Raw genomic sequence first — 72,089 nt, 5'->3', positions numbered from 1 at the left:
CAAGGGAACATATGTAGATGTATACTTATTATGAACCATCAGAAAGCCCTGAAAATTAATCAGTTTTCATAAAGAGAAAGACAGAATAATGAGTTTTTATTATTCAATATATTCTTAAAATAAGATTTAAAATCTTATTTTCAATGCCTTAATGATTGTTTGGAGACTGAAATTATTTTACAGACTGTCTTATGAGACTCCCCATGTGACTTTGAGGAATCAAGACTTTTTCCTGATATAAGTGGGAAATTAAGGGGAATGTTTTCTCTAAAGTTATGTCAAAGATCTCTAAATTTCAAAGTCAAGGAATGTGTAAACAGATAAATTAAAGATACTTCAGTGGGCTGGGTTTTCTTGGTTTACCTTTTCAAATGTAAATATCTTCTCTTATCTCTTGTTTTTCCAAATGCTCCTCAAATTCTTTCCATTTTCTTCATTAATCACAGAGTTTCAATGATATAACTCGTATAACTGATTTTTTGGTATAATCACCAGATGAATCTTTGTTTTTCTAACTGATTCATTGTTTATATCTTATCTATTCAAGTAGATTTTGTTTCTTATATTCTCATATCATTTATAATATATTTTTGAATTCAGAAATACTTTTTTTTTACTTTTTAACATTTCTGAAACAAGGATGTGTCCTATAATCCATGTATTTATTTAACGTAATATTAACATTTTCCAAGAAAACTAATTGATGAACACTCTAGATTTGAAGAAAGTTGGTATTTTTCCTACTGGTTTCTTGTATTCTCTGCAGAATATGTAAACTCCTTCCTTATATCAAGTCATGACATATGCATGTTGTTCGCTAAGACATTAGTAGGAATAACGTATAGAACTAGTGAATATGGCCATCCCCACTACAGTAGGCAAGTTTTCTTTCTTTCTTCCTACATGTCCAACTCCCTCTTGCCATTTCGTACCCAATGTCAAATATGTACATGACCAGGCTCTGCCTTATTTTTCCATGGGATTGAAGAGCCTCAGGTGATTGTCAGTCCAATTACCAACCCCAGATGATTATAAAAGAGTGTATAACCAAATCACCTCGCTGTACACTTGAAACTAGCATGACATTGTAAATTAGCTATACTTCAATTTTTTAAATTTTTAAATTAAAAAAATTTTAAAAGGGTAACAACTGAGATGTTATCTTTTAACAAATTAAAATATTTGAAACCTACCCTAAATAATAAGCAAAAACAGATCTACAATCCATATTTCCCAAATTCTTGATATCCTTCAATCTGCTACAATATGTCATTAATGTATCCTGCCAGTGACCCCTGTGTGGGCTAATAGTATTGCCTTATAACTAGTAGGACTTTAATCAAGTTGAATATACAGTAAGTGAATCTCACGTTTATGAAATCAGAGTTTTTACAAAATGACTTGTCATGCTCAGTGCAACAACTTGAGGAAAGCAGATTCTTCGTCCCTCTAAATATCTTTCTGTGTATTTAATTATAGTTTTGTATGCTAAAACTGTGGAAAACTTTATATGAGACAGAACAAAATCATATTAGTGATTGGTGGGAAATCTTTTTCAATATTAGAAAAGAAATGAAGCTTATCTAATTATCCATCATATTGTCAGAGACACCCTGCAAATGTATACTTAAGGATTAGATGTTTATCTCTTTCCTTCCTCTCAAATCTTTTTACACTTCAGTTTTATTTAATATCCAAAGTGAACTGCACTGACGTCAATACACTCCTCAGCACTAAAATCTATAATAACACTTCCTAGATAGTCTCAGGAAGAAACAAATAGACGAACAGGAGGACCCAAGACATCCCAAAGCCTCCACTGAAATGGACCATGATTCAAAGAATAAATAAAAATTTTGTTTTTTTTCCTTTAGTATCTGTATTTTGCTTTTCAGACCAAGCCACGGTGACATTTTTGAGCATTACTATGTGGATGTCTCATTGCTACTATTTGCATTCATATTGGGCAAAAATATCAAGACACAATCCAGGAAAAAACAACAACAACAACAACAACAGAGTAGAGAACAAAGATTGGGCAATAAATATCTGATCTGCAGATGTGAAGGTGACCTCCAACCTGCCTTTTATGTAATTAGGACTTATTTCTTCTCTTATCTAGCCTCTCATTTTGTTTCTTGCTTTGACTGAATTTAATAGGGAAGAGGACAAAGGGTTGTCTTCTGGGTACCCAATTACGTAACACTTTCAAGATGCTACTCTTTTCTTTTATCTGGAGTAAACATGAAAGCTAATTTAAGGACATAAACACATACGTAAATTTTTAATTTGGAGGTATTTTTAATTTCAGATATTTCAGGAAACTTATTTTTTTAAAAACAAGCCAAGGTGAGGTGAGTGATGAAAGTTGACCCCTGCGCTATATACCTCATTGTTGCGATAATAAATGCTTTATAGGGTTTTTCTACCTGGGCTGATCTGGGAAACAATTCACTTAAATATTAATGGATATTGAGGACAGCAAAGGATGGGAAAAGAACAGAAGAGATTTCCAGGTGCCTCTGTGGTGAATGAAGATGGCTCGCTTGTCCTTTGATGAGAAGTCCAGCAGCTGTCAGGGAAAGGGTCGCTTTCAGACACATAGAGGGTACAGCTGGCGGTAAAGACAGACTGACGGATGGGCAGAGGAAAGGTAGACAAGTCAGAAATGCAGTCCTTCAGTGCAGGTGTCTCCAGTCCCTAGGCCATGGTCAATGGCCTGTTAGGAACCAGGCTGCACTGCAGGAGGTGAGTGGCTGACAAGGGAGTAAAGCCTCATCTATCTGCCGCTCTCCATCCCTCCATATCGCTCACATTACCCTCTGAACCATACCTCCCTGCCCCACCCCCCACCTGCCCCCCACCCCCCTGCCCGTCCGTAGAAAATTGTCTTCCAGGAAACTGGTACCTGCTGCCAAAATGTTTGGGGACTGCTGCTTTAGGGAACCATTGTCACCGTCTCCATCAGAAGCTGGGGTTGAAATAATCATGTTCTCTGGCAGAACCTCCCCTCCAGAATTAGAAATGAGCAGGCGGTGAGTGTTGGAGTCTCCTTTGGAGGCAAGAACATGAAACAGAAATTGAAGGATAAGGAAGCTGGCAAGTCATGTCTTGGGTGCTGAAAGGGGAATGAAAGTTTCACATGGAGAAACTGACATTCTTGGTTGAGGAGTCCCCTGCTTTAAAGCTGCTTCTTTTGACGTTGTCTTGGCTGGGAAAGTTATGAAGAAAAATAAAATAGTTTTGCCTCCTTTTCTGCGAAGTAGGTTCTCAGGAGATTATTGTAATTTGGAGAGTTTATACCTAACCATAAAGCATTCCTAAGAATAAGGCTTGCCCCTCTTTCCCACCTCCCAATTTTCCATTTCCCTTTGACACGGCAGCCCTGAAAGAGAAAAGGAGTCCTCTCAGTTTTCATCTCTCCTCTCCCCTCTCCAAGTTCTCCTGACAGAGGATTTCTTGGTGGTTGGAAGAGACAAGGTGGTAGCGGCCAGAATGGAGTGATGTGAGAGCTGTGTCCAGTTTTCTTGGGCCTTCGTGAGGACAGTGGGAAATACTTCTTCCCTGGGGTCCACCTGCTCTTGGTTTCCTTTGGACTCAGAGTTAGCTCCTGCTGAAAAATGGTGATATAGAGACAGATTGAGTGTTACTAGACTGGACCACTAGTAGGTAGTGGTCTTTAGAAAACTTGGTAAGGAAAACACAAGCATGGAATCTGTAAGTCCAACCCCGGTCTTCTTCCCTGGTGTTGATTTGTCCCAGCACTCCAAAGTAGACCCCACTGAGCTCTTCCTACCCCCATGCCACCTTACCGATCCCTGTGACCTCCACCTGACTTGACACCTGCTGCTGATTTAAGGCAGGAAGAATTTTGCAGCATAAGCCTCTCTCTGCACCGAGTAAGGGTTCATTCAGGGATGCTTCAGGGTGGAACCACTCTCTCAAATCACTTCGCTCTGGCGCAGTTTCCCAAATTAAGTCTCTTCTCCCCACACTGGCTCAAAGTCATAGATCCACATTCTCTTCCACTCAATTCGCTTAAGCTCCCAATAACTTTGTTTAAATTATCTGGTATTTCACTTTTATCCAAAAACTGATTGAGAATGATTTTGTAAGGAAAACAATTTGAGAGATAATTGCCCTCTTCCCTAGGCACTCAAAGCTCTGTCAGTAAATTAAGTTCATTTCTGGGGAGGCTGTCCACTTGGACCTAATTGCTATACTCTTTCACCTAAAAACCTTCTCCAGGAATCATTCTAATACAACACTTTGATCTTGTCTTTGTTTATGCCCTACCTGTTTCTAAAAATAATGTTTGTTCACAAAAAATGGTGAATACAAAAAATTAACAAAATGGAAATGGAAATGAAAATAGAGAACTCATAGATTATGAGCAGCCAGGAAGATTATTAAAACCCCTGCCATCACTGAGAAGAAATATAGTACTTAGCTTTAAGTTTCCTGGCAGTAAAGGCAAAGGAGGAAATACCTGGAAGGAGGAAACATACCAATTATTTTTAAGAGATAAAGCTTATATTCCAGTTGAACTGAAAGACATTTTTCAAGTGGGCATTGTCTAGGAGGCAGGGCAGTGGTTCAATGGATAATGTTCTCCGCCAAAGCTTTACAGATCGTGAAGAAGGAGTTCTCATGAAACCATTTGTATAGTAACCTTTGGCAAAAGCACTACAGAGAAAAAGGCAGTTTGTTTTGCCAGGGGTTGAAGCAGAGGAACTTTCACCAAGGAGAATGCGACATTGGCATGTGTAATCTTACCAGGTAGAAACAAGAGAATGGGGATTATCTGAAAACAAAGGCATAGCGTTCATAAAGCTCTGAAAGTCATTCGTATATTTGGTGAAGCATCCAAAGCCCAGTTGTGTTGGAACACATAGGAAACATAAGGAGGTAGGCAGGGCAGTACAGGACCAGGATGCACATCTTAGGTCCCCTGTCTTTGGTGGATATTGTATGTTTGCATGAACCATGAAACAGTGATATCTGTGGCTCTTCCAGCTCAACAGATGATTGCTCCTAAGCCTTTGCTCAACTCAGAACTCAGATCTGCAATGCTTCCCACGTGGAGAAGATGTAGGTGACTTTTTGTATATAGGCTCCGTCTAGCTGGTGGGACAGAGGGGCTCTTTAGTTTATATTCCACAGTCTTTCAAACGAACCCAGGTTTTCTTTGGTCTATCAAAAGGCTGATGAGAAAAAAAAAAAAAGGCTGGTGAAGAATGGAGAAGAGGGCATCTATTAGTGCAATAAGGTTCCCTGTGGCCACAGGTAGTCAAAGGGAGTTATTCCTCTGCAGAAAGTGGAGATGCCCAGAGACAGCCTGACTCAAGGTATTGAAGGGGAAACAAATTGTCTCAATGTCATATGCCTCTTAAGAGTTTGGGGGCCAAGGCTGAGAAGTTGGAGAGCACTTGGTTTGAAAGTCAGAACACAAACTCCAAATATGTTCCATGTGGCACCTAATTAGAAGACCACCTTCGATTAATGACCCCTTGAGACTTACTAGTATGATGGAGACAGCTCTGTGCCAGATCTCCTTTGATGGGAAAGGGGTTACATTTAGCAGATCTCCTGTGTAGTTTTGAGATTCAAGTTGGTTCTGAATTTGCACAGAAATTATTAAGCATTCGAAAGTCATATCTAGTAGACGAGAATGGGAAATATGTCAACAGATAGAGTTATTAAGCTTCCAAAATAGAGCTTCCTCTCCCCTTGCACCAAATTTCACAGAAGCAAGGAATGATGCAAGCCTGTGAGCCTAGCCTCAAAGAAGGCAAATTCAGCACTCCTGCAAAATCCAGCACTCTCGGGTTATCCTGAGCTTTACTTCCATGTTCCTTTTGAGGGTTTTCATTTCCAATAGAAAAATCTGGGGCTGGGTTTGAAAATTCTGTAACAGCATACAATCATCATCTAAAAAGGCTTGGCATTGTGACTTGTGAATGACGGCTGTAACTACTTCTCCAGGGTAACGTTCCCACAAATCACTTATTGATGAATCCATTGCCCTGAATGCCAGTTACCATTATAAGATGTTACCAAGAGATATGCTAATTCCTCTCCAGAACATTATTGCTTTATGTCCATTGCTAATCGTGGGAGGGAAAGCTGTGTTCATTTCTAAGATAAAAATAATCCAAAAGCTAGACATATAATAATCCTTGCCCTGTAAATTCCATTCTAAGAGTCACTTGTGCTCAGGATAATAGAGTTTGAAGATATATTCTAACCTGTCAAAGTGAGTTCCAAACCATATGCATAAATATGAACTAGATATGATGAGCTATTTCCTGAATATAAGTCAGGCATCTTTTGAAGCAGAATGAACACCGTTGGCTCCCTGGTGTTTGAATACATTGCAGGCTTAATTTAATGACTAGCATTTGAATAACCTGAAAAAAAGGAATGTAACCTCCAAATTTATCTAAGGGTTGAGCAAAGTTTTGCAATAGGAAAACTCAGTCTAGCTGAAAGTATCTGTCATTATAAAGAGTAACTCACACTCACTGTTATTTTTATTTGCTAAAATGAAGGCAAATGTCTTTCTATCCCTTGGCACACCTGGACTGGGGAAGTGGCTCTCTCCATCATATAACTTGAGGAAGGTTTTCTTCAAAATTCTTCTTTCCTATTCACCGTTGCTAAGATCTAAACCATCGTATCCAAGAAGTTCATTTTACAAAAGAAGATTGACTTGGGAGAGTGAGCACTGTGAAGCATCGACACATGAGCATAAATTAGGTGGCAGTAGGTTAGTGATTATTTTCACCATTGGGTTTTCTTTTTCTCTCTTAAACTTATTTATTTATTTATTTATTTATTTATTGGCTGCACTGGGTCTTCATTGCTACACACAGGCTTTCTTTAGTTGCAAGGAGCCAGGGCTACTCTTCATTGTGGTGCACAGGCTCCTCATTGACATGGCTTCTCTTGTTGTGGAGCTCGGGCTCTAGGTGCGCAGCCTTCAGTAGTTGCAACACACAGGCTCCATAGTTGTGGCACACGGGCTTAGTTGCTCCGCAGCATGTGGGATCTTCCCAGACCAGGGATTGAACCTGTGTTCCCTGCATTGGCAGACGGATCCTTAACACTGTGCCACCTAGGAAGTCCCTCACCATTGGGTTTTCAATTATGTTAGGGCTTTTACTACCTTCTAAAGAGTTGTTTCCTCTGTGTCAGTGTCTTCAGAGAAGGGTAGCTCCTCAAAGACAGAGAAACTCCTTGGTCATCCCTATGTACTCTTGTCTCTACTTCCCCTTAACCCCCCAGTGTCTGGCAATCTGACAAGCAAATAGTGCTCAATAGATGGCTATTGAACAAAATAATTATAATAAAATACAAAATCGAGCTAGTTAATTCAAAAATTCAGGGATAGAACTACGAGAGCTTTTTTCTTTTATCATGGAAAAATCAACTTTATTTTAAATTATTTTTACTTAAGCAAATTATCCCCAGTATAAGGTTAGCTGTCATGGAAAGGAATGGATTGAATAAAGACCCTGTTCCAGCCATAGTTGGCCCCTTCTATCACTCGTCAACTATTCCGTGCTTCCCAAATATCTCTATTATACCCCATCCCTTCCTTCAAACATTTCCAGAAGGAAAGCAAGAACTCTATTCAGTAGGTTGCTTTGTACTTTAATCCAAAGGCCTTGCCTCTGAAAGAATTACTTTTCTTACACAGACAATCACAGCTATTACTAAAAATCAGAGACAGAGCCAATGAGGGCTTTGATCTATGATTACTTTGCCTGTAGTTGTTACAATGAAAAGAAATACAAAAATTTCACTCGGACATTTCAGTGCACAGCTCACGGCCCAAGGCATCCAAGGTAAGCTTGGCATTTGTTGCCCAGTAGTTTCCCAAATTGTTTTGACATATTTCTAGGTGAACTTCCTATGGAGTTGAAACACCAATCATACTATGCATGTCCAGCTGAGATAGAATAAGAACCACATTGCTGTATTTTTTAGTTAAGGTGGTTTCAATCTGAAAGTGCCAGAAAATTCAGTGTTTAATAAGGAAATATGTTGGCATTGGCTGGAATACAGAAGTCCAAAGGTAGGGCAGCTTGAGAAATAGCATAATTTAGTGGATCCAGTTTCTTTGACCTTAGGTTTCTGTCTCTGAATATACCATACGTTAGCCCCATCCTTGAGATGAAATCAAAGTGACTGCATCACTTCTGGGCCTTAAATCCATGCAGGGTAGTAACAGAGGAACAATAATCTGTCCTTTCCTGTGTTCTCTCTGAAGATGGAAAAAATTCTTTCCAGAAAGTTTTTTCTGGAAAAACAATGTTGTTGTTGTTTTTCCTGTAAGAATATAATGTTTGCAAACAGAAATGTTTGCAAACATTATCTCACATCTCACTGTCACATGCCCATCTTGAACCAATCTCTTACTCAGGGATTACACCATGCTCTGAAACTGAGGTCACTCCCCCAAGTCACGTGACCTCTATACAAAGTAGGGGCATGAAACAGGCATCACAGAGAAAACCATCATTTTCAACCACAGCATCCTTGTGCCAGGACTGTATAACAACTATGAAAACAACTCTGAAGCTTTTAGCTAAAGATGACATTTTTTTTCTTTTGAAATTTATGCAAAATAACAAAAAGGATATAAGAAGGGAGTCAACAATCCCAAATCACATACTAACAAATATCTGCAAAATATGATAATACTAGGATCAAGACAAATAAGGACATTGAGAGAGAACACGTACAATGCTTCCTCGGATCACTGACAAAATATGGATGAACTGAAAATAAGAGTCACTGCCAAAAAGGCTCATCCAAGAATGTTGTGATTAGAAGAGCAAGATCTGACAGCTGGGAGTGGCTGCAGGAAAGGCAGGTAACATGGTTGACAGCCAAACTGCCAAACCGAGGGGGATCCAACACACACATGAACGGGATTTCTGAAGAATGAAACAGGACGTTTGACACAGGGGAAAACACTCCACAGTACACTAGAAGAAAACTCTGAAATAATTGATAGAATTGAGTCTACAGCTTGAAAGAAAAACCTCAACCCAGAAAAAAGGGATACAGAGTAATCAAGACCATGCTGTATCCTGGTAAGATTACTGATCTTCAAGAAAAACAACAACCAAAAAATGAATGTCAAATTTATCCCAAATAGAAAAATAAGTTTCCAGAGGCAGAAATAATCCAGTTGACCCTAGAGACTTCTCCTCAGTAATGATTAATGTTGTAAATAGCAGATTAGGTCTGCAAACTTCTAAAGGAGATAAAGTGTAGTCAAAAATTAGAGGAGATTGAGAGGAAGTGGGGTTTTTCTTTGGGTTGAGTGTGGTTAGGAGGCAGGAAAAACAGTGATTTTGGGATTGGGTACTTAACTTTTTTAAAATTAATTTTTATTGGAATATAGTTGCTTTACAATGTTGTGTTAGCTTATACTGTACAGCAAAGTGAACCAGCTATATATATATATATATATATCTCCCCTCTTTTTTGGATTTCCTTCCCATTAGGTCACCACAGAGCATTGAGTAGAGTTCCCAGTGCTATACAGTAGGTTCTCATTAGTTATCTATTTTATACATAGTATCAATAGTGTATGTATGTGGATCCCAATCTCCCAGTTCCTCCCACCCTTCTTTTCCCCCCTTGGTACCCATACAATTGTTCTCTATGTCTGTGTCTCTATTTCTGCTTTGCAAATAAGATCATCTATACCATTTTTTAAGATGTGTTAATATACGATATTCATTTTTCTCTTCTGAATTACTTCACTTTGTATGACACTCTCTAGGTCCATCCAAGTCTCTACAAATGACTCGATTTCATTTCTTTTTATGGCTGAGTAATAATCCATTGTATATATGTGTCACATCTTCTTTATCCATTCCTCTGTTGATGGACATTTAGGTTGTTTCCATGTCCTGGCTATTGTAGATAGTGCGGCAGTGAACATTGGGGTGCATGTGTCTCTCTGAATTATCGTTTTTTCTGGGTATATGCCCAGTAGTGGGGTTGTTGGGTCATATGGTGGCTCTATTTTTAGTTTTTTAAGGACTCTCCATACTGTTCTCCATAGTGGCTGTATCAATTTACATTCGCACTAACAGTGTAGGAGGGTTCCCTTTTCTTCACACCCTCTCCAACATTTAATATTTGTAGATTTTTTAAGCTCTTTATTGGAATATAATTGCTTTATACTCTTGTACCAGTTTTTGAGGTACACCAAAGTCAATAAGCTGTATTTACACCTATGTCCCCATATCCCCTCCCTCCCATGACTTGATTTTATTTCCTTTATTCTAGGAGGTGGGTCAAAAAGGATCTTGCTTTGATGGATGTCATAGAGTGTTCTGCCTATGTTTTCCTCTAGGAGTTTTATTGTGTCTGGACTTACATTTAGGTCTTTAATCCATTTGGAGTTTATTTTTGTGTATGGTGTTAGGAAGTGTTCTAATTTCATTCTTTTACATGTTGCTGTCCAATTTTCCCAGCACCGCTTATTGAAGAGGCTGTCTTTTTTCCATTGTATATTCTTGCCTCTTTTGTGAAAGACAAGGTGCCCATATGTGCTTGGGTTTATCTCTGAGTTCTCTATTCTGTTCCATTGATCTATATTTCTGTTTTTGTTGATCATTATAGCCTTGTAGTATAGTTTGAAGTCAGGAAGCCTAATTCCACCAATTCCATCTTTCCTTCTCAAGATTGCTTTGGCTATTTGAGGTCTTTCGTGTTTCCATACAAATCCTAAGATTTCTTGTTCTAGTTCTGTGAAAAATGCCATTGGTAATTTAATAGGGATTGTGTTGAATCTGTAAATTGCTTTGGGTAGGATAGTCGTTTTCACAATATTGATCTTCTAATCCAAGAACATGGTATGTCCTTCCATCTGTTTGTATCATCTTTGATTTCTTTCATGAGTGTCTTATAGTTTTCTGCATACAGGTCTTTTGCCTTCTTAGACAGGTTTATTCCTAGATATTTTATTCTTTTCGTTGCAATGGTAAATGGGAGAATTTCCTTAATTTATCTTTCTGCTCTTTCGTTGTTAGTGTATAGGAATGCAAGAGATTTCGGTGCATCAATTTTATATCCTGCTACTTTACTAAATTTACCAATTAGTGCTAGCAGTTTTCTGGTAGAATCTTTAGGGTTTTCTATGTATAATATCATGTCATCTGCAAAGAGTGACAATTTTATTTCTTCTTTTCCAATTTGGATTCCTTTTATTTCATTTTATTCTCTGATTGCTGTGGCTAAAACTTCTAAAACTATGTTGAATAATAATGGTGAGAGTGGACACCCTTGTCTTGTTCCTGTTCTTAGGGAATGCTTTCAGTTTTTCACCATTTAGAACAATGTTGGCTGTTGGTTTGTCATATATGGCTTTTATTATGTTGAGGTAATTTCCTTCTATGCCCATTTTCTGGAGACTTTTTATCATAAATGGATGTTGAATTTGTCAAAAGCTTTTTCTGCATCTATTGAGATGATCATGTGGTTTCTATGCTTCAATTTGTTAAAATGGTGTATCACATTGATTGATTTGTGTATATTGAAGAATCCTTGCATTTCAGCAATAAACCCCACTTGACCATGGTGTATGATTTTTTTAATGTGCTGTTGGATTCTGTTAGCTAGTATTTTGTTGAGGATTTTTGCATCTATATTCATCAGTGATATTGGCCTGTAATTTTCCTTTTTTGTGACATCTTTGCCTGGTTGTGGTATCAGGGTGATGGTGGCTTTGTAAAATGAGTTTGGGAGTGTCCTCCTTCTGCTGTTTTTGGGAAGAGTATGAGAAGGATAGGTGTTAGCTCTTCTCTAAATGTTTGACAGAATTTCTCTGTGAATCCTTCTGGCCCTGGGCTTTTGTTTGTTGGGAGATTTTTAATCACAGTCTCAATTTCCATACTTGTGATTGGTCTGTTCATATTTTCTATTTCTTCCTGGTTCAGTCTTGGAAGGATTGTACTTTTCTAAGAATTTATCCATTTCTTCCAGGTTATCCAATTTATTGGCATATAGTTGCTTGTAGTAGTCTCTCATGATCTTTTGTATTTCTGCGGTGTCCATTGTTACTTCTCCTTTTTCATTTCTAATTCTGTTGATTTGCGTCTTCTCCCTTTTTTCCTGATGAGTCTGGCTAATGGTTTATCAATTTTGTTTATCTTTTCAAAGAACCAGCTTTTAGTTTTATTGATCTTTGCTATTGTTTCCTTCATTTCTTTTTCATTTATTTCTGCTCTGATCTTTATGATTTCCTTCCTCCAGCTCACTTTGGGTTTTTTTTTCTTCTTTCTCTAATTGTTTTAGGTGTAAGGTTAGGTTGTTTATTCTTTATTTTTCTTGTTTCTTGAGGTAAGACTGTATTGCTATAAACTTCCCTATTAGAGCTGATTTTGCTGCATCCCATAGGTTTTGGGTCATCGTGTTTTCATTGTCATTTGTTTCTAGGTATTTTTTGATTTCCTCTTTGATTTCTTTAGTGATTTCTTGGTTGTTTAGTCTCCATGTGTTTGTATTTTTTACAGTTTCTTTCAGGTAATTGATATCTAGTCTCATGGCATTGTGGTCAGAGAAAATGCTTGATACAATTTCAATTTTTTTGAATTTACCAAGGCTTGATTTGTTACCCAAGATGTGATCTATCCTGCCAAATGTTCCATGTGCACTTGAGAAGAAAGTGTATTCTGTAGTTTTTGGATGGAATGTCCTATAAATATCAATTAAGTCAAGATGGTCTAATGTGTCATTTAAAGCTTGTGTGTCCTTATTTATTTTCTGTTTGGATGACCTGTCCATTGGTGTAAGTGGGGTGTTAAAGTCTCCTACTATTATTGTGTTACTGTCGATTTCCCCTTTTATGGCTGTTACCATTTGCTTTATGTATTGAGGTGCTCCTATGTTGGGTGCACAGATATTTACAATTGTTATATCTTCTTCTTGCATTGATCCCTTGATCATTATGTAGTGTCCTTCCTTGTCTCTTGTAATAGTCTTTACTTTCAAGTCTAATTTGTCTGATATGAGTATCGCTGCTCCAGCTTTCTTTTGACTTCCATTTGCATCAAATATCTTTTTCCATCCCTTTACTTTCAGTCTATATGGGTCCCTTAGTCTAAAGTGGGTTTTTTGTAGACAGCATATATAAGGGTCTTGTTTTTGTATCCATTCAACCAGCCTGTGTCTTTTGGTTGGAGCATTTAATCCATTTACATTTAAGGTGATTATTGACATGTATGTTCCTATTACCAGTTTCTTAATTGTTTTGGGTTTGTTTTCGTAGATCTTTTCATTCTCTTTTGTTTCCTGCTTAGAAAAGTTCCTTTAGCACTTGTTGTAAGGCTGGTTTGCTGGTGCTGAATTCTCTTAACTTTTGCTTGTCTGGAAAGCTTTTGATTTCTCCATCGAATCTGAATGAGATTCTTGCTGGGTAGAGTATTCTTGGCTGTAGGTTTTTCTCCCTCAGGACTTTCAGTGTATCCTGCCATTCCCTTCTGGCCTGCAGAGTTTCTGCAGAAAGATCAGCTGTTATTCTTATGGGTTTTCCTTCATATGTTATTTGTTGCTTTTCTCTTGCTGCTTTTAATATTTTTTCTTTGTGTTTAATTGTCATTAGTTTGATTAATATGTGCCTTGTTGTATTTCTCCTTGGGTTTATTCTGTATGGGACTCTCTGTGCTTCTTGGACTTGATGAATTATTTCCTATTCCATGTTGGGGAAGTTTTCCACTATAACCTCTTAAAATATTTTCTCAGACCCTTTCCTTTTTCTTCTTCTGGAATGCCTATGATTCGAGTGTTGGTGCACTTAATGTTGTCACCAAAGTCTCTGAGACTGTCTTCCATTCTTTTTATTCTTTTCTTCTTTTTCCTGCTCTGTAGAAGTTATTTCTCCCATTCTATCTTCCAACTCATTTATCCATTCTTCTGCCTCAGTTATTCTGCTGTTTATAGCATCTAGAGTATTTTTAACTTTGGTTATTTTGTTATCTATTACTGTTTGTTTGCTCTTTAGTTCTTCTGAGTCCTTATTAACTGTTTCTTGTATTTTCTCTATCTGGTTATTGAGATTTTGGATCATCTTTACTATCATTGTTCTGAATTCTTTTTCAGGCAATTTTCCTATTTCCTCTTCATTTATTTGGTCCTGTGTATTTTTACTGTGTTCCTTCATCTGTGACATATATTTTTGTCATCTGATTTTCCCCCCACTTTGGATGGGTGGGATTGTGTTCCTGTCCCACCGGGTGCTTGGCCTGAGGTTTCAAGCACTGGAGTTTGTAGGCTGTTGAGTACAGCTGAGTCTTGCTGTTGAGGTGAGAACCTCTGGGAGACCTCACTCTGATGAATATTCCCTGGGAACTGGGTTTCCCTATTTGTCCAATGTTTTGGACTTAGAGCTCCCACCTCAGGAGCTCAGGCCTGACTCTGGGCTCATGAATCCCACAAGATCCCACAAGCCATGTGGAGCAGGAAAATGAAAAACATTAAAATAAAAAAAGTAGGAGAACAGAAGAACAATAGCAAGATAAAAAATATGATAATAGGAAACTAACAGATGTGGTAGAAAAAATTAAAAAGAAAAAAAAGAAGATGGAGCAAAAACTGGAAGATAAAACAACTGCAATAGCCTAAGTGAGGAGGTGGGAAGAAAAAGAAAAAAAAAAAAGCCAGAAAAGGCCTTGGCTGTGGGGGTGGGGCTTAGACAAGGGTGGCGGGGGAGGGGGGTGGGAGGGAGGTTAGGCGATGGGCAGGGCCTATGCTTAGAAAAGGTCCTGGGGGTGGTGGGGAATGGGGTTTAGGCCCAATGAGGCAGAGGGGCCCAGGAATGCCTCTGGTCCTGGGAGCAAAGTACCCAGCAGGCTCCCTGGGCCCGAGTTCGTGGGAGAAATCCTAGGCACCTCCCCAAGTCCTCCAATCTCGGAGGCTCCCTCCTCCTTGGGTTCTCTTCTTCCTCACCCCCTCTATCCTACTCCCCTAGGACCCTCACAGCTGCAGGGGGCACTGGAAGGCAGCAGACCAGACTCTGATGCCCAACAGGCTTCCCAGGGCCAACTAGGCTAGGGTAACGCCTGCGGCACTTTCTCAGATCTCCCAGTCTCATAGGGTCCCTGTCTGCCTCTCTTCCTCTCCCCCACCCCCCACTCTCCTAGGTCCCAAGCAGCTGGAGGGGGGCCCTGGAGTGTGAAAGACCTGGTCCGTAAGCTTAGCAGGCTTCCCAGAGCTAGTGGGCAGGAGAAATACCTTCTCCACCTCCCTTGATCCTCCAATCCCAGAAGGCTCCCTCTCCTGCCCACCTCTCCTCTTCTCCCCTGCTTTCCTTCTACATCCTTAGGACCAGTGAGACCTAGAGGGGCCCCTGGAGGACCGAAGACCAGGTCTGGGGGTGCAACAGGCCTCCCGGTGCCAAGTGGGTAGGGAGATTTCCCACAGCATCTCCCCTGATCCTCCAGTCCTGCAAGGTACCCCCACCACTGTCTGTCTCTCTTCATCTTCTCCTCTCCTCCCTCCCTCCCTCCCACGCCTGTATGACCCACTCAGCCAGAGAGATCGAGGGACCAGACTCGGGAGCCCAGCAGGCCCGCCAGGCCCAAGTGGGCAGGGGAAAGGTCCTCCGCACCTCCCCTGGTCCTCTGATCCTGGAGCATCCCACCACCAGTCTGCTTCTCTTCCTCTTCCCCTGCCACGCTCCAACGTCCCCAGGACCAACGTGTCTGGGAAGGGGCCCTGGAGAGTTGGAGACCAGGCCCGGGAGCCCAGCAGGCTCCCTGGGCCAGTGGGCAGAGGAAATTCCTTCCACTCCTCCCCTGATCCTCTGATCCCAGAGGGTCCCTCCCCGCTTCCGCCTCTCTTCTTTTCCCCCCACCATTTCCCTCTTGTACTTCTAGGACTAACAGCTGGGAGGTGGAGGACCCACCCAGAAGAAGTACCCAGCGGCGCCTCCCCTATTCTTCTGACCTGGAGAGATCCCTTCCCACCCCCACTGTCTGCCTCTCTCCCTCCCCACCCTTCCCCCCAAGCCCCGAGGACCCTCGTGCTGGAGGGGGACCAGGAGAGTGAAGGACAAGGGCCAGGAGTCCAGTCGGCCTCCCTGGCCAAGAGGGCAGGTGAAACGCCTCCCCGGCCCCAGTCTCAAAGCCCCCACCCCACCTGTCTGCCTCTCCACCTCCTCGCCCCTCCTCCCTCCTTTCCACACCCCCAGGACCCAGGCGGCCTGGAGGGGGTCTTGGAGGGTGGAAGACCCCGCTGGGGAGCCCAGCAGGCCCCCAAGCCAGGGAGCTCAGCAGGCCTTCTGGCCTCCTGGGCGGGAGAAACCCAGTTGCGGTTTCCCAATCTCCCCAGCCCCCAATGGTCCCTCCAGGCGGGAACCTCCCCCTCACCCAGCCACCCCCCAGGCGTCATCCCCTTCCCCACCCCCACCCCCGACATCCCCCAGGTCCTACCCGGCTGCTCCGGGGTTCCTGCCGTCTGCTTGGGCCTCAGGTCCCCTGCCAGCCTCTGGCAACTAATCTACTTGTGGGGAGACGCGATCTCCGTGTCTTCCCACACGGCCATCTTGACTCCTGGTATTTGTAGATTTTTTGATGATGGCCATTCTGACCCGCGTTAGGTGATACTTCATTATGGTTTTGATCTACATTTCTCTAATAATTAGTGAAGGGGAGAGGAATGAAGCAAGGCTAAAGTTGTGATTGGTAAAGAATCAACAATCACTCGTGTTTTACAGAATAGGGGGATATTTGATCATTCTTTTGGTTTGGACAATGTTTGTGTGTTTGTCTGAAAAATGGTTTCCTATGAAGTTGTTTCTATTCAGCAATAGAATGCCATAGCCTAGTAGTGACTTCCAGGCCAGCTCCTGGGGGTCAGGGCTGCCACCCTACTCTATTGTCTGTAGTAGAAAGTTGGGTTGTGAATATGAATGTCTATGTATTATGTCTTGGAAATTCTGGTATTCCTTAGGAACTTGAAAATAAAATTGATAACTTATAAGTTGCTATAACGGGCAAACATGATTCCAAGATTTTATTATACTATGTGTCTGCTGTTCTGCTTTTGCAAGTGTGTGGGATTTGTCCTGCCCTAGTTAAAAAATTATAGTAGTAGTAATAATAACGGCTGCCATTTATTGTGTCTCATATGTACCAGACAGCTTATTAAGTGATCTATACTTGGGTCTCTTTTACTTCTCTCAAAATCCAGTGAGGTAGGTATTATTATAGATAATTGTAAGCTTGGAGAGCGTACATAACTTCCCTAAGGTCACACATGAAATAAGTGACAGAGACACAATACCTTTCCACGTCTCTCTAACCTCAAATCCCATATCATTTCTGTTGATAAATGTTAGTCAGTTTTCAGAAGCCTGTTATTTTCTATTATCAAAACAGAACAGGAGATGTTAAAAGCAGCAGCAGCAGCAGTGGGGACAATAGCAGAGGAAGTTCATTTTTGTTAAAAAAAATTTTGAGACTGCCTCCTTCCCCAAGATGAGCTTTGTTTGTTTGTTTGTTTAACCTCAAATTTATTGGATTACCTGATTTTTCCACAGTGACTTTTCTTTCATCATCTTGTTCTTTCACCTGATCCCAACTAATTGTTTTAGAATGACCTTCTTCTTTTCTAGATTTCTAGCTCCGCTGGTGGGTAAAAGTTAGGAAATAAATTTCTCCAAAGCACAGTGAGGAACCCATCCGTGATGATATCAGCCACAGATGTTCACAAAGAAAGAAGCTCCTGACCTCGGTAGCATCAGACAGCCCTCCTCTGCTGGTGCCTTTCGGTAATGGGCTGAGGAACTGGAAGATCAGGGCAAAATACGGTGATGTTTTTGGCTGACAATTCTTTCAGAAGATTTTCCTTTTTTGAATTGCCCTTGAACTAGAAAATTGCATGGACGATGCCATTTGGCCAGTAAAATTTCCCAAGAATTAACTCACCGAGGAAGTTTTATCTTTTATAAAAGTTTATCCAGGTTCTCATAAAAGGTCATGACTACAAAGTGATGGATTAGTCTTAAATTGCAGTCTTAAAATTGCAACACTTTCCCACACCATCTGCCCTGGGTTATCATCTCTGAATGCCCATTTTCTCACACTGCTTTCCCTGGTTGATCGTGTTGAATTGCTCTCTGGAACGTTGAGAAAATGGCAAAGGAGAGAGAAGGGGTTATAATGGCTTAGGGGTTATGATGAAGGGGGAGATCTTCATCATAACTTGGAAGATCTCAGCCTTGCTAGTGTCTGTTTTGACCTCAGGGAAACCCATCATTTTCAGGAGAAGGTGCCCTCGGCTGTGGAGAAGGAGATGATTGATTCCAGCCAATGCCTGAATAAGCCGTTTGGTTTGAACAGAGCAGAATAAAGAAAAAGAATGGGAAATGAGCTGTCTCAGGACATGGGGTGAGGCAATCAATGGGAACAAATAATTATTAACCTTCATTTAATGGATGCCTAGAATTGATATTTATATGTTAAATTTTTACAGAGAGGAAACGTTTTTGGCTTTTTGTTTTTTTTTTGGTCAAATGTTTACTTCAGCTGCCTCCTGTCCCTCTGCATGTCCATGATGGCATTTCCTTCAAGGCACCTGTGGCTCCCCTGCCAACCCACTCAGCTGCAGGAGGCCAGCCCTCTACAAGGCTTCCCTCACTGGTTATTTCTAGAACCTACAAGGAGTGCTCACAAGTTTTACGCACCTATCCTGGCTGTACCTTATCACAGATCTACCCCTCAATTCTCCAAAGCATGGCTTCGACCAGACAATCAGGTTTAATCCAATTTTTTTTCTGGTTTAGGACTCTCAAAAGGGAATTAAAGTACAGAAAACTTAAAAATTGATATAAAACTAGATTACGCTCAAGGTCCCTAGATTACACCCCTCTAGGTGCCTTTATCAGTGTCTCTCTCCTTAGGTCATGACCTCTCTTCAGGTGCCAGTGCCAACCTGACTCTCCTTTCTCACCCAATCCAAGCCCTCAGCGGCTTCCTCTCACTCCCAGGCTCAGAGCAGCATCTGCTGGAATAGAATTCCTCTCATGAGGGGACAGAATTTTCATTGAGATACGGAACTCAGCCCTCTGACTTAAAAGAAACTTTTTTTTTTTTTGCTCACCTTGGCTTAACCATTAGCTAAAATAGATGTTTTCCTAATACAAAAACAAAGGACAATTTCCCCTTAAAATTGAACTCATATCTCTGCTTCTAGTAGAAGTTTCAGACTGTTATCCCCCATCCTGTCAAAGCATATGAAGGGTCCAGTCTCAGGTACAGCATTCTGTAAAATGAGGCCTAGGCAATACATTGTCAATATTGCTGTAAAGGTTATCATCTCCATTGTGAAGACAAAATTTGATCCTATCAAATTTTCTAAAAATTAAAAAATGTTGATGGTTGTATTTTTCCCAATATTCTCTTCTCTGGAAAGAAAAATCTTTGTGGGAGATCCTTTGGACCAGAATAATGTCAGGTTTCTGACATTATTATGGAATTATATCAATAGGTTAATAAACAATTTAATAACATAAAGGCACTTTGTTTTTCATAGTGAAAAAAAACTGAAGTACACTTTCAACCATTCCTAATAGCACAACGGAAGTCTCCATGTGCTTCCACCCACACTGCAGAAGAACTGGGATCCAGTTGTGTCTCTTCGGTGAAATTAGCACCGCTTGAAGCCATGATCCCATGTTTAAAATTCTTACCTCAAAAACTCTTTTTGTTAGCCAGCTTCCTCTGACCCCTTCATTTGCCAGAAGCTTTTAAATTATTAAGTGATTATCTCTGTACCTCATGTTTCTTTTACTTCTTTATAAAGTGAGCTTGGAATTCGGTTTCGCCAATTTCATTCTGCGTGGCAGTGCTTATAATTAACGTCAGCGGCTTCCTGGCCATCTGTAGTCCTTTTCTCATGTGCCTAGGTTCCATTCTCCTTGTTGAGAAGGTCACTTCTTTCTATTTAGGTGACTCCTTTCACACACACCCCATCTTTTCTCTGTAGGATTTTGCAAGTCCTTGACCTAGTCCCTTACCAACAAGATGACAGCCTCCTGCCTATTCCCATGTAAGCCCTGTCCTCTTTTTTTCTGAAATCCTCCTGCCCTCGCCCTGCTCCCATGGCCACCTTGCACTGCTCATTTTAGCTTTTCTGATAGCTGACAAAGTCAATGTATCGGTCTGAAATCTGTCTCTAGCAGTTTAGTGTCTGGAGTCACAACATTTAGCCTTAGTTTTTACTTTATTTGCATTAAAATACTACAGCATGGCTTCTGTGAGGTCTCACCCAGTTTCTAACTTCAGAGTACAGTTTGCTGCATGATCTCGTTGGTTTCCATGGGTTTGCCTATTAAATTTTGCCCTCCTCATTTTTTTTTTGATTTATTATTTGTTTATTTTTTTATTGGCCGCGTTGAGTCTTTGTTGCTGCACATGGGCTTTCTCTAGTTGCAGTGAGCGGGGGCTACTCTTTGTTGCGGCTTCTCATTGCTGTGGCTTCTCTTGTTGCTGAGCATGGGCTCTAGGCTCTCAGGCTTCAGTAGTTGTGGCGCATGGGCTCAGTAGTTGTGTCACACGGGCTTAGTTGTTCCATGGCATGTGGGATCTTCCCGGACCAGGGATCGAAACCATGTCCCCTGCATTAGCAAGAAGATTCTTAACCACTGTGCCACCAGAGATGTCCCTGCCTTCCTCGTTTGAAATATTGTCCCTATTCACATTCAGAATGTCTGCTTATCTTATTGCCATCTTTAATGTAGCATACTCACAAACTGGTTGTATGTAGGAAAGGATCTGGGCTTGAGGTCAGCAAAACCAGAGTTAAAAAATCTATCCCTTAATACCCACATAGTATTGGGTAAGTTCTTCAACCTCTTCTAAGCCTTAGCTTTCTGATGTTTAAAAGGAGACTGATAACCACCTCACCCAGATGTTTTAAGGATTCATTGAGATCATGAGTCTGGATGTAAACTCCTCAGGCCTGTTGACTAGCAATATACTCATATGTTAGGAAGGATATTAGCTGAATCATGCACTTTTAGGTAAAATTTGAATATGTGCAAAAAGACATGCTATACAATCAGATCTTTGTCGTCCCGTTATCCCCCCATCCATTGCATCTGAGAAAGCTCTAATACCTTGCTTATCTGAGCATAATAACTCCAGAGTTTCTATAAAAGCAGAAATTAAGGGCAGCATTCTAGTATAATGGGGGGATAAGGAGAGCTACATTTGCATACCTCGGAAGACTTCTATTATGCATGTCACACAATTGACAAGACTGCAAAGTTTATGAGGATCTAAAAGTCCTACTGGACCCCTCCCCATCCCGAGTCTTGCCCTGGGTCTCCCCACTGGTTGGGTAGAAAAGAGGGAAGGAGCTACCTCTACTTTGTGAGGTAGCCATTAAACAGACCACCCAACGCAGCCCTTGGACGTGACAGCCAAAATAATGCATTATGTGTGCACTTGCTAAGCATGGAGGAAAACCTTCCCTGTGAACACAGGGAAATTGAGAAGCACACAAAGAACTTTGAGTAAGACCATTTCCCATTTTCAGCCTCATTATATGAAAATATTCAGCTCTATAGAGCAGCAGCATCCCCAATCTTCAGCTCTCTTGGAATTCGTAATGCTCTCCCTACCAAAAAGTCTTAATGTAGCATTCAGAATCGATTCTTCTCTCAGCTTGCACCACAAATTCCAATCATGTTCAGATCCGAAACGCATCATCATCACCGTAATTTGCGAAAATGATCATTTTTACACACCTGCTGTATACCAAGTACTGTGTTAGGTACACAGATGCAAAGACTTTATCATGCAGTTGGAGTCCACAAGGAGCTTATATTTTAGGTGGAGTGCTAAGAAAAATGAAAAAGAAGAAATAAAGAAAAGAGCATAAATTCAATGTAAACAGATCACTACAGACAATTAGAGGCAGTAAATCTCCTTGTGGGTTGGTTGTTGTAGCACAGGATGCTAATTCCTCCTCCCCTCCCCGCAGCACTCTCTGCACCTCCCACCTTCCATTTCGCCTTCTTCCTTTAGAAATATGTTCTGGGTCATACGGTAGTTCTATTTTTAATTTTTTACAGAACCTCCATACTGTTCTCCACCTGACCCAGCAATCCCACTGCTGGGTATATATACCCAGAGAAAACCATAATTCAAAAAGACACTGGCACCCCAATGTTCATTGCAGCACTATTTACGATAGCCAGGTCAAGGAAGCAACCTCAATGCCCATCAACAGACAAACAGATAAAGAAGATGTGGTACGTATATACAATTGAATACTACTCAGCCATAAAAAGGAACAAAATGGGGTCATTTGTAGACTTGTGGATGGACCTAGAAACTTTCATACAGAGTGAAGTGAGTCAGAAAGAGAAAAACAAATATTGTATATTAATGCATATAAATGGATTCTAGAAAAATGGTATAGATGAACCTGATTGCAAGGCAGAAATAGAGACAAAGATGTAGAGAACAAATGTATGGACACCAAGTGGGGAGAGGCAGGGGTGGGATGAATTGGGAGATTGGGATTGACATATACACACTAATATGTATAAAATATATAACTAATGAGAAACTGTTCTATAGCACAGGGAACTCCATTTCACTGTACAGTAGAAACTAACACAACATTGTAAAACAACTATACCCCAATTAAGAAAAAGAAAAAAAGAAAAGAAAAGAAAAGAAAGGGAAATACGATTCTGAATTTTAGCTGGGATCAGACTCCTAGCCTCCCTTGCAACTAAGCATGGTCATGTGACTAAGGGCGCCCAATGAGATGTGAGTAGTAAATGGTGTGTGCAGCTTCCAAGTCACACCCTTCAAAGGAAGCTGTTTTATCCTCAGCTTTCTCTTTTGCTTTTACTGTAATCTGGAACTGTGCCTTTTGCCCTTTTTGAAACTCTCACCATGTGAATGAGTAGAGCCACGAGACAGGTGATCTCTGAATCATCTCATAGACACGAGTGACCTAGCCATCCCAGACTGCCTGCCTGCCTCTATATTATTACAGAGGAGAGGAAAATAAACTTCTTATTTGAGTTGTTAAATGCTTTGGTCTCTTTATTATGGGGGCTTAACCTTCACAGTGTCAAAGGGAAGCTTCACGATGGAATGGCTTGAAGGGTGATTAAGATTTAAAGAGAAGTGAAAATGAATGATGGATGAAGAAAGAAAATGAGAATTTCCACCTGAAGAAGAAAAATAAGAACAAAGATGTAGATGTAGCACATGACATGCTTGAGAAGGATTTGATGGGTTGATCTTGTTAAAGCTAAAGATACACATACAGGAGGAATAAAAGACAAAGTTCAAGTTGGGTTTGGGGCCAGATTGTGAAAGCACTAGAATAACTAAAGTAAAATTCTCCACGTAGGAAAAGGGACCAATGTTTTAATAGAAAACCTGTTTTAGGGGGCACCAAATGGCCAGAGGCAGCTGGGAGAGATACTCACCTAGGAGGGTTAGGGAAAAGTAGGTGTGAACTTGGATGAAAAGGGAAAACATTTGCTGGCCATGGAGACTATTTGGATACGCAGAGGTGAGATTTTGAGGCTGGGTGACTGTAAGATAGTGATATCACAGAGGAGGTACTTTAAAAAAATATGCATCTAAAGAAAACTTCAGTTTCTGAAGATAATAGCAGTGCATTCATGAGGAAATATCCAACAGCAGGAATACAAAATTAAAGCTCTGGGGATCTGTTCAGATTGGAGATATATAATTAGAGACATCCATGAGGAAGACTAAGAGATTAAGCCCTTAGAAAGGGGATGACAGGGAGGTAGATGGAAAGCGGTTTTACTGAAGGTCAAAAGAGATTATGATAAAATGGGGGCTAATTAACATGGAGTAGGTGAGAGGGAAGGTAACGATAGAAAGAGATGAAACTTGGCTTCTGTGTTCATGTTCTCTTTTTCTGTATATCCTCATATCTAGCTTGACTTAAAATCTTTTTTCCCAAAAATCTGTTCTTTTTTATTTCTCTCTGCTGCCAAGACACTCATCACATCCTGCCTTGATTTACACAAACTCCTTCTCATTGGCCTCTTTCTCATCAGTTCCCTACTCCAGTCTCTGCCAACTGTGACTGCCAAGTCCATTTTCCTTTCCTGCTGTTCAGACTCTGTTTCTCCCACTCTGCTTTGGCTTCTCGTCACCTTTCAGCCTCCCCACGACGCTGCACCTGCTTACAACTCTTTCTCATCCTTCCAGCAGCCCCCAGCCCGCACACCCCCCCACCAACTCCTTCTTCTGGCCCTGTCAGCTCCTCTGGCATCTTTAGCTATCAGATTCAGGCACTCATAATTTCAGGCCAACCCCCTACGTCATCCTCCCTCGCAGAGCTCCCAACTCGTGCACATCAACACAGGTCCTATTCCTGCTGCAAAGAAACCCAGCACATCCACTTCCTTTACGAAGCTTGCTCACTCTAATAACTGTATGCTACGCGCTGCTTTTCCCCAGAGCATACAAAAGAGTATTGCTTGTACTGTACTCTTTCCTGTCCCTATTACCTCTAGGGTCTAAAATTGTTTGTTCTGGAAGAACATGATTTCATTACTGTCAGATGAGTTCTGTTCCTTGTAAAGCACTTTATTGGTGTTACCTTGGGGTACTGCATAAATAATACAAATCTCACAATGCCTTTCTGATGAGAGGGCTTAAACCCACGCGGTTTGTCCAAAATCACCTTGAGTTTTATCTCAGGAATACCTAAAACCCTATCTGTCAGAAAAGGGAGAAGATTAATGTACAGAAAGGAAGGTGTGATGTTCCTATTGTCCTCAACAAATAATGCACACTAAAAAAAAACAATGTATCTGCGTGAAAAAGAAACTCAGTGAGTATTGTAGGTAGCTCAGCATAATTCCTCTAAGGTGATGGAAACATTCCTCCAGGACATATCCTACTGTCATCACATAAAGCAACCATTTGCATTGCCACCTTTGGACATGTGCTCAGGCAATTTTCACTTAGCAGAGATAGTAATGTACTTTGCTTTTGGTGAAAATACTCACTACAGAGCCTAGAGGGTCTTGTTATTTCAAATAAGGTCTATATTTATGAATACATGGACAGGTACAAAAAATAACAAACGAGGACACATGTCTCTCAGAACACGATTTAAATAATTGTTGCTTAATCCTCAATTTTCTTCTTAACAAGAAAAAAATTTGAATACCTATCATTTATTTAAATGCACTCGGTATTTTCACAAAATGTAGAAGTTGAATATCAAAGAAAGATGCGTTCCCTTTTGCAATTTATTTCCTTTAAACGGTGAAGAAAGAAACCCTTGATATTCAACATCCTAGTTCCATTTTCAACGAGAATCAGAAAGCTGTCAAAGACAAACTGTTTTCCATCACACAAATGACTTGATCACAGATAATAAAATTGCACAGACCTCAAAGTCTAAATAACCATGTAAATGGGTTCTATGTTTTTTGAGACAGATGGTGGATCACAACAGTGATGGGTTATGAATTCCAAAAAGATTGGCCTCCAGAATATAACCAAAAATGACTGGAGAAGTAGATTTAAAATATAAAGTGGAACAGCAAGAACAAAAAAGCACATCAATTCTCAAGAGATTGAGAAGACAGAAACGGAGAATATATGGATTAGATTAGAACCACTCTGGGAAGGAAAGCATTTTGAGTTGAAACATTACGCCTATGTTAACAGAAGAAAATTGAAATGTGTTTCAACAGGATGAGTAATTCCATGTCATGTTCAAGATTGTAGAAGACTGCAGTCTGCTATGTATAGGGCTTCCCTGGTGGCTCAGTGGTTAAGAATCGGCCTGCCAATGCTGGGGACACGGGTTCGAGCCCTGGTCCGGGAAGATCCCACATGCCGCGGAGCTACTAAGCCCGAGAGCCACAACAGTTGAGCCCATGTGTCACAACTACTGAAGCCCACACACCTAGAACCCCTGCCCTGCAACAAGAGAAGCCACAGCAATGAGAAGCCTGCGCACCGCAACGAAGAGTGGCCCCTGCTCTCTGCAACTAGAGAAAGCCCACGAACAGCAATGAAGACCCAACCCAGCCAATAAATAAATAAATATAAATAAATTTATACTATGTCTAAACCACCTTATTGCTGGCTGCTGTCCCTGAGGTATGCCCACCAGCCCTGGTCATTGTTGAGAACTCATTAATCTTCTGTATCTAGTTCTTGGTTGCCTAATATGAGAGTGAATTAGGGGCTATTATGGATGAGAATTATGATCTGATTAATGAGATCTTGCATTTCAGTAGGACTCAAAGGAACCCAAGTAAAAGTGTAGACTACCCTATCTTGGTAAGCATCAAAGGTTATTTTTTGTCAAAAGGCCAACCGAATTCCAGGAAGGCGTGGGCAAATGCGGTGTAGCAAAAAAAATTCAGGAGTGCCAATTTCAACACTAACTCCCTTGGTATGTATTCTCAGGTCACTTAGCTATATTTTTGCATATGTGTTTGAAACACACACACACACACACACACACACATTATCACCTGTTCCTGCGTACATCTCCAGCCTCATCTCCTACCACTCTTTTCCTCTTTCTCTATGCTCCAGCTCAGCTAACTGTTCTTCAGGATGTGTCATGTTCCTTCCTGACTCAGAGCCTTCACAACTACTGTTCCCTCTGTCTAGGCCCTCTTCCCCTGTTAACCAGGGTAACTCCTATGGAGGCTTTATATCTTCTTTATTTTTTAATTTTTATTTTAGGTTGGAGTATGATTGATTAACAATGTTGTGTTAGTTTCAGGTGTACAGCAAAATGATCCAATTATACATATACATGCGTCTATTCTTCTTCAAATTCTTTTCCCATTTAGGTTATTACAGAATAATGAACAGAGTTGCCTGTGCTATACAGTAGGTCCTTGTTGATTATCCACTTTAAATATAGCAGTGTGTACATTTACATCTCCTTTAAATGTCATTTCCCCTGCTACAGTTTCACAGAAATTTGAAGGTTTCTTCCAATGTATTCATCCCAGTTGTAGTTACTTTTAATGGTTGTCTTGGGTAATTGACCAACTCTGAGAGAAGAAGGATCTTATCTTTTCTGTTTCTTTGGCATAGATTGTATTCCTAGTGCCTAGTACAGTATCTGGCCCATAGGGGTTTAGCCCAATGAATGTTAGTTGATTGAAAGGACAAACAAAACATTTAGGGTGGTATTTGAATGCTTCACAAAATCCAGCTGCTGTATATGTAGAGACAAATGTCCTGGGGTCCAAAAGGACGGCCTCTTTTTGGTACATAATTGCTTAAATTTTTTTTACCTCCTGGATCCAGATGCAAACTTCAAGACTTTTTTTGTGGATATTTTGGTGACCAGGAAAAGTAACAGATGCCTGGAATTTAGGAGTAGATGGGAACTAGAAGATGCCTCTGGCCTGGTCTGCCTGGAGAGAAAGGGACTGGCCTCATTAATCTTCAGTGGTGTGCAACAGAGACCCCATGGACCACGGCAGGGAGGCATCCCCTGACACACAGACTGTGACCAAGTGGCAAATGACAGAGGGTCTTCATGAGACCTGGAGTGATTTCACAGAACATATTATAATCCACTTCAATATAAGATTTGTCAATTATTTTACTTCATGCAGTGTGGTCATAGTACTTAGAGGAGCTGTGGTCTTGGGAGTAGGATGATTTCAAGAAAGTACATCAAGGTGGTTCTGGATAGGTGGAAGGTCTAAGTAACACCCAGAGGTCTAAGAGGGAAGGTGTCACTATTGTCAAGGTGCATTGCTGACTTGCTGTGTGTTATATGAGACGCTAGCTCATTGAATCTTGACTCCTCGTAGACAGACCTATCAGACAGTTCAACTCAAAAGAGTATTTGCGAGTTGGTATGGTATTAACATTCATGTAGGCTTTCATTTTTGTTCCACAAACCACCAATAAGTTAGGGAAGTATTGCACCTATATCCCCTTGTCAGAGGATCACAATGTACATAGCAAAGTGATGGGAAGACCTCCACTAAAGAAGTCTTCAACTCATCTGACCATGAAAACTTATTTTTCAGAAAATATGTGTCACTCAGGATAGTTTTACTAAGGCTGCTGTATCAAACAGACTCAAACTGTCAGTGACTTAAAATAATGGTTTATTTCTCTCTCACACCACATAGCCAATGTTCATTGACTAGACATCCTGTGCTGTGTGGTTTTCCCTCTGGGATCCAAGGTGTCAGAGCAGCCACCCTTGAAGCATTTCTGGTTGTTCTAGAAGAGAGAAAGATGAGCTCTAGATATTTTCACAGTGAAATGTTCTAGACTGAAAGTGACATTTGGAATTTGGGCTCATAACTAATTGGCCAGACTAGTCACATGACCCCACCCAATCACAAGGGGCTGAGGAGGTACTGCCCTCATACATGGCTGGAAAGTAAACAGCCAGAAACACCAAGTGAACAGCACTGACAACTAAACCTGTTAACCTGACTGAACACTAACGGTTATTGAAGTATAGTTGGAAATGACTGCTATTCACAGTTTTAAAAATAAGAATTGATAGTAATTACTGTTCAAGAATGTTTAGCATCTATGCTAAAGTTACATGACCGTACTTAATCAGGAACAGGAAATGGGAAGGCTTTTTTTTCACACTTATCTAGGGGAAGTAAGGGTGTCATAAAAAAAATACAATACTTTTGGAAGATTTTATGTAAACAATTTCTTTTCACTTAAATTCTCTAGTGGAATTCCAATGACAGATAACAAAACAATTTTCCATCCAATTCTTCATTGCTTCTCTCAAATACAAATGCTATGTAACAGAAAGCATGGATAATTCCACAACACAGCCTATGTCTAGGCTCCCAGAGGGAGGTACACCATAAATGCCCGTTTATAATGTCTTCTTCACAGATGTTCAGAGTTCATGCTTTCATCAGATGAATCCCATAGTAATAGCAATAAAGTTGGCATACAATTCATCTAAACAAAAAATTAAGTGTATTTTGTGCTACTTTCATAGCCTCTGAAAATTAATTCCTGATGAAGTCTGCCAAATCAAAGTATCTAATGTCTTGGTATCTTGTTTGATAGCAGACCACAACTGTATCACATAATGACCCAGCACAAAAAGGCAGTGATGATATCCAGATACAAGTTTCGAGATGTTATCACCTGCATACCAAACACAATGAAGGTACCTATCAGTGGTCACGTTAAACTCCTTAATTCACTGCTTCGTGAGAATTATAGGGCATGTTTCGTAAAAAGGAACGAAATTGGGACATTTGTAGAGACATGGATGGACCCAGAGACTGTCATACAGAGTGAAGTAAGTCAGAAAAACAAATATCATATATTAACATATATATGCGGAATCTAGAAAAATGGTACAGATCAACCAGTTTGCAAGGCAGAAATAGACACAGATGTAGAGAACAAACATATGGACACCAAGTGGGGAAAGCTGGGTGGGGGGGATGAATTGGGAGATTGGGACTGCCATATATACATTACTAATAAGAAAAAAAACCAAATTGTACACTTCAAATATATGCAGTTTATTGTATGTCAATTATATCTCAATAAAATTTCTTAAAAAAAAATCACAGGGCATGTCAAATTCATGTCATTTACTCAGCTTCCCCAAGTTCCTCCCCAGTTCTTCCTTACATACTTCCTATACACAACCATAACCGAATAACTTAATACATGTAAAATGGTTTGAGCGATGCTTGGTGCGTAGTAGCTACTAAGTGTCGTTAACATTATTATATATTTCATGTCTTAAAAGTGATGCTTTGTATGTCACATGCCCTGCAGAGATTCTAAAGTATGGTTTGCTTTAAGCAAGTTCAATCCAGTGATCCCAGCGGGGAGAAACTCTAATATGCAAGGCATCTTCTATATGATATTTTTTCTTTTTTGGGACAGACCAGGCAAATCACCATAGAAGTGATCAAAGTGATCAAAAACATGTTTAAAAGATTTGGTGTGTGTTACCTCTAGATAAAAACAACCAAGTGATTACCTGAAATGGTAAATGTTGAGAACAAATTTAAACATGTTTGGTAAGTCCATCACAAAGATGCACTGATTAAAACAGCCCCGTCTCATATTGCATTACATTCAGACTATAATAAATCACAGTATTGTTAAAGTATTTCACGATATATTTTATTTTTATAATAATGAATCTGATATGCTCTAATTTTCTTTGGTTTGGTATACATCATCCATACATCACTCATTCCATTCACTTAAAGCATCATCTTCATGTCCAGGTATTTCTGTTGGTGATTGGTCAAGAGAAGTTGAATCTTTATATCTCATGGAACTCAGCTCAGACTGCATCTCAGTTGTCGAGGCTTTTGCCCCCCAGAAATCTTTGACTGCCGCCCTGGAAGAAAAAATTTTTAAAACTCTTTTATGAAAACTAAAACTAAATAGGTTATATTTAGTTTTCTATATACAGAAGTGCCTCCTTAGCCACTTTACTTTTAGTGTGTGGTGCATCAGCTGCACTGTGATAGTGGGTGAGCCCTCAGATGTACCAGGGGGTGATACTCACGTAGGTATTAGAACTATTCTTACACAGATGAATTACTAGGTTACAATAACCGAGCTTTAAAGTTGTGATAACTACAACTAGACAACACAAATATTAATTCAATAAACTTTTTTCTTTAGCAACTACTACGTAAAATTGTAAAAACTGCATTTAAAAGTTTTCTCAGGGCTGGGGATCAAGTCATGAGATTAGGTAGCTTGAACTAGGACAGTCTCAGGAGGGATGAAGAGAGTTAGACAGTTTCAAAACCCATGTGAGAAGCATCATGGACAGGGCCTTGGATTCAACAGACAGGGAGGCGCCGACAAGGAAGATGTCAGTGCAGGGTGATGGCTTAGTCTCCGTCCTTCACCTACCAGTTTACAATTATGAAGATCAGCACAAAGATCACAAATATACAGATAATAACTCCTATGGTCAGCACAAAAACTAGGACTGCATCAGTGTCTGGCCGGCTTGATCTTTTCATCTGCAGTTCTAGAGAAGAAAACACACACCTGATGATTATTACTACTGGAAAATAAAAGGAAATGGATATCTAAATGGAAACTTTGTATCTGAAAAACAACTCTAGAAAAATACAGAAAGAATTCGTGGAAATAAAGTTATTAATGAACTTGCTCTGCGTGTTAGAAATGTCCTTTTCAAACACACAGAAAAGTTGAAAGAATCTGACAATAAAAAGCTCACCATCTAGACACTACCATCAACATTTTAACTATCCCTCTATCCATACTTCTCTCAATCCATTGATCCATCTTATTTTTTGATGCATTTCAAGATAGTTTGCTGATGTCTGCACACTTCTTTAAAAAATTTTCAACAGGCATATCATTGACTAGAGTTCAATATTTGTTTGTATTTTTTCCTTTGAGATAAAGTTTATGAACACTAAATTTCACGATGATCTTAAATGTGCATTTATTTAGTTTTGGCAAATGCAAACATACATATGGAATTCAACCCCCTGAAAATACACAGAATATTACTATACCCCAGAAAGTTTCCTCAAGCCCCTCCCAGGTAATCCCTGCCCTAACCTCCAGGGACAACTACTACCCTGATTCTCTTTTCCACCATAGATTAGCTCTGCCCGTTCTAGAACTTCATAGGAATGGAAACATAATTATGCATTCTTTTGTGTAAGGCTTTTTACCCAGTATAATGTTTTAGAGATTTAACCATATTGTCGCATGTATCAATAGGTTTTTTTCTTTTTCATTGCTGGGTAGTATGCCTCAATTAGTTTATTTAATCTCCTACTGATGGACACCTATGCTGTTTCATTTTGGGGTTATCATAAATAAACTGCTAGGAACATTCTCGTCCCAGTCATTTTGTGAACGTACATTTCCGTTTCTCTTGGATAAATACCTATGAGTGGAACTCCTGGGTCATAGGGTAGAGGTATGCTTAGTTTTCCAAGAAACTGCAAGATCTTTTCCCAAACTGATTGTACTTGTACATGTTTTATAAATTTTTTTCTCCCAGATTTTGGCTTCTCTATTCATTTTTCTAATGATTCCTTTTAGAGAGCTGAAGTTTTAAACTTTTTGATATACGTTTCAGCTGTACAGCATTATAAGCTGACATCTGTATCCACTACAAAGTAATCCCCACCACAAGTCTAGTTACCATCCAACACCATCCAGCTGCTCCCCCTAATCCATTTCACCTACCCCTGAACCCCCTCCCCCTCTGGCAACCAGTAATCTGTTCTCTGTATCTATGAGTGTGTTTTTGTTTTAGTTTGGTTTTTTTTTTGGATTCCACATACGAGTAAAATCTCTGTATTTGTCTTTCTCCATCTGACTTACTTCACTTAGCATTCATACCTTCAGGGCCCATCCATGCTGGCAGGATTTCATTCTTTTTTCTCATTCATAAAATGGCTGAGTAGTAGTCTATTGTATGTATAATAATACATACAATATTATATGTATATACAAACATATTATATGCATAATAATAGTATTCTATTGTATGTATATTTAATCATTCATCCATCAATGGACAGGTAGGTGGTTTCTGCATCTTTGCTATTGTAAATAATGCTGCAGTGAACACAGAGGTGCATGTATCTTTTTGAATTAGTGTTTTTATGTTCTTTGGATAAATACCCAGAAGTGGAATGGCTGTGTCTTTTAGTAGTTCTATTCTTAAATTTTTGAGGAATCTCCATACTGATTTCCACAGTGGCTGCACCAATTTACAGTCTGCACCAACAGTATACAAGGGTTCCCTTTTCTCCACATCCTCTCCAACATTTATTTCTTGTCCTTTTGCTAACAGCCATTCTAACAGGTGTAAGGTAATATCTCTTTGTGCTTTTGATTTACATCTCTCTGATTAGTGATGCCGAGCATATTTTTATGTTCCTGTTGGCCATCTGTAGGTCTTCTTTGGAAAAAATGTCTATTCAGACCTCTGCTCAATTTTTAATCAGATTGTTTGGGGGTTTTTTATGTTGATTAGTGTGAGTTCTTTATATATTTTGGCTATTAACCTCTCGTTAGAGACAGAATTTACAAATGTCTTCTTGCATTCCACAAGTTGTCTTTTTGTTTTGATGATGGTTTCCTTTGCTGTGAAGACGCTTTTTACTTTGATGTAGTCCCATTTGTTTATTTTTGCTTTTGCTTCCCTTGTCTTCAGAGTCAGATCTACAAAAATATCGCTAAGACCTATATCAATAAGGTTACTGCCTGTGTTTTTCCCTTGGAATTTCATGGTTTTAGGTCTTACATTCTTTAATCCATTTTGAGTTAATTTCTGTGTACAGTGTAATACAGTGACCTTCTTTCTTTCTTTTGCATGTGGCTGTCCAGTTTTCCCAACACCATTTTTTGAAGATGAAATTTTTCATTTTGATAAAGTCTAATTTATCAATCTTTCCTTTTATGGTGATTGTTTTTTGTCATGTCTAAAAAGAAGCGCTTGCCCACTCCTGAATCATACAGATACTCTCTTATGTTTCCTTTTTTTAAGCTTGATGGTTTTAGCTTTTACATTTGGGACTTTAATATATCTCTAATTTTTGTATATGTTGTAAAGCAGGAATTGAAGCTCATTCTTCTTCATACAAATATCCAATCACCACTTTTAAATCAGCATTCTCTCTAAGGCTATTAAGGAGACAAAACCAATCTACCATATGTATTATAACATTGCTACATTGTAAACTGATAAAAATTCAATTTATATCAAGTATTACTTACTTTGTGAATTATATAGCTTTCTTATGGCTCTTTCTGGTCCCTAAATGATAGACTCATAAAAAATTCATGTGAGGAAGGACCAGAAAGATCATCTAATACAACTTTTATACAGATAAGTAAACCAACATTCAAGGAGATTTAGTGATTTGGCAAGCTATGTTTTATGTATTTTAATATTTTGGTAAGTACAACTCTAACAGAATTAGTCTCCTACATGGGCAATCTCAGCTGCTTATTCATCAGGATTTTCTTCCTATTCTTTAAACACCATGGAGTATAATTTTCCATTTTCTTTAGTAATTCTAGAGCTATAAACTCAATTTAGTAATCTTACTAAATAGTTCCAAGTATGATAGACAATTTCCATCATATTTATATTCCAACATTGTTGGATTTTTAAAATCTTTTTATTTTTGATAATTTTAGATTTATAGAAGCAGTGGGATTTTTTAAGCTCAAATTAAAAAAAAAAAAAACCTTTTAGGATTAAAACATGAGAAGAAGAAATGCAAAATTTCTTTCCATTTATCCACTACCCTGCAATACTAGCCAAGAGAAGGTGGAGAATGAGAGGTATAAAGATGTTGGTTCATTTCAATGATAGTCTTCTTACAAGGATCCTTTAGATTATTTTTATATCTCATAAAAAAAATAGTCTGCATTTCTATAGAAATTTTCTAATGAAAGGCTGAATTTCGATGCTGTCACTTTTTAGAAAAACTTAGCTTATGTTTGTATTAGTTTCTTAGAGCCACCATTACAAAGTACCGCTAACTAGATAACTTAAAAACAATATGAGAAACATTGTCTCACAGTTTTGGAAGATAAACATCCGAATATAAGGTGTTGGTAAGGCCATGCTCTCTCCAGTGGCTCTGGGGATGGATCCTTCCTTTCCTCTTCTAGCTTCTGGTAGCCCCAGGTATTCTCTGGCTTGTGATAGCATCACTCCAGTCTCCCAGTCTGTCTTCTTCTGCCCATGTGTCTTTGAGTCTTCACATACATTCTCCTCTCTCTGTGTCTCTGTGTCCAAATTTCCTTCTCCTTACAAGGACACCAGTCATATTGAAGGCCCACTCTCCTCTAGTATGTATGATCTTGTCTTAACTGAATTAATTACATCTGCAACAACCCTATTTCCAGACACAGTCACATTCCTGAAGTTCTAGGAATTTGGATTTGAAAGTATCTTTTTAGGTGGACATAATTCAGTCAAAATAATGCCTAATTATGAAAGACAACTACTGTGGAAGTGAAAAATCTGTTATATGAGGGAATGGATGGGACAGTTTCATTAATTAAAACCTATTTACCCTGAAAATATTTCAATCATGCATTTGTTTCAAGCCAGTACCATATTGTGCGGACATCTATAGCCAAAATATTTGTTTGATGCCTAAACAGCCGAAAGGGTCTGTCACAGCAGTATATCCAATTGTCCTTTTTAAAAGAAACTAATAAATACCAAAGTTTTCTGAAAACATTTTGTTATTTAACCAGTGCATGTGCTGAGATGGCAGAGCTACCACACTAGCCCTGGACAGCTACAAGAGAGAAAAATCAACTTTGTCTCGTTTGCTGACATTGGGGTCTGTGCTCCAGTCCTTAGCTTACACATGTTGCCTTCTAATCACAGGAAGAGCTAACCACTACTGAGCAGCCCTAACAAGGATCAAGCTGTGGGGACAATAGCTGAGAATGGCCCTTGAAGCCTTACTATCCTGAACTAGGACTCATTTTTAGTTGATGATGTTTGGTCCTTTTTTGCCTTTTATAGCACTTTATTGAAATTATCCTTTTAATAACACCTGTTATCCCAACATAGGAATAAGGTTATTAGCTTTCACCATAAAGATGTTTTTTAAGGACACTGAACAATACAACAAAGAAAGTTATAGTTTATTTTTTAAAACCACCCCCAAAACACTAGCTTGTTTCCAGTTCAATAAACGGTGTTACGTTCCAATTCTAGACTGCAGCTTAAATTCTTTACTTGGGATTGAGAAACAGCTTCAAGAAACCCATGAACTCTCTTAAAATTATGGGTAACTTTTAGCATGTTTGTATATGTGGGTACTTTTCTGGGAAAAGCTTCCTGAGCCTTATTGGATTCTCAAAAGAACTTATGACCAAATCCCTCACACCTCCAAGCAACACAGATGACAACAATAAAAATGCTTAAGAGCAACTCAACAAAAGGAAACAGTTATTTGGATATAGAAGATATCATAGTTTAAATTGAAAGGACAAGACATGGATCCTTTTTGCAAGGGAAGCACAGTTTCTGATGTGTAAAATTATGTTTAGGTCAAGGTCTGCCTTTTGTGACATATATTGAGGACTGTATTCTTGTTTCATAAAAAATGTCTTCAAATGAATAATTTTTAAAAAGACATGCTTTGACATAATGTTTCTTAATTTTATTTATTTTAACTGCATCAAAACTTTTGTTAAGCATCCATGAGAATGCCATGTGTTCATTTTCACCTCTGAGACAGAAGTAAAAGGAAAAATAAAGTTCAAGTTACAGGACTGTTCTTTGGAGATACTTCAGGAATACACCAGTTTCCCAAAGTGAGGTACCTGTGACTCTTACTTTGTGAAAAACAAATAAATAAATAAGAATAAAGTACTACCTTGTAGAAAAGTCTAAACGGTATAAAACTAGCAGTTCCCAAAATGTGATCTCTGGACCAACACCACCTAGGAACTTGTTAGAAATTGAAATTCTTGGGCCAGGCCCACTAAAGATCTACAGAGTCAGAAACTGTGGGGGTTGAGCTAGTGATCTGTGCTTCAACAAGACCTCCAGGTGATTTTGATGCTCTTTGAAGTTTGAGATATAAGCAAACCAAAACATTGCTTGGTACTTACCAGTTGTTGTATAGACTGTGAATTTAATAGATGCTACTACTTCATTATTTTCCAATGTTTCACACTCAAAAGCCTTAGGGTGAGTATCCCTGTGAACCTCCAGGATTGCTGAATCATTTGCAAGTATAACGGCTTGCTATTTTAAAAGAAAACAAAAGGTATCAACATTCTTCATGAAAACTTAAGATCAGGAAACTTTATTTCTTGTAACAAAATGGGTCACTTTCAGTCTGGGACAATAATTAATTATGCACATGTATTTTAAAGTCAGAGGATCCATATAAAAAGTACCAACTTCCTGCCTGTGTGAAGCTGGACAAATTACTCTCTGCATCTCAGCTACAGCTGGTCCTCCATATCCTTGGTTTCCACGTCAGTGGACTCAACCAACCGTAGATTGAAAATATTCAGAAAAGAAAATTCCAGAAAGTTCCAAAAACCAAAACTTGAATTGCTTGTGCAGTAGTAACTATTTACTTGGCATTTACATTGTGTTTACAACTATTTATATAGCATTTACATTGTATTATAAATAAATCTGGAGATGATTTAAAGTATATGGGAGGATGTACTTATGCTATATGCAAATACTACACCATTTTATATAAAGAGCTTGAGCATCCCCAATTTTGGTATCTGAAGGGGTCCTGGAATCAATCCCCTGAGGATGCTAAGCAACAACTGCACTTATCTGTAAAATGGGTATAATGACAGGAATTATCTCATAGATTGTTATGTGAGTAAAAGAAACTCTAGCATTTGGTATATGTCTGGCACTTAATAAACCCTCAATTAATGTTAGCTATCATACAAGCACTGTACATGCAAATGAAAATCTTGCTCCCAAACCAAACACTTTATATAGATGAGCTGGCCCTGAGACATGTGTAAAGTCTTAGCCCCAATAAGTAATGAAAAAATTTAAATTCCAGTAATAATAAAGTTGTATGATTTTAACTTCATTTTTGCAAACTGCTTTTAAAAAGAAAGTTTTCTGAGAGTCATCAAGCACCAGGAAACAAATTGTATCACTCACTAGAAAGCACCAAATTACATACATTCATTACTCACTTGGTCTGGCCTTAGAAGTTTCCAAATATATTTGAAACGGTTTACAGGAGATACATGAACACATGCCAGCCTAACACTTTCAAGATTTTCTGAAATTGGTTTACCCCCTGGAAAAAAGAAAAATTAAAAACATATATACCAATGGGCATTGTAAACTGCTTTATATACAGTACTACTTTTAAAAGTCACCTCCAGGAAATTCCCTGGCGGTCCAGTGGTTAGGTCTCCATGCTCTCACTGCCAAGGGCCAGGGTTTGATCCCTGGTCAGCGAACTAAGATCCCATAAGCTGTGTGGGGTGGCCAAAAAAAAAAAAAAAAGTCATATCCAATTTTAAAACTAATTACATGCTGGAAGTTAGCAAATGTATTACTGAAAGTCTGACTATAGAGGAGCAGAGAGGTGTCATGGATGCAAATATGCCCCAAAAGAGGCAAGCAGAAAACACCATACCTGTCTGTTCCTTCAGCAGAATAAATTGTGGAGAAGAGACAGCAAAGGCAAACTATTTAGTGATCTATTAAACTTTGAGATCCACTAGTGGCTTCCCACTTACTGGTTAAGGACACCCTGCCCCAACTCCACCCCTTCCATGCTTAGAGATGATGAAATCTCAGACTAATGAAATTTGATATAGGACGGCTCTCAAAGTTCCCAGTGTAGGGTTTACCAATCTACTAATAAGCTATCATGACCCAAGGGTCAAAAGCATTTCTCTGGAGGACCGCCTCAACCACAAACCCTGAGTGCAATAAGGTTGCAGCGTACTAGAAAGAATATATGTTAAATTTAGACATCACTGAAAAATGTAAAGCAAAAGTAGAAAGAGCTATAACTGTCTAGAGAAGTGGAATTTTAAGTTTTCTTATGACTTTCTTTCAGTATATAATTTGATCATCTCCTTCCACTCATGGCAACCTGAGGTTAAGGATATTTCCCCAGAGTAAACGCTTCCCCCTCAGTCTCCCTCCAATACGGAGTCCAACTCACAGCCACAATCTACTGGTCCACGACATTCTTCCACCCGTACGATACACTTGGATTCACCTCCAGGGCATCCATTTGTTAATATAACTTCTCTAATACCCACACCTTTGGCAAAAGAAATCAGCAAATGTTAAAAAAAAATTCCAGAGTTCCTTTACTTTTCCACCTAGGTCTTTTTGAGACTTTTCTCGTAATTTCAGAAATTAAATTCCTAAATTCAGGGTAACAACATTTAGATATTTTTAGGTCTCTCATTTTGAATTATTTCATAAAACAGCATTTTTCAAAGTGAGTTACATGAAACACTAGTTCCTCAACACTAGTTCCTCTGGTTGTTACCATAAGAAAAAGGATTCCATGATTATATGCATTTGGAATTTACACATTAAATTAAAATGGAAGGAACCTCTTTCCTCAGAATTTTAGGGGGACTTTTAATATGCTAGTAAATTAATGTGTTATTATGTGTAAACTTTCATTCATCTAAGATATAAAATTTTTACATTTTAACAGCTTTGAAATCAGAATCATCTTAGAATTGACAGCGTGTCAAGAATGGCAGGATTTTTCCTTTTTAGAAATACATACAATGTGTTTATCATAGCCAATAAAGTCTTAGATTTGATGAAATACAGTAATACCCAGGATCTTCCAAATTTATTTGATCATGGAAAATTTTTTTGGGGGTGGGGTGGGTTGAGCTTATAAAGGAAATTATAAAAATTACATTTTAGCATAAATGATGCTTTTTAATATCTAGATTGGTAAAAATCCCTATATTAAATACATCAGGACAGACTACTAATGACCAAATCTCCCATTTCCAAAAAAAAGATACTTTCATTAGAATTGCCATACATTTCATAACAAGAAATCAAGTCTTTACTGACCAATCTCCAGTCTCCACTGAGTTTGCCCTACCATCACCACAGTTGAGGGGGGTGATAAAAGCTGGTTCGGTGACATGCTGAACATGTCCTGTGATAAACGACCTGTGGTAACACTGTGTTGTCCAGGCTAAGGAATAGTCCATCTTGATACCCTTTCTACCAGATTCCCGGTTTCAGTCCCTGCAAGATGTTAATCATAAAATCCATGAAGGCAAGGGAAAGTTGAAGTCTAGAGATAGTTTATAACGGTGCTTCTCAGAGTGCATGAAAAACCCCTGGAGACATATTAACAAGCAAATTCTAATTCAGTAAGTAGGGCTGCAGTAGGTCCTGAGGTTCTGCAGTTCTAACAAGCTCTCAGGTGATGCTGATGTAGCTACTTTGTGCACCAAACTTTGAGACTCAAGGGAGAGTACTCCATATAAGGTAAAGAGAAGGAAGGCTGGAGGAGGAAAGGTCTCTTTTGACTAAACAAGGTGCTTAAGAATGGCTGTAGAATGGAATGCTATTTCTCTACAGGCACAGCCTTATTCTCAAACGCATATTTTCCAAGCGGGTATTTTATGTATTTATTTATTTAACCAAATACAGTTCATTGCAATGATATGTGTAGACGTGAGATTTTTTCTGTAAGTCCATATTTAAAAATCTGCCTGTGTATTCCAAGAAAAGAAAACTTTTTGATTGCTTGGGGGGTTCAACAGAATTTTCACTAAAGCATTTTTTCCTTTAAATAGTTGTTATAAATTGAAAAGATTTCTTAAGACTTAAAATTATAGATGTGAAATATTGCCTTTTATGGTTTATTTTTCTTTTTAGAGCTTATCATCATCTGACATATTACGTTTTACATATTATTTCTCTCTTTACCCCACTAAAAAATATACTCCTTGAAAGCAGACAGTGTCCATTGCTTTGTTCACTGCTGTATTTCTAGCACCTATAACAATACCTGACACATAGTAGGCAAAAAATTAAAATTAAAAAAAAAAAGAAAACAAAAAATAATTTGCTGAATAAGCAAACACATAATTTTGAAGCACATCTTTATAATAGAGTATGACAGTATCAATTACTAAAATTGTCATAAAAATAATTCTCTACCTGTGAAAATGTCTCAAGTGAGCAGCCAGAAGAAAGATGTAAATTGCAAATGAATAAACAGAGGTTTATTACACAGATTCCTCTAATTTTCCAACTCTGACTTGCTAAGAAGTTAAAGTAAAAAACCAGGTTTAAACCTATCTCAAGGGACGGAAAGTACAATAGTGGTTGCAAGGGGCTGGGGGGAGCAGGGAATTCATGTTCAACTGGTGCAGAGGTTTCAGTTTGGGATGATGAAAAAGTTCTGGGGTGGATTGTGCTAATGGCTGCATGACAATGAGAATGTGTTTAATGTCACTAAAAATTCTATCTCAGATAAAAACAATTCAGGTATACTTTTTGACCAAAAGATAAAAAACATACATATTGGTCTGATCTATATCTGCATGGACTTTGTCTTCTTCCTCTGGTTTTTGTCCTTCCCTCCTGTTACTGTCTTTTTTCCAAGGCAGATTCTATTTAGAATAAACTTAATTTCATTATGAATTATCTACTATGTTCTTAGCATGCTATAGTGGTTCTCAAAAGATGGTCTTTTTAAAAGCAGCATCAGCTTCATTTATGAACTTACTGAGAAATACAAATTCTTAGACCCCTCCTAAGGCCTAGTGAGTTCAAAATTTTGAAGTAGGCCTAGCAATCCATGTTTTAACAAGCCCTTCAGGCACTTGACGTGAACACTTAAGTTTGAAAACCACTGGTCTATTATAGCATCTGCAGTCTTAATCCCACCCCCATGCAAAAGATTTTATGTCCAATTTCTATTCAAGGAATGATCAAAATAAGTCATAATCTTTGAATATTATTTTCCCCACAAAGCCAGTACCTTTTTACTCTAAGACATGACATATAAAGTGGAAAAAATGTATCATTTATAAGAGACTATTACAAACAAGCAAATTTCTTGATAGATTTGCCAGCACAGTATGTTGAAGACATCTGTGAGATGCACCAGAAGATCTTTCATATTCTGAACATCTGTGAGATAAAGTTTTACTTTGGTGAAAGCAGTTTATGTGCCACTCGTCCCCCCCTTCCCCCCATATATATAGGAAGCTGGCTTAAAATAAGACAGAGATTATGAACTGAAAATATCTTACCTTGTAAAGCAATCAGTTTGAGTTTTGTGTGTAAATCACAGATATCAGAAATAGAAATCAGTGAGAGATGAATGAGAGTACACATTGATCTTACCTACCCCACCCCCCATTACAATATTATTTATCAGCTCTGTGCTACTTACCGCATGTAACAGTGCACATCCCAAATTCTACTTCTTTGACTACTGTCCTATTTAAAACTAAACATAAATGCAAAAATACATTATTTAATCATAGGAAAACATTTCTAAGTGAAGAACTCTTACTTGGGGATGGAGGATACAAGCACTTATCATATGGGAAGCAGACATTTTTAAATTTTATTAAATCAGAAAAGCAATGCCATTCCTTATACATCTTCTATTACTCTTCAAATGAAAAGAAAGCTAAACCTTTAAAGAATTAAATTAAGAAATAACTTACAAACATTTATATTTAAACCTTGTACCCAATTTAAAAACAATGTTTTTCTTCAGTTTAATACATGGTGACTTAAAATTATATAGAAGGTCAGAAAAACACAAAAAAGCCTGCCAATTATAGGGCCCAATTTTTTCTCTTCTCTACTCTCCAAAAAAAATTCGAGTGCATTATTTCTATTCAAAAAGAGGTCTTTATGCAAAATATTCACTAAAATTATAGATTGGTTGTACTCATTTTCAGGTTAAAGTGGTAAATTATTCCTAAGAATTTATTTCAACACTATTTAGCAGGATAATCTAGTAATATACAAGTATTTGAGTAGCTAAATATTGTTGGTTTTAAATCTCATGTTTCTCATTTTCTAATTGTTCTGAAATCTGACATGAATTCCACTAGCTGTAGTATATAATCAATTCTTCATAGCTCAGATTAGGACTAAAATCTCAATAAAAGTAACTATTAAATGAGGTGCTGGGAGGTAATTTTTAAAAGGCATTATGTCCTGAGGCAACAATATTACATGTGAAAATGCATCAAAATTGGAGTCAAAGTTGCTACTTCTCCCACTAACCAGTTATTCTGAGTTTGGGAAAATTCCTTCAACTCTGTCAGGCCTAATTAACCCTTCTGTAAAATTTGGAAAGGAGAACTTATCTCATTGATTATTACAAGAATTAAACATGAAAACATGCACACAAGCATTCTGTAACTTGTTTTATACTACAAACATGCTTAAGATATCATAACCTCATTCACACTTCATTCATTTTGTACTTATTAATTTCATATAATTCTAAGATTTTTTCCTATTTTGATTATTGTAATTTTTCACAAACATTTCTATACTTATAAGCACCAAATACAGTGCCTTGAATATATAGCAAGCATGTATATACTTGATATATACATAAGTAAATCAATATTGACTTTGTGAAATAATTTGGACTATCACTTTGATCAATTCTGAACTGACATTTTTGCTTTAAATGCTTGGATACCTTCTGCTGGTATATTATGAAATACAAATTAAAAGCCAAATCTCCAACACAGAAAACATGAGTAGGAGAATGAGCACTAGACTACTCTTAAATGTAACCTCTTTTCAAAAACCATTCAAAAAAAACAATTAACCAATCAGTTCTACTATGCTACTTTGGGAAAGTTACTTAAGTTCCCCAAACTTAAGAAAGAAATGAGATTCAATCTGATGGTCTCTAAAGCTCCTTTTGGCTTTGACTACTGAGTGTCCATTAGGTCCTTCAACGACTTTCTTCTTTGGTGGAAATCCTACAGCAGTGGGTCAGGGAAATTTTATGTGTGGACTTGTGTGGTGTTTGTCAAAATTTTGCACTACACACCTATTAATAAAAAGAAAAAGCATGGCCTGAAAGTCAGGTAAGCTTTACGTGTAACTTGTTAAACAGTAAGATCCACTGTTGCTAATTAATCGGTTGGTGTCATGTTATCAGCCACATGTCACAGGACTCTGTCCTCTTCAACATTTTTATTAATGATTTGGAAAATACTGATACCATGCTGACTGAATCTAGGGATTGTGCAAAACTAGGGAGGACAGAAAATATATTTGAAGATAAATCTGGATCTAAAACTGACAGGGCGGAATAACGGGCAAGTCCAACAAAATGAAACCTTAGAGGAATAAAAAGCTCTGCACATAGAGCTGAACAGTCAACTGTTCCCAAAATACTGTGGAGGCTGTCTTAATTTGACAGAAGAACAAGTGAAAATGAGTGGAGAGTTCAATAGTGAGTTCAATAGCAGTCAAGAGTAAGATAAAGCTTGCCTAAAAATCCACTGAGTCTTCGACTATGTGATAAAAGCCTGGCCTCCACGACAGTACAGGTGATGATTCTGATCCTCTTCGTGCTGGCCAGACCCTACAATGTTCGTTTCAGTTCCGGGCAGCACACTTCTCCAGTTGGTATATCCCATCAGAAACCCATGTTAATTTTTGAGTTTCTTTTTTGAGAGCTGATTTGTATGGTTGATATTTCATGATTTGTATTCTTTCTTAAAGGTCTTCCCCCCAAGAAAATAGAGTTACACTTATATAGGATAAAACCCACTTTATAGAATAAAGATCATTCTATTTTGCAATCATTATGCAGGTCTATTTTTGGTCCCTTTTATAAATCTAAGGTGTAGGGTTATAAAAGGTAAAATAGTATAAATCTAACATAAAATAGTCATTTTTCCTATATTTTGAAACATTATTTCATTATTGCTCATCAATTATTCCTAACTGTATTTTTTTAAAAGACTAAAATGATAAAATGGACGAATGGTGGAAACTGTCTAGAAAGATGATGTAATTGTGAAACAAATCATAGCTATTACATCATCCTTTGTTTTCTTACTGCTTTGTTCAAAGCATGGCATCATCTTTCAGGAAGAAATAATAGACGCCTAGAGGTACCTTTCTCATAGTCTATTTTCAGCTTTCATTGAACACAGTTGAGATTTTAGAATTTTTCTTTTTTTTTTTTTTTTGTCTATAATGGCAGAGAAGAAAATTGACAGAGAAATACATTTCACAATTATTGGATGAATCAGAAGATAAACACTGAGAGACAGATAGCAGCACTCTAGATGCTAATGGTAAAATTGACTTTATAAGCAAAATGAGAGATGATGATATCTTAGAGGAATATCCTAGATGAATTTTCTCTAACTCAAGAATCAATGAATGAACATTTTATTTTAAAGGATGAAAAGGATATATACTATTCTCATCCAGTTAGTCTTTCAACAGGAAGGACTTGATCCTGAAAGATTTTGTGAAAATAAGCTAGACCATGTTATTTTGCTAAAAGGGTATGAACAGCATTCTTTCATTTTTTAAGCTACTATACACCAACATTTACTTGATAAGGCTTGTAAATGAACAAATCATGATGGCAGGTATGTATATAAAGGTTATCAAAGAAAACAGATGATGTAGAAATGAATAAAATTCATTGGACCAATCATTCTAACTGGTGTTTATAAATCTAAAATGAAAACCTGGGACGTCCTAGGTGGCACAGTGAGTAAGAATCTGCCTGCCAATGCAGGGGACATGGGTTTGATCCCTGTCCCAGGAAGATATCACATGTCACGGAGCAACTAAGCCCATGCACCACAACTATTGAGCCCATGTGCCACAACTACTGAAGCCCACGTGCCTAGAGCCCGTGCTCTGCAACAAGAGAGGCCACCACAATGAGAAGCCTGCGCATCACAATGAAGAGTAGCCCTCGCTCGCCACAACTAGAGAAAGCCCATGTGCAGCATAGAAGACCCAACACAGCCAATAAAATAAATTAATTAATTAATTAAAAAAAAAAGATTCAGTGTTGGTTGCCTGAGCTCCTGTCCTCTCTCTCACCAATCTAGTCTTTAAAAATAAATAAATAAATAAATAAATAAATAAATAAATAAAATGAAAAGCTTATGAAGCAAACACGGTGGCAGTCTTCTTTTCAACAAAATATGTGCCTTCACAGTTTTTGAAAGTATTGTGTTTTGACAATGCCAGTGCAAAAAGAACCAGTCATGATAAACTAGAATCTGTTAGGGATGTACTTGAAATCTGGAGTCATTATTTACAAGATAGATACACTCCAGATTCATGTATAACAGCTGATGAGCATTCTGTTGCATTCAGAGTACTTTGCCCACTTAGGGTATATATATCTTCAAAGCTAGGAAATATGGAATAAAAACTTGGAGTTTTCCATGTTTAAATTATTATTACAAACAATTTATAATTTCAAATAAGTTGTTTTCACTACCCTTTTACTCTTACTTTTTCAAGTTATTTGTAAAATACCTTAAAAGTAAAAATAAATAAATTAAAAAAGAGCCCATTATATAGTAAATGGTGATGATTGTTTTTACTGGTCCTGAGGGTTAAGAGGGGCTTTGCCAAATTTTAATTAATGGTTCTGGAAATTTTTAGGTCTCAGATCAAGTTCTGGATTCTCACTCTCCCCAGAAAAAAGCAGCTACGTATGAAGTTGTATATATTAAATGGTACATGGACTCCCTGAAGGTACATGGACTCCCTGAAGGTACATGGACTCTCTGAAGTTCACAGAGGAGGGAACCGAGAAACTGAGAGAATAAATAACTTGCCTACATTTGAACTTCAATCTAAGGCATTATAACTCCATCACCTGGGTTTAGCCTAAACTCTAGCATTTTAGAGCTAGAACTATCCCTTGACAAGCTTAATATTGTTAATTCAATTACTTTTAAAACTAGTGGGGAGCAATAGCTACTACGCTTTAGAACATGTTCTTTTCTACCCTAGTCATCTTTTTCACATTTCCAAAGTCAAGGATCACTTCAAGCTCTCTGAAATGTAATGTCATCAAGGCAGTACAAACCTCAATTCCACCATTAACCTCAGACAGTCAGTTTCTTTATGTCACTGAGGGTCACTACCTGTCATCAGGAAATAAACGAATGGTTGATAAATACAGCACCTACTTTATAGGTACAGGAGACATGAGACTGTCAAGGATATTTAAAAGAATCTCAGCTGGGTCATTTACGGAGGTAAGGGAACCTCCTTTAGATGACTGCAAACCTGCAGCTGACCTTTTATCTATCAGCACTGAGTTACTAATCCATATAACATGTACCACAGCTTGTCAAGTTTTATTGCTTAATGAGCCAGGAGAATAAGGCAAATTTATGTATCAAACACGGGCTCAGTCTTCATTGGTTAACATGTATTATATCATCTAACAAAGCCTCTAGCTGGATCCCTTGATAGGTGTTTTCTACAGCCACCGTTCCTTTGTGATTCAAAGTTGAACTTACAAATAAAACACCATCACACTGCAGAGGTGCTCAAGGGTGGTGGCTGCATGAAGCTGACCCGGGGCTTCCGGGGAATTATGTCACCATCCTGGTCTATCTAGATGTATCACAGTGCGGGGAATTCGAACTCCCTTGAGTTCCAACCCAGAGTGCTAATGTGAAAAGGAGAAAGACTTCAGGCAATTTGGAAATTTAAGAAAAAAAAATCTACAAGGGGAAGGAAAAAATATAACTGCCAGGGGAGTCAAAATAGTTCCCCCGTGGTGGGAGGCTACTCTCTGACTCCTACCCCTTAAAAAAAACAAGCATCTATTCCCTTGTCCAGAGCAATATTTAGCAGGATTTCTGTAACAATTTCTATACATGTGCTTGTTTATCTTGCTCTGGCCTTGGAGAATTAGCATATCTTTTCTTCAAGGCCGTACGGTGTGCGGTATGTATAAATTCGGGGCTGTTTTCGAGAGAGAGCTCTGCAGATGTTAATGTGGATAATTCCCCTGGTCCTCAAAGAGCAGGGAAGGCTTGGCCCTCAACAGGTGCCTGCGGGTCCCCACCAAGGAGCCTTCCACCCTCACCATCGTCCTCGGCCTCAGCCTGGGGCTCGTTCTCTTCCTCGCTGTCGTTTTCGGCATCCTCCTCGGCCTCGTTCTCGCCCTCGCCCTCGCCCTCGTGGGCCAAGCTGGGATCCTGGACCGCGGTGACGTTGATCCCGCACGTGGACTGGAGGCCCGCCAGAAGCAGCCAGCCGACTGTCAGCAGCAGCCCGGCGAAGCAGCCTGCGCCCCCCGGACTCATGGTTCTCGGCCCCAACGGCCGCCCAAGGCGCAGCCGCCCGCTCCCGACGAGAGATGCTCAGAAGAGAGGAGCCCGCTCAACTCCGAACGCCCGCACTGTGCCCTGGCAACCATTGAGGCGTCACAGCTCGTCACCACCTCCCGGAGCCCGCAGGACACGTGCAGGCCCGCCCGCATAGCGCCCCGCGGGCCTCTTCCGACAGCTCTGGGGTCACGTTCCGGCGTTCTAGGCCAACCCGGAGCGCCGGGCGGGGCCACGCCTTCGCACTTCCTCATTTGGTGAGCAGCCCGCTAACTGCCACAGGTAGCGGTTCTCCCTTGTCCTGGTTTTTTCTAAAAGGTGCTTGTCCTTCCTGCGTTTACCCCTGTCCAAACCAGACTCGGTGGAACCCTAGAACCCAAGCACTCTCTGTATGACTTGGCTTCAGATTACTCATGCACAATATCCAACTCGGCATGTGTCAAGAATGATCCATCATAGCCTTGTGAAGTAGGGTGCCCTAAACTTGATCCATGTCTGCAGGTGAGGCTTGATTTGTAGAGGATGTAGGGATGTGCACTTTCATGCTTTGACCTGACCACTGTTGATAATGCAGCTCAAGCATGTACTCACGTTTTAAGACTTTGTGCAGTGCCATCATGTGCTCCACGTGGGGCTTCGTTGGCCTAGAGTGAGAAGTGGCGGGGGAGGGGGTGGAGGGAGTGGCGGGGTGATGTTTTTGGAACCAAATATCGGACTTAACCTTTGTCCTTTGTGAATGTCTGTCTTCGTGCTTTTGGCCTGTTTTTTAGAGTCTCATTGGGATTCTTTTGATCTGTTTCTGTTGCCTTAATATATTAGATATTTCTCACAAGTTTGATTTGGAAAATGTTTTCTTCAGATCACTATCAAAAATGTTTAAAAGGGCAACAGGCCAAGAATAGAGTGCTAAGAAGTCAGTCTCTGACAATGATCCACTAATCCACATGTTGATTTAACCCAAGAATCAGTTCTTCTACTGAAAAAGAGTCGTGTCTTTTACTGAGGTTAAATCAGACTGGAAGCAAGAATACCTTGGCGTTCTCACTTGAATCAGTAGGCAATATTAGAGGTAAGTATACCTCCCCATTGCCCTCTTGATGGTATTTAGTATCAATATGTCCAGTTTTGTCATAGAAAGAAATGAAATTCGGTGAAGTTCCTTCAATTGATGATGTTAATTTCAAGAGGTCAGCTGTAATTAAAATTTCTTGAAGAGTAGACTCAGACTTTTTTAGTCAAAAGGAAGTTTAGAAATCATCTAACACTGCAAGTCCCTCATTTTTAGGTGAAGAGATTAAGAATTGGAGAGATTAAATGACTCCCTCAAGATCATCTAGAAAATTATTTGTAGTGCAGGGCCTCACAATCACATTTCCTGAATGCTCATTCAATGCTTAGTGATTCATAGAATTTAAAATTAACAATGAAGGGAATTCCCTGGTGGCGCTGTGGTTAAGAATCCACCTGCCAATGCAGGGGACATGGATTCTATCGGATTGGTCGGGGAAGATCCCACATGCAGCAGAGCAACTAAGCCCGTGTGCAACAACTACTGAGCCTGTGCTTTAGAGCCTGTGAGCCACAACTATTGAGCCCACGTGCCACAACTACTGAAGCCTGGGCACCTGGAGCCTGTGCTCCACCACAAGAGAAGCCAAGGCAGTGATGAGCCCACACAGTGCAACACAGAGTAGCCCTGGCTCAAGGCAACTAGAGAAAACCCATGGGCAGCAACGAAGACCCAATGCAGCCAATAAATAAATAAATTTATTTTTGAAAATAAATAAATAAATAATAAAATTAACAATGAAGAAGCAGTCAGTTAGTAGTCAAGAGTTCAAGCACTGAAAACAAATTAGGGTTAAAATTGTTTTTATCTTGTTATTCCACATTTGATTTGATCTAATAGCTACAGTGTGGTATTAAGAGAATATTGATGAATAGATGGTTCGGTGGATTTCTGTCTCGGATTTCAAGCAAAGCTCATTTGGCTATGTTTCTACATGCCATTATCCTCTACCTTGAGGTTTAATGTCTAAATTGCTATGACACCTGGGCTGAAGAGTAATCTACTACAGAGTGAACTTAAGGCATAAACTCCTTTTGGAACATATGTATGTCCAGCCTCAGCAGACTAACAGCTAAGCAAGTAACTGAGAAACCTATGAGGAGGGTCTTCAAAGCCACTTATTTGTAACAAAAGTAGATTACTTGAAACAAAAATGAAATTTTTATTTGAATTTTTCTCTCAATAATGCTTCTAATTTTGAAAATAGGGAGATGAGAACTGCTGAGAATGGTCAGTATTAAAGTTCAAATTGGTATTGGTAAGGAGTCCGTGATAATATTTTATATCAACTAAAATACCATAAAATATTATAGCACCTCCCAAGATTATGAGGGAAATTAAAATGAGAAATTGACATGATCTTGAGACACAAAGACATTTGTTTCATAGCCAAATGAGTAAAAAAAAATTTTTAAATGCTGAGAAAAATGTTGTACATTATGCTTTCAAGCACAAACTTTAAAAAGAAAATCTATAGTATTTCACAGCAACAGTGTTGAATTCTTCATAAGTCAATTTAGGACACATCTCTTCCTGAAGGTGGTATCTTTGGGGGGCAGAGGAAGTCCTATGAACTCTCAGGTAGGTGATTTAACTCAAGGAACCATTAATGACCAAAAAAACAGCTCCAAAAAGAATCCAGATGGAAATTAAGGGCCTCAAAGAGAAGCTGAAAGATTTGACTCTTATTAAATAAGGAATATTCAAATAATATCTGCAATAGCAGCAATACTAATCCCTTATAAAATATTGTGTTACTCATATAACTTATAAGAAAAGTATAATATCTTCCTCAACAAACTTATACTACATCTAGTTAAAGCATAAATAAGTGAGAGGTAAATATCAAGGGCATAGTATCCAAAGGGGTTGACTCTACTCTGACCTTGCAGGTACCAGGGACCAGGACTTACAACCTCAATCCCTGATTTGTACCTCTGACCTCCTTGCTTCAGTTCACTCAGCTCCCTTCACCCTGCCTGGCAGTAAGCATCTCCAATTCCAGCTCCAGTTTCCAAGGAGCAGGAATTTCAGCCATTCTTTTGTGACTCCTCTGCCTCACTCCACCCCAAAGTATCTCACTTAAGCTGGTCTGATCTTACCTTTCCTGAACTTCCTTTGTGTGAGCAAACTTGGCATGGCTGGAGGCAGTAAAATCATTCCTTTATTCAGTCTCCATCTCATGCTCTGAAAAGGAAGACCAATTTGAAGATTTGTGACATAAACACAGATTAAAAAGCCCTGAATAGAGGAATGCCGTAAAAAAGAAACCAATGAGAGAAGTTACAAAGCAAGGATTAACAAATTGAGTGACTGGCTTCCCCTAAGCAGATGAGGAAGAGGAGCAAGTAAAGGGAATTAAAGAAAGTCAGTAGATGTTTTGCTCAAATAGGTTAAGATGGAGATCGGAAGGTTAAGGTTGAAATTAAGTTGGAGGTTTCAAAAAAAGTCAAGTGGAAATGTCCAGTGGGCAGCTTGAGATGACCACGCGCGCGCGCACACACACACACACACACACACACACACACACACACACACACACACACAAAGCTAGAAGATGAAAACCACTGCCATTGAAAAGACATGCATGAAAAATACATATGTATATCCAGTTAATATAATATTGTAAGTATTGCTGTAACATTACATTACTTTATAAAGTTAACATTACCATACAGTAGAGTTTATGAAATTACTGTATGGTAGAATTTATGAAAATAGCTGTCTGAGAGACAAGTTGATTTTGGTTTTAATATGCTTGAATTGGTAAAAAGCATTCCCCTGAAGAGTCCTCCAGAGAGAGGGCCCTCAAACCACATTTATCCTATTTCTAATCTTTAGGGGGAAAGAGTTTTCTCTTCTTGGAGCAAGTGCCTAAGAGCAGAACTTCTCCCGTATCGTTTTGTTCAGCGCCCTATCCCAGTTGTGCCCTCATTCTCTGTTCATCACTTAAGACTATATTGCTAAAAAAAAAATAAAATAAAATAAAATAAGATAAAATAAAATAAAAAATTAAAAAAACAAAAAAACTATTGCTACACAATGGAGAAGTTTTGTGGTAGAAAGTATAGGAGGCCCCCCTGAATTTTTGTACATAGGAATAGTGGTTTCAAATAGTCATAGTACATTTTCTTTGTCTATCACATGTTCAGTAGTTTCTTGCTCTTTTTCCAGCCTCAGCCTCTCCCACCCCTTTATTTTGCATCTAATGCAGCAGCCCACAAAGGCCCTTCTTCTTAAAGGCCTCCTTAAGGCAATGAGAATTTACAAATTGTTAAGGGAAGAATAGTATCCAAAAGATATTTTCTCTATTAACAAGAACTGAAAAGACCATTGAAAATTGAATAATATTCTAGAAAAATATGGTCAGCATTTTGTGAAAAGAATAGTGTCACATTGTTGGTAAGTTTTGACTTATTTGTAGGGCTAAGCCACGTTTTCTAAAACTGAATAAGGTGCTCTGTGGGTGGTTATTAAGGTTATAGATGCACAGCCCCACTCAACTACATGTGCTCCAGATTAATACCTAAAGTAGAATTTTAGAATTTGCCCATATCTTTTGGTTTCCCCTGCAATTTTTGTGAGCTAATATTGTGCTTCTTTCTTTTAGTTTTGAATCCATGGCAAGAACAAGTACTCATTTCCCTTAGCTACTGAGAAGCCAGGTCTGTTCCACCATCCCATTTCATTACTGTTCTACCCGCAACTACTCCAAACCCAACTTAACCACTTTCCTGCTTTGTTTATCCTCCAAAACAGATGCACCCCTCACCCTGCATTCTGAACACAGACTCCCAGGTGACAAGCCTAAGCTGTCCTAATTTCTGAACTAAAAAATTCCCTAAAATCTCATTTCTTTATAATTCTACCTCTAGCTCTACTCCCTACCACCACCATAGCAAAAACCCCACAGAGTACTACAACTCCCATAGTTTTAGGATATATATTCGTGATAAAAGTCTTTTATCAGATGTGTGTTTTGCAAATCTTTTCTTCCAGTCTGTAGCTTAGCTTTTCATACTTTTAATTATATCTTTTCATGAGTAGAAGTTTTAAATTTTATTTAGTCCAATTTTCCCATTTTTTCTCTTATGGGTCAAGTTTGGTGTCTTATCTAGGAAATCTTCACAAGGTTGCAGATTCCTTCCAGAAATTTTAGGTTTTATATTTAGGCTTATGATACATTTTGAGTTAGTTTTTGTATGTTGGTAGAGGTATGGGTTAAATTTCATTTTTTGACATGGGTATTCAATTATCCTAGCAACATTTGTTGAAAAAATATCACCACTGAATTGCTTTTTCACTGTTTTCAAAAATCAGTTTTTTTATATATGTTAGTCTATTTTAGAACTCTATACGCTTTCATTGATCTGCCAGTTTTTACTCCTATATCACACTCTTGATTACTGTAGCTTTATTATAGTCTTGAAATTCAGGTAGTTTTTGTCTTCCAACTTTGTTCTACTGTTCCAAAATTATTTTGACTATTCTAGGTCTTTGCATCTTTAAATTAATTTTAGAGTCAGTATGTCAATTCCAACAAAAAATCTGCTAAGATTTTGATTGGCCTTGCATTGAATTTACAGGTCAATTTAGGAATAAAAGACCTCTTATCATTAGTGAGTCTTCAGACTCATGAACAAGGTAAACCCCTTTCAATCTTTAAAATTTTCATAATGTTTTATAGTTTTTGGCATATAGATCTTCTGTCTCTTTTGTCCGAATTATCCCTAAGTAGTTCATGTATAATGGTTTTGTTGATGGTATTATTTTAAATTTCAGCCTTTGATTGTTCATTGCCAGTATATAAAAATAAAAATTTGTATATTGATCTTGTATCCTGCAACTTTCCTAAATTCACTTATTAGTTCTAATAGATTTCTTATATATTCCTTTGGACTTTCTGTATAGACAATCATGCCATCTGTGAATAAAGACACTTTTACTTTTTCCATTCTAACATGGATATATTTTACTTATTTTTCTTGCTTTATTGCAATGGCTACAATTGCCAGTCTAAGGTTAAATAGAATTAATGTAGGCAGACCTCTTTGTCTTTTTCATGATCTTAGAGGGGCAGAATTAAGTCTTTTACCATTAAGTGTGATGTTAGCTGTAGGTTTTTTTTGCAGTTGCTCTTTATAAGGTTGAGGTTCTGTTTTATTCCTAGCTTTGTTTTGTTTTGTTTTATTTTTTAATCAAGAATGGATGTTGGATTTCATCAAATGTTTTTTCTGTACCTATTGAGATGATTTTTTTAGTTTGTTAATATGATGAATTATGTTGGTTGATTATCTAATGTTAACCCAACCCTGCTTTCCTAGAATGAAATCTAGTTGGTCATGACGATTTATCCTTTTTATATATTGTTGCATTCACTTGGCTAATGTTTTGTTTAGAATTTTTACATCTATATTCATGAAGGATATTAGCCTGTAGTTTTCTTTTCTTGTAATATCTTTGTCTTGTTTGGGTGTCAGTGCAATGCTGGCCTCATAGAATGAGTTGGAGAATATTCTTTCCTCTTCAATGTTCTGGAAAAGTTTGTTTGAATTATTATTACATTTTTAATATTTGGTTCAATTCACCTGTAAATTATTGTCCTAAATATTTCTTCATGGGAAGATTTTTAACTACAAATTCCATCTCTTTAATAGATATAGATCTGTTCAGATTATCTCTTTCTTTTGGAGTGAACTTTGGTAGTTTGTGTCTTCTAAGGAATTTGTCCATTTCACCTGAGTTGTCAAATTCAGAGAGATAACAGTGTTTATAAAATTTCCTTATTATCCACTTATGATCTGTGGAATCCATAGTGATGCCACATCTCTCATTTCTGATATTGGTAATTTATATCTTCTCTCTCAGTCAGTCTAAAACCTTATCAGTTTTGTTGTTATACTCTCAAAGAACCAGCTTTTGATTCCAGTGACTTTCTCTGTTGTTTTTATACTTTCTATTTCACTGATTTATGCTCTAATCTTTATTTGCTTCTTGTATCTAATTTGGATTTAATTTGCTCTTCTTCTAGTTCTTTAAGATGAAAGATTAGGTCATTGATTCAAGACTTTTCTTATTTTTTAATATAGGCATTCAGTGCTATAAATTTCTTCCTAAGTACTGCCTTAGCATTAGCTTGGTTTCTAATTTGCTGTTGTTTCATTTTCATTCAATTAAAAATATTTTCTAATTTTTATTTTGATTTCTCCTTTGACTCATAGATCATTTGGAAGTGTGGCATTTAGTTTTCACATATTTGGGAACTTTCCCAAATATTTTTCTATTGGTTGTATGACTTGAATCCTTTTATTAAGATTAATTTTATGGTCTAGAATATGATTTATATTGGTAAGTGTTTCATGTGCATGTGAAAAGAATATGTATTCTTTCCTTGTTTAGTACTGGTTTTATAAATGTCAGTTAGTTGATTGATAGTGTTCATCAAGTCAGCTATATTTTTGCTAATTTTATGCATACTTACTCTGTCAATTATTAAAAGAGAGGTATTAAAATCTCTAACATAATTGTGGATTTATTTTTTGTTCCTTGCAACTCTATCAATTTTTGCTTCATGTATTTTGAAGTTCCATTATTGGGGCATACATATTTAAGATTTTTATATTCTCATGATTAATGATCCATTTATCTTCTGAAATAACCCATCTTTATCCCTGGTAATATCCTTTTCTCTGAAATCTACTTTTTCTTACATTAAAATAGCTAATCCAAGATAGAGTGGGAAAAAAATATCTAATCCAACTATCTTTTGACTAATGTTAGCATGGTATATCTTTTTCTGTCCTTTTACTTTTAACCTAATTGTGGGTTTATATTTAAATTATGGTTTGGTAGGCAACATATAGTTGCTCTTTGTTAAATTAAACTTTATATTTTGAGACAAGTGTAGATTCATGTTGCAGTTGTAAGAAGTAATGTACAGAAGACCCATGTGCCCTTTACCCAGTTTTCCCCAGTAGTTTGCAAGGCTATAGTAAAATATCAACCAGGATTTAACATTTATACAGTCAAGATACAGAACATTTGCTTCACCTCAAAGTCGCCTCATGTCGCCCTTTTATTATAACTATATCCACTCTCTGCTACTCAAACTCCTTCTTAACCCCTCACAACCACTAATCTATTGTACATTTCTATGATTTTTGTCAATTCAAGAATGCTATAAAAATGAAATCATTCAGTATGTAATCTTTTGGGATTACTTTTTTTTTTTTTTTTTACTCAGTATAATGCGTATATCAGGAGTTTGCTCCTCTTTATAGTTTAATATTCCATCGTATGAATGTAACACAGTTTGTGTAACCTCACCCATTGACAGATACCTGGGTCATTTCTAGTTTTTGGCTATTGCAAATAAAGTTGATTCAGACATTTGTATGTAGATATTTGGGTTAACATAAATTTTACTTTTCTGGGATAAATGCCAAGAGCGCAGTTGCTGAGTTGTAAGCTAAGTGCATATTTAGTTTTTAAAGAAACTGCCAAACTGTTTTCCAGAGTAACTGTACCATTTTACATTCCTACCAGCAATATATGAGTGATCCAGTATCTCCACATCCTCACCAACATTAGGTATTGTCACTTTTTAAAAAAATTTAGCTATTTTGATAGGTGTATTATATGTTCTAGCTACTAGCCCTCCATCAGATATGTGATTTGAAAATATTTTCTCCCAGTAAGTAGCTTGTCTTTTCAACCTCTTAACAGAGTCTTACACAAGCCATAAGTTTTTTAATTTTAAGGAATTTAACAGTTTTCCTTTGATTGATCAGGCTGTTGATGTCAAGTCTAAGAATTCTTTGCCTGGCCCTATCCTGAGGATGTTCTATGTTTTCTTCTAAAAGTTTTGCGGTTTTACATTTTATATTTAAGTCTGTGATCTATTTTGAGTTAATTTTTGTGTAAGATGTGAGATAGAGTTTTCGTTTTGGCTTGGTTTGGTTTGGTTTTGGAGGGGGTGGGGTTTGCCTATGGATACCTAATTATTCCAGCATAGTCTCTTTAAAGGCTGTTCTTCCTCCTTTGTATGGCATTGGCACCCTTGTCAAAGATTAGTTGGTCATATTTGTGTAGCTCTATTTCTGGGTTCTCTGTTCTGTTGCACTGATCTATATGTCTATCCCTTTGCCAACACTACAGAGTCTTGATACTACAGCTGCATAATACTTGAAATAGGATAGATGGTTTTCTTCCACTTTTTTTATTTTTCAAAAAAATTTTTAGCTATTCTAGCTCCTTTACCTTTCCATATAAATTCTAGAATAATCTGCCCATATCTACAAGAAATTTTGATAGGAATTATGTTAAACTTAATATACAATTTGAGGAGAATTGACATCTTTACTATGTGAATCTTCCAATTATGAACATGGTATTCTCTCCAATTATGATTTATATATTTGATAGCTTTTACCATATGTGTTGTACACATTTTGTTAGATTTATACATTAGTATATTTTTCTCTCTTTTTTTGGTGATTTTAATTAATATTGTATTTTAAATTCAGTTTCTGTGTGCTCATTTGTATATAGAAATATAATTGATTTTTATATGTTTATCTTTTATCCTATGAACTTGCTAAACTCACTTATTAGTTCTAGATTTTGTGCAGCTTTCTTGGAACTTTCCACACAAACAATCATATCATATGTAAATAAGGACAGTCTTATGTCTTCCTTTCCAATCTGAATGCCTTTTATTTCCCTTTCTTGCCTTCCTGCACTGGCCAGAACTTCCAGCACTAGGTTGAATAAAAGTGATGAGAGCAGACATCTTTGCCTTTTTCCTGACTTTGGGAGGAAAGCGTGTCGTCTTTCACTGTTAAGTATAATGTTAGCTATTGGTTTTTGCAGATGTTCTTTAAACAAGTTGAGGAAGTCCTCCTTATTCCTGTTTTTCTGGTAGTTTTATCATGAACAGATGTTTAATTTTGTCATATGCTTTTTCTGCATCAATTGGTATGATCATGTGATTGTACTTCTTTATAGCCTGTTTATATGATGGATTACATTGATTGATTTTTGAATATCGAATATCGAACCAGCTTTGCATCCCTGGAATAAACGCACTTGATCTTGGTGTATAAGTCTTTTTTATATATTGCTAAGTCCTATTTGCTAGTATTTTGTTAAGGATTTAAAAATCTAAATCCTTGAGGGATAATAGTCTGTGATTTTCTTTCTCTGTACTATCTTTCTTGGTGCGGAGGGGTAGTGTCACAGTAAAGCTGGCCTCACTAAATGAATTGCAAAGTATTACCCTTCTATTTTCTTGAAGAGATTCTATGAAATTGGTGTTAATTCTTTAAACACTTGGTAGAATTCCCTAGTGAGACCACTTGGGCCTCAATATTTCTTTTGAGGGAAGTTTTAAATTAGAAAATCAATTTTCTTAATAGTTGTAGGGCTATTCAAATGATCTATTCTATGTTGGGCGAGTTTTAGTAGTTTGTGCCTTTTGAGGAATTGGTACATTTTGTCTAAGTTGTCAGATTTATGAGTGTAGAGTTCTTTGTAGTATTCCCTTATCTTTTTGCTGTCTGAAGTGTCTGTAATGACATCCCTTGTTTTATTCCTGATATTTGTAATTTGTGTCTTCTCTTTTGTTTTCCTTGTCAGCCTTGCTAGGAGTTTGTCAATCTTTTCAAAGAGTGAGCTTTTTGTTTCATTAATTTTCTCTATTTCCTGTCTTTAATTTCACTGAGTTTTATTTGTATATTTCTTTTCTTCTACTTGCTTTGGGTTTGTTTTCCACTTCTTTTCCTGGGTTCTTGGGGTGTAAGCTTAAACTATTGATTTGAGACTTTTCCTCTTTTCTATTGTAAGCATTTAGCGCTATAAATATTCATCTCAGCTTTAGATGTGTCCCAGAAATTTTGGTATTTTTATTTAGTTTAAATTATTCTTTATTTCCTTTGAGGTTTTCTCTTTGACCCATGGATTATTTAATAGCATATTGTTCAGTTTCCACATGTTTGGAGATTTTCCTGTTATCTCTCTGTTATTGAGTCCTAATTTGAGTCCATTGTGGTCAGAGAATTGTGTATAATTTCAGTTCTTTTAAATTTGTTGAGGTTTGTTCTATGGCCCAGGTTATGGTTTATTTTGGTATGTTCCACTGGCACTTGGTAATAATCTGTATTCAGCTGTTATTGAGTGGAACATTTTATTAATGTCAATTGTTTCCTGTTGGTTGATGGTGCTGTTGAGTTCTTCTGTATGCTTGCTGATTTTCCTACCTAGTTGTTATATCCATTGCTGAGAGAGTGGTGTGGGAGTTTCCAGCTATAATTTTGGATTGTCTGTTTCTCCTTTCAGCCCTGTCAGCGTTTGCTTCACATATTTTCCAATTCTTGTTTGCTGCATACTCATTTAGAATTGTAGCGTCTTCTTGGTGGATTGACCTGTTTATCATCATGTAATGTCAGCTCCATCTCCCCATCTTAGAGAGTCTATCAGGCTCTGTCTGGCTTTACCTTCCCTGTGTCACAGACTGGAAACTCTCTCAAGGCAATATACTGGGGCTACTGTAGGTTCACTTCATTTGTTTTCCATCATTCAGAGATGACTGCACTTCGTTGCCTGAGGGTCTGTGTCTCAAAAACTGTTGTTTCATATATTTGTTTCTTTGGAGGGAGGGTATGGGGAGAAATACTAGAAGTGGCAGGGTAAAACTGGTCCCTCTTATTTCATCTTCGGTGTTAGCCAAAGGCTCAATATTAGTTTTATTAGTACTGGATGTAGCGGACTCATTCCCTGTGCTCCTGTTCTCTAAATGACAATCTAGGAAACTCAGACTTTCAGAAATATCTAGTTAAATATTATGAATAAGGAGTTAGTCTAACTCTACATTACAGTGCAATGATATGGGATTTTCTCTTGAGAGCCAAGTTTTGTAGCTTCTCTGAGTCCACATTTTCTGCATCTCAGATACCACTTCTAGAGCTTTTTCTCTGAATGTTTATCATTAATTGACTAGTAGGTAGTTTCCTTATAAGAGCCAAGTATTTAGGGGGAAATATCCAATAGACATCATTATTAGTCATCATTTCTAGACATTAGACAGATTTCCCAAGTTTAAGATGGCCTTTTCCCCAGTATATCTGGGTTGTACAGGCTTTTATGCAATTACTGTGTGATAACCAATTCTAAGTGCCTTTAAAACAAATGAGTCATGTACACTTATAACCTGAGTTTTAAATTAATATTTGATTTAATAAAGATGCTTTTATTTGTAGATAACACCAGCCTCTACCCTATCAGTGTAACCTGTCGAAGCATTGTGTATCATGATAGAGGCATTATCCCTTCTTTCCAAGTGTTTCACAAGAAATTCTTCACTCCAGATTTAGGACCAGTTGATTCAAATAGTGGCACATCTCCTCTTTTCCTACCTATAGACTACAGTCGATGGAATTGTGAATATTATTTTGAGGTTATAGATGAAAGGTCATCTTATATTTGATTTGTTAAATCCTGACAAATCTTACATAGTTACTGTTGACTTTCTAGTTAGAATATATTTGTATCCAAGAAGTCATAACCATCCAAAACCTGTATGCGCCTAACAGCTAGGTGTCAAAATATATAGTGAAAAAACTATTTGAAATGAAAGGATAAATAAACAAATCCCCTATTATAGTGGGAGACTTCAACACCCCTCTTGAAGTAATTGAGAGTTCAGGTAAGCAGAATTTAAGTAAAGATACAGTCGACCTGAGTAGCACTATCAATCAATGGGATCTAATTGACATTTATAAAATGTTCCATCTGACAGCAACAGAATACACATTCTTCTCAAGCTAACCTGGAACATTCATCAAGATAGGTCATATTCTGAACCGTAAGACACACCTTAAGAGAGATTTAAAAACATAAGTCATACAAAGTATGTTCTTAGACTACAATCAATTTAAACTAGCAATCAGTAAAATAGAGTTGGAAAATCACCCAGATATTTGGACATTGAACAACACACTCCCAGATAACACATGGATCAAGCAATAAATCTCAAAGGACACTTAGAAACATTTTGAACTAAGTGAAGATGAAAACACTACTTATCAAGATTTTGTGGAATATAACAACAGCAGTGCTTAGAGGGAATTTTATAGCATTAAATGTATATGTTATAAGATAAAATAGATCTAAAAAATAAATAACCTAGGCCTCCACCTTAACTAGAAAAAGAAAAAAATTAAACCCAAAGTAAGCAGAAGAAAATTAATGATAAAAACTAGAACAGAAATCAATGAAATTGAAAACAGGACGTCAATGGAGCAAATCAACAAAACCAAAAATTTTGAAAAGATTGATAAAGTCAGTAAACATCTAGCTAGGCTAATTAAGAAAAAAGGAAAAAAGACACAACTAATATCAGAAAGGAAAGAGGGGCCATCACTATTGATCCCATGGGCATTAGAAGGATAGTAAAGGAATATTATGAACAACTGTATGCCCAGAAATTTGACAACCTAGATGAGATGGACCAACTCCTTGAAAGACACAATCTGCCAAAATTTACACAAGGAGAAAGAGACAATTGGAACAGGCCTGTATCTATTAAGAAAATTAATAAATCAATAATTAATAACCTGCCAAACCCAAAAGTACCAGGCCTAAATGAGTTCACTGGTGAATTCTACCAAACATTAAAGGAAGAAATTATACCAATTCTCTACAATCTCTTTCAGAAAATAGAAGCAGAGAGAATACTTCCTAACTCATTCTATGAGACCAGAATTACTCTAGTACTAAAATCAGACAAAGACATTACAAGAAAGGAAAACCTATAGACCAGTAACTCTCATAAATATAGATGTAAAAAATTTCAACAAAGTATTAGTAAATCAGATCTAATAATGTATAAAAAGAATTATACATTTTGACCAAGGGGGATTTATTCCAGGTATGCAAGGCTAGTTCAGCATTCAAAAATCAATCAATAAAATCCATCATATCAACAGGCTAAAAAAAACATCATATGATCACATCAATAGATGCAGAAAAGTCATTTGACAAAATCTAACACCCATTCATGATTAAAAAAAAAAACCTCTGAGCAGACAAGGAATAGAAAACTTTCTCAAGTTGATATAGAACATCTACAAAAACTCTATGGCTAACACATTACTTAATGGTGAAAAAATAGATACTTTCTCCCTAAGATCAGGAAGAAGGCAAGAATGTCTGCTCTCACCACTCCTAGTCAACATTGTATTGGAAGTCCTAAGGCAATAAAACAAGTAAAAGAAAAAGTATTCAGATTGGGAAGGAAGAAATAAAACTATCTTTGTTTGCAGATGACATAATTGCCTATATAAAAATGTGAAAGAATAAACAAACAAAAAAAACTTTTGGACCTAATAAGCAATTATAACAAGGTTGCAGGAGACAAAGTTAACATATAGAAGGTAGTTGCTTTTTATATACTGGCAATGAAAAATTGGAATTTGAAATAAAAACACAATGTCATATACATTAGCACCAAAAAACCCACTTAGGTATAAACCTAACAAAATATGTGATAAATTGCAAAACTCCGATGAAAGAAATCAAGGACTATCTAAATATATGGAGAGATATTCCATGTACATGAATAGGAAGACTGAATATTTTCAATTTGTCAGATCTTTCCAACTTGATTGTAAATTTAACAGAATCCCAATAAAAATCCTAGCTTGTGGATATTAGCAACCTGAATCTAACGTTTACATGGAAAGATAAAAGAATCAGAGTAGCCAACACAATAGTTAAAGAAGAACAAGTCAGAGGACAGTACCTGACTTTGAGATTTAATATAAAGCTATAGTAATCAAGACAATGGGATATTACCCCTCCTCCCTCCAAAAAAAGAAAGAAAGAAAGGATAAATAGTTTAATGGAAAGCAGAGAGCAATCCAATGGAGAAAGGATAACCTTTTCAATAAATGGTGCTGTAATAATAGGTCATCATATGCAAAAAAAAAATTAATTCAAAGTGGACTTATATTTAAATGTAAAATGCAAACTATAAAACTACTGGAAAATAACATAGGAGAAAATCTAGAGGACCTTGGGATTGGCAATAATTTCTTAAACACCAAAAACCTGATCCATGAAAGAAAAAAATAAGTAAGTTGGATTTTATTAACATAAACTTCTGTTCTGTGAAAGACATGTTAAGAGAATGAAAAGAGAAGCCACAAGCTGGGAGAAAATATTTGCAAATCACATATTTAGTAAAGGACTGGTATCCAAAATATGCAAGGAACTCTTAAAACTCAGCAATAAGACAACCTGTTTTAAAATGAACAAAAGATTTGACTAGACACCTCATCAAAGAAGATATACAGGGAGCAGACAAGCATACAAAAAGCTGTTCAACACGAAATATCATTAGAGAATTGTGAATTCAAACAACAATAATATATCACTACATACCTAAAATTCAAAACACCAAATGCTGGCGAGGATGTGGAGCAACAGGAATTCTCATTCATTGCTGGTGGAAATGCAAAGAAGATGGTTTGGAAGTATTTCTAAAACTAAACATAGTCTTACCATATTATCAAACAAGGAGCAGTTGAGCTCCTTGATATTTACTCAGAATGAGTTGAAAACCTAAGACCACACAGAAACATGCACACTTATATTCATAGCAGCCTTATTCGTGATTGCTAATACTTGGAAGCACAAGAGGTGAATGGATAAACAAATTGTGGCACATCGTACAACAGAGTGTTATTCAGCAACTTTAAAGAAGCGAGAGAGTAGCACAGACATATATATACTACCAACTGTAAAATAGATAGTCAATGGGAAGTTGTTGTATAACAAAGGGAGTCCAACTCGAGGATGGAAGATGCCTCAGAGGACTGGGGCGGGGAGGGTGGGGAGGACTCGAGGGGGGAGGAGTCAAGGAAGGGAGGGGATACGTGGATATGTGTATAAAAACAGTTGATTGAACTTAGTGTACCCCCCAAAAAATAATAAATAAATAAAATTAAAAAAAAAAAAGAAATGAGCTATCAAGGCAAGAAAAGACATTGAGGATCCTTAAATGTATACTGCTTTGTGAAAGAAGCCAATCTGAAAAGGCCACGTACTGTATGATTCCCATTCTGGAAAAGGCAAAACTATGTATACAATAAAAAGATTAATGGTGCTAGAGGTTTGGGGAAGAGAGAGATGGATAGGTGGAGCACAGGTGATTTTTAGGGCAGGGAAACTGTTCTGCGTGCTGTTGTAATAGTAGATATCGTCAAACCCACAGAATGTACAACACAGAGTGAATTCTAAAGTAAACTATGAACTTTGGTTCATAGTAATGTATCAACATTGATTCATCAATTGTTTTACAAGTGTACTACACTAATGCAACATGTTAATAATAGGGGAAACTGCAGAATGGGGGAGCAGGGGAAAGGGCGGAGGTTTCAGCTTACCATACAGGAACTCTCGCCTTTCTGCTCAACTTTTCTGTAAACTTAAAACTGCTCAAAAAATAAAGTACGAAGGTGAGTCAAAAATTATCCGCATTCCAGCTGTAGAATTTACAGAAGTTTTAATATAACTAGAATGTAGATAATTTTTGATTCATCCTTGTATATTAATTTTTTAATTAAAAAAATAAAAAACAGTGAGAAAGAGAGCTGAAGCAGAGAAAACAGTGAGCATAAGGCTACACTTACTAAACTTTTTTCAACCTGTTTCATGGCGGGAAGTGACCATCCAGGCTTCAGCTACCCCCAACCCTACCCAGACGATTACAGAGCAGAATATATCAACACATCTGCAGCCCATTTATGGCTTAGGTTACAGAACACCTGTTGGGAAATTTTTCTCTAAGAAAACAAGAGAGAAAAAGTGAATTTTAATGGTAGTTTCAATTATTTTCATTGTGAAAAATCATGAGCTGTATACCGATTAATTAGCAAGTTGGAAATAATTATTTCTATTGCTGGCACGATGTGGTGAAATTGGAATGCTCTAATAGTGCAGGTTTTAAAATAAATTGTTATAGGCCTTTTCTAAAACAACATAGCCATAAGTTTTCAAAACCCTATAATATTACTTGAATCCAATAATTTATCATTGGTAATTTATGCTATGGAAGTGAGTTTAATGAATTAAATTATTGTACAAAGATGTTTATTACTGCATTATTTATAATAATAAAACATGAAAACTCTGAATATCCACATAATAGGAGAATGATTGAATAATCTTTGCTCATCAGCTCCGTGGGATGTGATGCAGCCATTACAAATCACGATTAGGAAGTTTCATTACAGCTTGAATTGTCATTATTAATCGTGATTACAGTTAGCTCAACAGAGCACTCTATGAAAAGACTGAATACAGAAGCTTCAAACATTACATCCTTTCCCTTTAACCTCCACAGTTTTGTCCATGCTTGGTCCTTCACTTGGAATAAATGAATCAGTGTACAAATACAACTATGTAAACATCATATGCGAATATACAGATTCTGGCAAGGCTTTGAAATTAAAAAGCCACATGGTGAGATGTAGGATTTTCTTTCTTTAATTATTAAATTCCTACCATTGTTTGTATAATAAATAATTTATCTGTCAATGATGAGCGGTGCTATGCTTCTTTTAATTCAGTAGAGATTTAAGAGACCTGAATGATCACCCTGAACAGTCATCACGGCAGTACCTACACTGGCAGAAAAATTTGAGAATTTAGGTACTTATCCAAGTAATTCAACATCCTGACTGACCCCCTTCTCTACCCGCCTCCCAAATAATCACTTTTTAAAAATCATACAGAAACTTGAAACAGGTTTTTTCCTTTAGATAACACTGTCTCAACTCTCAACTCACTTTGCTGGTTACCATCTGTTACAGCAATGCTTCTCAAAGTCTAATTGTGTATGAATTACCTGGGGATGTTGGTAAAAGGCAGGCTTTGATTTGGTAGATTTAGGGTGGGGCCTGAGATTCTTCATTTCTAACAAGCTCCCAGATGATGCCTACGCTGCTGGTCCAAGGACCATACTTGAATGAATAATCATATATAGCATTTGAGTAATTTGGCCATCAACATCAAGCAAATTTTGGAAATTGCCCAATATTCACTGTAATTACTGCTATATAGACAGCCTAGTATCCTCAGTTTTTTCATTTTTGAAACAAAGATAATAAAAGTGGGTTACCTACTGTTCCTAAATTCTGTGGAAGAAAGAAAGAAATATTGTGGAGTTAGATCATTCTTGGCAGAGGCTTGACTTGTTCGGTGATAAAAGCAAAATCTGGTTGTAAATGTTCAAAAAGCATCGGTAGACTTTTGTAACTCTTGCTCATGAAAATAACATCCAGCACTCTTCTTTCTCACAGATTATGCTCGGTACATATTTGTTCACTAAACGCCACGTGAACAAATGCGTGAACACCTACAGCTGTATCTTTGTACTTCACCCCATGCAGTAATTGTCAGCTACCGGCTGAAAACATTATCTTTTTTTTTTTCATGGCGTTCTCAAATAATAACCTGATCAGCGTCAACTATGATGAAAGTATTCATTTTGTGGAAAATCTTAAATCAGCGAAATGCTGTTTTCTATGACATAGTGCTTGAATTGATAATATCTTCCAGAGTCAGTGAGTAACTATCAACAAATTTCATTTTCCAGACACTGTCCTCAGCAAAAATAATGCTGAGAGGTCAGGGCCCATCTGCAGGGTGTAAAGAGGCAGCATCTGAAATACTCTTCTCACTTCTTCCTTTGCATAGATAATGCATTGCTTTCTCCTCCTGAATAGGAATTGTTGCCATAGTAATGTTTTAAAAACACTCCTAGATCAATATTAGAACTGCAGAAAGTATCTCAGATATGCTAGGCAATTTGTGAGTCTAAAGCAAAACCCTCACTCTTGTTTATTTGCTAAACCGTGGAGTAAAGATTTGAGCCACTGCTCAGGACTGGTCCAGTTCTGTGATGTGAGGAATTCGTCAGTCAGCCAACAAGTGTCCTGTGAATGCTTCCCAAGCAGAGGACTGTGCAAGGTGCAAAAACCCAACAATGTCAAATGCAGAGGCTGTGGCTCTACCAGTCTGGAAAAATGCAGGGCCAAATGCACCAGGGGCCAGGATCCCAGGTGTCCCTTACAATGCACACTCTGATATTTGCCATATTATGTTTCAGGATTCACCTAAGAAAAATAAATAGCTTTCATTTTTCGTGGTCCTAGTCGTCTTTAGAGTCTCATCACAATTGCCAACCTGTCCACATAAATAGCATGTAAGTAGCACACGCCCCCTGCACAAAGTATGAGAAGAGTTGCGATTCCTTATATTACAGAATGTTTAGAAACATTCAGATGGTTTAGAATCAAGAGCTAGAGGAAAAAAAATACACCAATTATGTGTCTGCTTGCTTTTGTAACAAAGCTGCACATAACACAGGCAGTGCTTAGTACGCCAAGATGTAGATATTTATTCCAAAAGAGCCCATTATCTTCAAGTGCTGTTGCACAAAGCTCCTCAAATTATCCCAGTCATGAATGTGCTTCTGAGGAGCTGGAGAAGAGACCTGGGTTCCAGCTGTAGCCCTGCTTCCAGCCGTGTGACCCTGAGCAAGTCCTTTTGCCTTTCCTGAGCCTGGCTTCCCATGGGTAAAAAAGGCAAAGTTGCACTTCACAGTCTCTGAGTCCCCATCTGACTGATAAAACTGTATGGCTCCATGAAGCAGAGTAAAATAGGGGATACCCTCTTTATCCTTTGGTTTCTTGCTCCACTTTTATATTCCCTGCTGACAGAGTGCGGTACTAAGTATCTGTTCTTATGGAGACTTGGCAGTAAACACAACCTGTCTGTCAAAAAGATTTAATTCAGTGTTTTCCCAGTCATGCATATTATAGGAATAAATTCGAGGATTCACTTTGGGAGCTATAACATCAGAGAGGACACTTGTCATTTCAAATGTTATATAAATATATGTATATATATATATATGTTATATATATAACATTATCAAGGGAGCATTGTCAAGTAATTGATCAAGTTGCCTTAATTTTCTATAGCGCTAAACCTAGAAATAAAATCAAGTCCTGCTGTATTTGGCTTTAGCCATCAGTCGTGTATTATCCCCCCATTGTGGACTTGATTGAAATTGCATGAAGTTAGTCCACTGACCTGTAAAATAAGATTCAGCCTTTAAAATGCAAGCTATTTTCAATACAAATCAGTCTTTGTTTGACTAGTTGTGACAGTCACTTTAACTATATGAAAAGTGCTCGAAGTGTGGGCTCAGAATGCTAAATTACAATTTAAACGTTCTTTGGCACAGAGTCGACTGTGCCACTAAGCGAGTTCTTGGTTATCTGCACTGAGCAAAGTGCCATCTGCCCAGGCAATTGAAAGCTGACTATATTTTCATTAGTCTGAAACGTCTCTTGGCCTGTTCCTTTTCTCCCAGTCCTCTCAGGCCACTTAACCTTTCCTCACCAGGATCTATTTCTTTAGTTGGAAAAATTCAGAAACAATATTGTATGGGATTCCTAGATAGCTAGATGTTAGAGAAGTAGTGATATTACATAAGACGCATGATCAGGATCTTTCTGTTTACTCAAATGAAATGGAATGAATAATTGCGAGAACTTCCATAGTTAAACAGAACTTTACACTCCTCTGTGACCATCAGGCAGAGTGGCAGAATGAGCTGACGCAAGCAGGCTGCCACCCTTCGTCACTGTTCCTCCAAACAGCTCCCGAAACAGAAAGGCTGGATAGCATAGGACAACAGCACAGTACTAGCCCAGCACAAAATAAACATAAAAATGTAGGAAGCAGAACCAAAGGAGGAAACCAAAGCCCAAGCAGTGTACAATGGACAGTGTGGTATAGCAGTAGCCCAAAGAGATTGGGTGGGATGGAGGCCAACTCAAGGACAGGAAGTTCAGCCTGGACCCCATGAGGCTGGGAACCCAACTGGACCTTGGGCATGAAATTCAGAGCCCTGAAGCACTGTCTGTGTCCGCTCTAGGGAAAAGGGGCCAGGAAAACTCCCCACTAGTCTGGATAAGGCTTGAGGAAGGTTGCTGTCCTCCTGGGGCTTTGGGTTGGAAAAGAGTCACCAGAAATCAAAACCCAAGTTCTGTAACACATTTGGGTATGCAACTTGGATTTATACTATCTGCATGGTGGAGACACCTCAGGCCAAGAAACAAGCTTCAAATTGGCCCAGGGCCATTGGAATCCTAGAGCCTAGAGGAAGGAGTTCCAACTGAGGGGCTCTGGGAAGGTTTCCTAGTACAGGTGTTTGAGTCGGGCCTTGAAGGATAAACAGAATTTCAATAGGTAGATTAGGGGAGGGCCAGTCGGGTGGAGACCCACCTGAACAGAGACACAGGAGGGAGCATGTGGCTTAAGGTATGGAGTTTGTGAAGTGGGTAGAGTGAGAAAAACTGCTGAATGTATAGATTAGGGAGACATAGGGTCAAAGTTTTTCAATGTAAAAATCACTACTTTTGTGTTCAACTTGATTGCAAATGTCATCATGTATAAGGCAAGTAACCAAGGCTTGTTCCTTTCTGCTGTATAATGAGCAGTGTGACTGACGAATGGTATGCATGAGGGACAGGGTTACTTAATACTGGCTGACCTCCTCTGAGTTTCTTTAGGTGAATTATTGCCTGTTATCAGGTAAACAAGCCGTCGGTGCTACCACTCGCTGTGCAGCTTGCTGTAGAGAAGGCCAAATGAAAAGCAGCTCAGTCTTCATATAATTTGGGGCATTGGTTCTTGTCATTTTCAGTTTGGGGCTCACATTTACAACCATTGTTTGTCTGATACCTCTGTTCAATCATACACAATCTCTCACTGAATCTCAGTTTGGGCTGCCTTGGGAGATCACTACCTATCTCCTGATATCTTCCCTGAGGTCTCCCTAGGGTGTATTTTATATAGTCTACATAGCTTATACTTAAAGTCAAATCATACCAAAAAGAACCTTTGAAGGACATATGACTCATTGTTTTGCGTGATGGGGTAGGTGTCACATAGAAACTTTAATTAGTATAGGTCAGACATAGGCAAGCTTTTCCAATGAAGAGACAAACAGTAAATATTTTAGGCTCCGTGGGCTACATACAGTTTCTCACTGTATGTAGTGAGAAACTTTGTTTTTTGTTTGCCTTTACAATACTTAAAAAATGTAAAAATCAGTCTTAGCTCATGGGCCATGCAAAAACAAGCCAAGACCAGATTTGGCCCACCAGCTATAGTTTGCCAAGCCCTGCTATGGATTAATCCAAGGAATATAACATTTTGGGCATTTAATTATACTGAAGACCAGAGTTAGCATGAGTGGGTGCCTGAGACCCTGAGGGATGACTGCTGGAGTGCTGAGACCAGCTAACAGAGAATAAGGACACAAGACCATGCTTGCCTGAACAACAAGAGCATCCATCACAAGGAAATCATTTTCAAAGTAAAATCATGCTTGCGTGAAGAACAGCAGAATATCAATCCAAACAGATGTGTAGGAGGCAATGGAAAGTCAAAACCACAGAAGAGTAAATTATTAAAAGCAAATGAAGTTAAGTGTCAGAGAGGATGTAGAAAAGAGCCTAGAATGGAAGCTGAAGGAAGCCTCTACAGGAAAATGAAACTACAGCTGACCACCTCTAGTCTAACTATCCGTTATAAACGTATACCTAAAATACAAAGCTCTTTTTCTGGAGAAAGGGGGGAGAGAGAGGAGGAAGAATGAGGAGCGGGGAAGGTAGGAAGGGAAAGGAAAGGAGAGGAGAGAGGGTGAAGGGACAAGGGGAAGAACGAAAACACACCATCTAGTAATCCTTTAAATATGTAGAAGATGGCCATTGATATTTTTCTTAAGATGCTAACAACAACAAAATATTACCTGTTTTTTCTTTCTCTTCACTTACTTCCTGCAAGAAAGTGACAACTTTTTCTCCAGGACTGGTCACCTGGACACACCTGGCTGCAAGGAGGCTAGGAAATAGCCAAGCACATTGCTTCCTCTGACGAATCAGGAGCAAAGCGACATTGAGGTTGGGGTCGGCTAAGACGGTTCTTGCCACGCACGGCTAATGGGACTGTCACCTGATTGTGGTGAGCGAATATTTTTCACCTAAGCCAGGGATCTGAAACCATGGGAAATTTAAGAAGTATTCAGAGCCACAAGTATGTGACTGGCCAAAGTATTTTGGTAGATGGGTATCAGTAAACACGAGTGCATTAGATAGAAACGAATGTACATAAAATGCACTGCTCTTTTAAGCCACTCGAAAGAATGTGACAGTAACCTTGAGAGAACAGCGGTAGTCTGCAACTAAACAAAACATCATTTATTAGAGGAGGCCTTTTGAAATGAAAACAATTTAAAAAGTGCTATTGGACTGGGAGAAAATATTCGCAATACACATCCCTGACAAAAAACAAAACAAAACAAAGACTTGTATCCAGATAATCTAAAGAACTCCTAGAACTCTATAATAAAAAGGCAAAAAATTCAATCTAAAAATGGGCAAAAGATTTAAACAGGGCCCCATCCACAAGGTGATGTTAACTTCCCTTCCCCACTGTATACAGTGCCCAAACTCCATCAATTAACACTTCATAGGACAGGGACTTGGTTGCCCTTATCCAATAGAATTTCAAACTTTGAGGTCCTTCCCTCCCCAAAGTTTCCAAACATACTAAGATGGGTATGTATGGCCTCCAGTCCCCCTTGAGGAAGGCAGGCCTTGGTCCAGCCCCAAACATCTTTCTCTTTAAAGCCCCTGAGTTCAGGGTCAAGGGACAGGGAGGGCTTAGGGAGGGCAGACGGAGGCAGCGATTCTGCACCAGTAATCAGGCTTTGCATGTACTTTCAGTTTCAAGCAGCCACCTGTACAGCCTAACCAAATTAATTTCTAATGGCTTTAGTCTGCCTTAAAGTCTCTATACTCATTGCTGACACCATTTATTTCAGCTTCGGGAATTCATTAACTCAATAGCTGTAGCCGTGTTATCTTTCAGTTCTGCCACAGGACTTGCTGCCCCATTGTTACTATAATATTTCTTCTCCACCCAGAGGGAAGTGAGCACCCAAAGTACTATTCAAGGGGCCTGTTTTATTCCTACCTCTCTTCACTCAGCCTCTAAAC

The 72,089-nt window shown here is 38.1% G+C and overlaps 1 protein-coding gene across 1 annotated transcript; it reads right to left on the bottom strand.

Annotated features, from left to right (window-relative positions):
* Positions 1–30,242: 30,242 nt before the first annotated feature.
* SPACA1 (sperm acrosome associated 1) lies at positions 30,243–47,861 on the bottom strand. Its single transcript, XM_057740021.1, has 7 exons — positions 47,642–47,861; positions 41,957–42,013; positions 38,723–38,824; positions 37,734–37,840; positions 36,663–36,798; positions 30,927–31,047; positions 30,243–30,399 (listed from the first exon to the last, which is right to left on the bottom strand). The coding sequence occupies exons 1-7, from the start codon at positions 47,859–47,861 to the stop codon at positions 30,243–30,245; spliced, it is 900 nt and encodes a 299-aa protein (XP_057596004.1).
* Between the last annotated feature and the right edge of the window lie 24,228 nt (positions 47,862–72,089).

This window comes from Hippopotamus amphibius, chromosome 6 (genome assembly GCF_030028045.1).
Source record: "Hippopotamus amphibius kiboko isolate mHipAmp2 chromosome 6, mHipAmp2.hap2, whole genome shotgun sequence".
Lineage (NCBI taxonomy): Eukaryota > Metazoa > Chordata > Mammalia > Artiodactyla > Hippopotamidae > Hippopotamus > Hippopotamus amphibius.
Note: the sequence above shows the minus strand (reverse complement) of the source record. Positions and strands in the feature narration are given on the sequence as shown.

What these genes read in the sequence shown, in the direction of transcription:
- SPACA1 (XM_057740021.1), bottom strand. Translation starts at nt 47,861, where the DNA reads ATGAGTCCGGGGGGCGCAGGCTGCTTCGCCGGGCTGCTGCTGACAGTC. An exon ending in GGCTGAGGCCGAGGACGATG is followed by an intron (nt 42,014 to 47,641) that starts GTGAGGGTGGAA and finishes ATTTATGTTTAG; the next exon opens with TTTTAAATAGGACAGTAGTC. An exon ending in AACTTCTAAGGCCAGACCAA is followed by an intron (nt 36,799 to 37,733) that starts GTGAGTAATGAA and finishes CTTTTAAAATAG; the next exon opens with CAAGCCGTTATACTTGCAAA.